The sequence below is a fragment of the Tenrec ecaudatus genome, chromosome 2 (genome assembly GCF_050624435.1).
Source record: "Tenrec ecaudatus isolate mTenEca1 chromosome 2, mTenEca1.hap1, whole genome shotgun sequence".
Lineage (NCBI taxonomy): Eukaryota > Metazoa > Chordata > Mammalia > Afrosoricida > Tenrecidae > Tenrec > Tenrec ecaudatus.
The window spans coordinates 291,814,191-291,886,279 of record NC_134531.1 but is presented as its reverse complement, the minus strand read 5'-3'; the positions used below and the strand labels follow the sequence as shown (position 1 = coordinate 291,886,279).

The 72,089-nt window shown below is 37.6% G+C and overlaps 1 long non-coding RNA gene across 1 annotated transcript; it reads right to left on the bottom strand.

Annotated features, from left to right (window-relative positions):
• Positions 1 to 39,954: 39,954 nt before the first annotated feature.
• LOC142439884 (uncharacterized) lies at positions 39,955 to 68,698 on the bottom strand. The gene is made up of 3 exons (XR_012782885.1): positions 68,562 to 68,698; positions 44,655 to 44,714; positions 39,955 to 40,117 (listed from the first exon to the last, which is right to left on the bottom strand). It is a non-coding gene; the product is annotated as an uncharacterized LOC142439884 (long non-coding RNA).
• Between the last annotated feature and the right edge of the window lie 3,391 nt (positions 68,699 to 72,089).

Sequence of the window (72,089 nt, the reverse complement as noted above, 5' to 3'; positions counted from 1 at the left end):
AATTTTACCCCAACGCTTTTACTCTTTTCATAAAACATGAAGACTCAGCTGCTACTTTAAAGTGGGATCCAAATGCATGCAGCAAAAGATGGAAACAGTTTCAATTATTCTCAGTGTTAAGGTTGCCATAGATAGCAAACCAAACATACTCTCAGTTAAATCATAATGTCAGACCAACGAAGAACATGTTTTTTAAAGTCTAAGTAGGTCCCCAATGTTGGATGCTAACATATATTTTATTCATCTGAAATTCAAATTTAATTGGTCCCCTGTATTTTATTTGGCAACCCTACCAGATGTGATAAATGATGATACAGTATTAGTATATATGGAGCATGTTAAAATGCAGAAAGGGCAGTGTCAATATTCTAATCCATATGTGTGTTCCTCAAAGCAGTATATTATACATATGTGCTCGGTACTGCTTCCACTGGAGCAGTCAACAAATCTGCTCAATATCTTCTCTGATTTGTTGAGTTGATCGACAAAACAAAATAAATACCGAAAGCCTTGAGAGAACTTCGGAGAGCCTCCGCACCTCATTGTAAGCTATTCTGGGAATTCGCCTGGCATGTGATTCACTCTGAAAACAAAAACAAGGGGATAATTGGTGTTTACGGAGACTAGTGTTTGTCAACTTATACCTAGCTACCACCATCATTTGATTCTACACGGAAACTCCCTCCTTCTTACCACGTACGCACAGACAAAAGATGAAATCACCCTATCTAGCAAGCACTATAGCAACAAGGAAACTTGATGCCTCTGGAATGTAAATTACCGAGTTTGATATGCAATTAAGAAACTGAGGTTTGCCACTGACTTCCTAGAATTTAAGAGTGCCAGATGCGCTCTAAATCCTAATTTAGGTATGATGAAATCAGCTTCTTTAGCTGCGTTTTACTGGCATTTCAGGAGCCTGCAGATCCTAATGGAAACTGGTTGAGTCATTCCAGAGCCACCACAGTCTCTCGTGTTAGTGAGTGTCGTGTGTGATCTTGTACAAGTAAATTACATTCCTTCATCCCTCTATTGAATCTGCTTTTGTGACTAGGTGCAAGTTTGCGTGTTAGCTTCTCTGTACACAGTAGGTTATAGCTGTTGAGAGCCTGGGGTGAGAGCCAGACAATTTGGTCTCATATTCTCCAAGAGAATCCTATTGCCTAAGATATACCTAAAAAATTGGGCAGCAATTAGCATTGTTCACTCTGAGCAACGTTGGAAACACTTCCTGATCTCAGTTTCCTTAACAAGAAGACAAAGAAAGTGGAGATGCCATCTGAAAATACTAATAGGTGTAAGAGTCTACGTTACTACATGGCAATAGCTTACATACTCCTTTCTTTTTTAGCTTGCGCTCTTTTAGCAAAGCATCTTTGAAATGTGCTTGGGATGATGTAGAAAGCTAACAGTCACTTGGTGGAATTAGAGTTAAAGCTACTAGAACTAAATTCTCTCCTTCACTGAGCATGTTTTTATCCAAGATCTCCTTTAGGTAACTGTTCTTCAGCATATTGTAACCCTTAAGTAGGAATATAGTGTCCATCCACTCAAGTTCCTAGAGGTATAAGAAGAGAAAGACTGTCAGAGGCACGCTAACACGCCTGGATTTCATCCATAAGATGGTGATGGTGGAAGCCAGAACTCAAGATTCTCCTCTGCTCCCATAGCGTTGTATCATGACCCTGGTTCTGATTCTATGAATGAGGGTAGGATGGATTTGGTGGTTTTCTTCTAATTAATATAAACAGTGAAAATCAAGATCTGTGACTTGGACACTAGGCCATCAATGTCAGTGAGACACGTCTGTCTCTCATCACTCACTCTGCCAGGAGACAGTGTCAGCCAGTGAGAATGTCAGCCAGCCAAAGATGGCAGCCTCCTAAGAGCAGTCATCCGAGTGGGTGGACAGCACACCCCCTAGCCTCAGACAACTCTTTAGAAAAGTTTTGTCCCAAGAAAAATATTCACTGCTGTTTCAGGAGCAACTGAGCCAGAATGACCCACATAAACTGCTCCCAGTTTCCTGGCTCTCAAAAGCAGCCTAAGTCATTTGTTATGCAGCAATAAGTAAATACTGCAACAATAGAGGGATTACTACAGCATACTGTTCTTGCTTAGCAGAAATTGGTTTCTCTGAGTACAGTGTGGTGTAAGCACGATGTGCACCTACGCTTTGATCACAAGCTTGAGCAACGACCTAAAGAGCATAGCATGTTTAGCTCAGTTAGTCCAATTTACTAGTTCAAATGGAAATTATTAGTCCAAATGGTCTCATAATTCAGCGAAAAAAGAATTGGCAGGATTGAAGGCACTCCTTATTTACCAACTATGCTTCGTCACAGTTAACATTTCTGGCTACTTACTGAGGCTTAGTCTAATCAGAGCAGAACACAGATCCACCTCTTAGGTGAGTAAGCGTTTCTTATAAACTAAGCCTGCAGGTGTTGACAACTCTTGAAAACACAGTGTGAACAGGTGGATTGGATTCTTTACTTTGTGACAACAAAACTGAGAACTATAGACATTCAATACATTCTATTTTTCACAGATGAACCACTTACATAGCAATCTTTTCAGGTAGATCAGGTGCTTAATCCTGGACTTACAGAGGTAGGAGGTTGATACTAAACAGTCACTCCTAGGTTCTTTAAAAATACATCAGGCTTAGTCAAGCATAAAAATGGAGATAAAAATGCCATTAGGTCATAACTGGTGAAGAGGTAAAAGAAAGCTTCATAAAGTTCATTTTCATGGGGTCTGAGATTTCAGGCCACATTGAAAGCTGATTAAGGCTGTCTTGTTGTTGTTGTTGTTGTTAAGTGCCATTGACTTGTTTCTGACTCATAGCAATCCTAGGTCCAATAGAGTGAAACACAGACCAGTACTGTGACACAGTCACAATTGTTCTTGTTTGAACCCATTGTTGAAGGCACTGTGTCAACCCATCTTGTGTAGGGGCTTCCTCTTCTTTACTTCCCCTCTATTTTACTTACTTCAAGGACTGATCTCTCCTGGAATCATGAGCAAGATATGTGAAACCAGAGCTCACCATCCTTGCCCCTAATGAGCATGTTGTCCAAGACTGATCTGTTGTTCTTTTGGCAGTTCACGTTACTTTCAGGATCAACTCTTCTTTTGTCTTCTTTATTCAGTGTGCAAGGTGACATGCATATGAGACAACTGAACATACTATGACTTAATTCTCAAAGTAAGTTCCTTGCTTTCAACACGCCAAAGAGGTTTGTGCTACAGTATTAGTCATTGCAATGCATCCCTTGATCTCCTGACTCCTGCTTCCATGAGCACTGATTGGGGATCCACGCAAGATGAACTCCTTGACAACGTCCATCTTTTTTCAATTTATTAAGATTTTTTACATTATCCTAATCGTTTAAATTTTTTATTAATTTTGGGGGATTTTTTGACATCATTTTATTAGGGGCTCATACATCCCTTATCCCAATCCACACATGCATCAATTGTGTAAAGCACATTTGTACATTCATTGCCCTCATCATTCTCAAAACATTCTCTCCACTTAAGCCCCTGGCATCAGCTCCTCATTTTATCCCCTCCCTCCCCACTCCCCCCTCCTCATGAGCCCTTGATAATTTATAAATTATTATTTTGTCATATCTTGCCCTGTCCGACGTCTCCCTTCACCCCCTTTTCTGTTGTCCGTCCCCAAGGGAGGACGTCACATGTAGATCCTTGTAATTATTGGGTGCAGTTGTGGGGATTTTTGTTTTCTTTACATTGAGTTTTAACGCACACTAAAGGCTGCAATCATTGATCTCCGTGAGCAAGTGCGTAAAGGCTTCTTCACGTTCTGCAAGCAAGGCTGTGTCCCCTGCATTTTGCCACTGCTTAATAAGCTTTCCTCTAACTCTGATGCTGCATTCTCCTTCATCTAAGCCACCTTCTCTGATTATTTGCAGGGCATCCAGATTGAATAAGCATGGTGAGTGTATACAACCAGACACACATCTTTCCTGATCTTAAACCATGCAGTAGCCCCTTGTTGTGTTCACATATTTGTCCCCTTGATCCATACGAAGGTTCTGCATGAAGACAGTTAAGTTTCCGGGAATTACCGTTCTTATCAAAGCTATCCATAGTTTCTTATGATCCACCTTATCACATGCCTTTGAAAACATCCTTCTAGTTGTCTCTGCTGTCAGCCAAGACCATCTGCTGTCAGCAGTGAGAGCCCTTGTACATCCTCTTCTGTACCCAGCCTGAACCTCTGGCAGCTCCCTATCAGTGCACTGCTGCGATTGCTGTTTGATGATCTTCAACAAAATGTTACTTATCAAAATGTGATATGACTAACACGGTTTTATAATTTGAGCATCCTGTGGGGTCACGTTTGGAATGCACAGACCTTTGCAATGAGTACAAATATGTATCGCTTCCAGTCGGTTGGAAAAGTAGGTGTCTTCCAAATTCCCGGTGAATTCTTCCAGTGTTTCGTTCGCTTGTTGTGATGTTTGTAGTGGTATTTCATCAATCCCCGGAGCCTTGTTTCTGGTAATGGTTTCACTGCAACTTGGATTTCTTCTTTCAGTTCCAGTGGTTCTTGCTTTTATGCTCCCTCCTTAAATGGTTGAAGATTGGCTCATTCTTTTTGGTTCAGGTATTCTATGCATTTGTTACATCTTCTTTTTTATGCTTTCCTGTATCGTTCAATATTTTTCTCTTGTAATCTTTCAAGATCACAATTCATGGCTTGAAGTTTTCTTGAGTTCTTTCGTTTAAGGTATGCAGAGCAGATGCTTCCTACTTGATTTTCTAACTCGAATTCTTTGATCACTTCATGATAGCGTTTGTCTTTGTGTTCTCGAGCTGCTCTTTGAAATGTTCTGCTCAGCTCTTCGACTTCATCATTTCTTCCATGTGCCTCAGCTGCTGTACAATTACGAGCAAGCTTTAGAGTCTCTTCTGACATCAAAGCTTATCTTTTTCACGACCTTTTGCTTTCTTCAGGGATGATGTTCTTGGCATCCTCCCACAGCTCATCGGGTCTTGGGTCATCAGTGCTCAATGAAGCACATTTGTTCTTGAGATGTTCTTGCAGTTCAGGTAGGATTCCTCAAGGTTGTGCTCTTGCTCTTCTGGACTTGTTTTAATTTTCTTCAGCCTCATCCTGAACTTACATCTGAGTAATTGATGGTCTGTTCCATAGTCAGCCCCTGGATTGGTTTCAGCTGCTGATATTGAGTTTCTCCATCATCTCTCCCCACAGATGTAATCAATTTGTTTTATTTTCATTCCATGTAGGGACGTCTGTGTGTATAGTTTTGAGGTAGTTAGTTTATTATGCTAACCTGGCCGATAAACACATGTGGGGTTAATTGAAGGGTGGAGGGATAAATGGTTCAGTGAGCCTTGCCTATTGAGTTCTCGGGTCTCTTGCTTGATGGTCAGACCAGGGTGCAGCTGCCTTAGCCAGTTCCCTGCTTCAGCTGGCAAGGCTAATTTCCTATAGGACATCACCAAGAAAAGCCACTTGGATCTAACTGTATGCAGCCCTGGGTACTGGAGCGGCCATGTGGAGACCCCTGCCAGTGCTGAGATGCTTACACGTTCACTGACTTGGGTTTTCTCCTGCAGTTGGCATCATAGAGTGTGTTTTGTGAGATGGAGGAGGACTTTGTGGATTGGTGTCAGACCTATGGGCTAATATTGGACTTGTGGGCTTGGGAAGCACTGGGTTGGGATGTTTTCTTGATGCGCACTTAGCGTTTATATAAAACTCTCTCTTATACATGAGTTTCTGTGGATTTCTTTCTCCAAAGTATCCAGACTAACACAGTCTCCATTTGTGTTGTTGAAAAAAGGTATTTTCTATGAAAATGCCATTGGTCTTGCACAATTCTATCATGTTATCTCCAGATTAATTTCTATCACAAGACAAGAGTTTTTTTTCCTTCCTCTTTTTTTGAAATTTTGCATTCCAATTGCCAATGCATCACGATCATATGTTTGATCAATTGCAGATTGGAGACATTGGTAGAATTCTTTAATTAGCTTTAGTGGTTTGTGTGACTGCACAGACCAAGTGAAACCATTTCATATTGTGACTTAATATGACCAGCTACAAGAACACTATATGTATTTTTTTAACGCTGCTGTCATGAATTAGCACATCCTTCACAATTGCAGAAGTCTACACAGGTCTAAAGTCAGTTTTCCTGGGATAAAACCAAGTGTTGATGAGCCTGACTTCTTTCTCAGGTCCCTAAAGTAGACTCAGATCTCACCTTTTCCACCTTCTAGAAGGAGACCTAGGTTTCATGTTGGATCCTTAACTGCAAGGTCTTCAGTTCAAACCTACCAATTACTCCAGTGGGAAAAGACAAGGCTGTGGTCTCTATAGACAATAAAATGATTAGAAACCCAAAGGGGCAGTTCTACTCTGCCCATTGGCAACACTTTGAGTGGGAATGTACTTGATGGCAGTGACTTTGATCTGGGTTTGGGATCGGGTTTCAATGGTCCTGCCATTACTTGGCTCTCTGTTCCTTTCTCCTCTTCAGAACCAGCGCTATAAGATTTTTTTTTCTCACTGTGACCTTTGCTTCATTTCTTATATCTTCATGTTCTAACTCTAAACTTTTTATAAGGACTAAGCACTTTTGTGATAAAAATTAGGGCCCATTCATATAATCTAGAATGATCTCCTCATCTCAGCCTCCGTAATTTATAAGTACATCTGCAAAGTCCCTTTTACCACATACAGTGGCAAATTCACAAGTTCTAGGACTTGAATTTAGAAATCTCTGGAGGCCAGTGTTCAGCCTGCCACATGTATTTATAAGAATCATGAATCTCTGCCACATAATATATTTTTTCCTCTTACACTTATTTCCCCCTCTCAGAGTGTAACATTTTACAAAATCCTGCTTTATCCTTTCGTTGTCTTCAAAGCTTGGGTTTTCACAGCAAGTATTTTATATCAAGCAAGGGCAAAGTTCCCAATTTTGGATTCATGCTACACAGGAAAAGATATGGATGTAAATTCACTCCATCTTGAGAGCATTGAACAGCATTTGTCAGATAAAGCATTTGTGATTGCCTCTTGTAAGGCAGACAATGTACTTAGCATTGAGGATAAACAATGGCAAGACCAAGTCCTCAGTCTTCTGGAGTATTATTAGGTGAGAGTTCCAAGGAAGGAAGTTAAAGGCTTAATGAAGGTGAATGTCATAAAAGTATTAAAACAAAAAAAAAGCGAATTGTCAGAGTCAACTCTAATGCAAACCACTCTATGTGAGATTGTGGAAGTGTCCAATGCAGTCTCCAAAACTGGAGTATTTATGGAAACTGATTGCTACACCTTGGCCCCTGCTTTAATCACTGAGCCATCAGGGCTCCTTATAAGAACAATACAACTATCTGACATCATTTAAGTGGTAGGTCCTAAGAATTCCATGCATTATCATTTATTGAGGAGAAAAGATAAGAAACATAACTTTTTCTCTAAAATTATCAATCTTGATATTTTATAAGTGTTAGTCATACAACTTTATATCTAAAATCAATTTCGTGTACTGGAATCATCCAGATCCTTTGAAAATTTGTTGTATTAGTAATAAACAGGATATCTAAAGAATTTTATACCAATTAGCATACACTCATTTTTCTCTTTATATACAAAGAGTACTCAAATGTTGAAGGAGATGATAATCCTAGGCTACAAAGTGGAGGGCCACACCTCCTTAGAAGAGTCTAATTCTTTTGCCTCTTAAAAGACTGTTACCTTTAATTCGCTGAAAAATTATTACAAGTCTCTGCTATGCAGTAAATTATGCGCCCTAAACAGATCGGTTGTAAGTTCTAATATCTGGTACGTGTGAAGGTGAACTTGTATGTCAATACGATCTTTGAAGAGGCTATCAGTTAAATAAACATGAGGTCATTCAGGACAGAGAGGGCTGTAATCCAATGTGAGTCTTGCCCATAGAAAAAGCACCACCGTGAGACACAGGAAGACAGCTATGTGGTGACAGAGTCAGGCTCCCGAGAATCACTGACCGTACCGGAAGTGGAGAAAGACTGAAATGGATCTTCCTCTACAGGCTTTTGAGAGAGCATGTTCTTGAGAACTCTGAATTCACAGCACATCTCAGGAGCAAAGACATTGAAAAGAATGTTTTTGTCCATTTACTGCCTCTCCGTTTGGACACTTTCTTACGGCTGTCCTAGAAAAGTAATACAAGCAAGCTTAATGATGTTCATGGACAAATAGAATTAAACGATCATGGGATTTTTACATGAATTTTCTGCCATCTCTTCAGATAGTTTCTACCCTAAAAATAAGATTTCAATAAACTCTGATCTTGTGATAAGAATCATGGAATTTAGTCCAAGTCTTATAGGCTACTGATTATGATCTTAGACAAGTGACCTCTGGGTATGACTTTGTTCACTGGAAAACTCAGAATTTGTACAAAAGTATGTCTTCCTGATCTATGCTTATTGTCTTATTTCTTACTATTTAATATATAATGTTATGCTGATAACGTCAAGTAAGATACCCCTTTAAAGCTAAACTAAGCTAATTTAATCTCAGTGATCTGTAAGAGTTCATTTGTTGTGTTTTGGTTTAAAATAAAGGAAATATTACTGAAGTATTAAATGCCACAGTGGCATCTATTTCAACTCATAGCTGCATGACTCCTGCAGATAAAGGCACATTTCAAACTTTCATTGATTGCTCTCCCTTTCCAATGGGGTTTCTCCGTATCACCGCTGCTTTCAGAATATAACAACATCCGCATCATTAATTATAATTACTTCTAATCTTCCAATCTGCGATTAGTTTTCCCTCTTCATTCCTACATCTTTGAATTTTCTTCTCTTTTTCTAAATCAGTTAAAAAGCTTAGATGAACCTTTCTATTTACTGTGTCTTGGCACAATCTCCACAAGCCCAGCTTTCTTAGACATATGCATATGTATAAAGCTAAAGAACAGAAAGGAAATTGAGACCCTCCCACTGCTCAAAACTCAGCTAGTGCCACAACTTCTGTTAAAATGTATATACACTTGTAGGGTTTTTATATCCACTGCCCACCCTCAATAGAGTTATATAAAAGGAATCTTCTCCCTAATAATCCGGTCCTGCTTCCTGATCTCCTTTCAAAGGACGTCATCCTAATCTGCTAACACTAAAGTAACTACATAACAGTACTGTGGAGGAGAATCTATCCAATTACACATTTTCACAGCCCACTATTAAGTTTCAAGTAATTGCTCAATTCTTGCATAACATGAGCTATTAACATAGCTTATCATGTTGTGTGCCAGTATTGAATTTCCATCTGAGGGGTTATTTAATAATGGCATTGAAATAAAAAATGAAATCTCTAGACCTTGAGCAATATCACTGCTTTTACATGCTCTGCAGTCTGTAATAGGCTATTAGATGAAAGATAGTAATGTATTCTGGAAGAACAGGCACATTGACAATGAATAAAGGGCATGATTTTATTCCTGCTTCACCAAGAATGATGTCTGTATCTTTCTGCAATGAATTAGAATCTTCAAAGGCTTCCAGAATGATATCTTTTTGCAACTGGCATATCGTTCTAGTTCCACACAATGTTTTAAGAAGGAGAATCGGAAATATTCGAGACGGTATAGAAAGAGGTCAAGAAACACAGATGTTTTAACATGTTGGAACACCTAGAACTGCTAAGATGACATCACCATCATTTACATATCTAATGAAGAACAAGGAAGAATGAGAACATTCTTTAATAGCATTTAAGATTTACAGCATATATTTTAAGGTTTTCATCTCATAGAACAAATATTTACAATACAACTGTTTTACATTTTTACCTTTTGTATTTTAGAAGAATTATGTGCATATTTCTAATTTTTCAGACTGTTAAATTAAGACAACGGTTGAAAAATTATTTGCTATTATGTTTTCAATGCTTTAAAACGAATACATGAGTAATTCTTAAAGGCGTGGAGGCGGGGATGTCTGCTTGCCCTCAGGCCAGCTATGATCTTGAATGCAGTGAAGATGTAACATTTTCAGCATCTCCGGGACCAGAGCCATAAAAACCAATGCTCAAATCCCATGGCTGCTTTCACCTGGAAGCTTCTCTCCAAAAAAAAGGAGAAAGGAAGATTTTGCTTTTATTTAAAATCCTGATAGCATCTTTAGTTACTATAGTGAAACTAGCAATTTTTCAGGATCTAAATATGGCACGAGCTTCCTGTTTGCACTAATCATTTAAAGCATACATATTTAAAGCACATTTCTAAAAATATCCATTGCAAGGGAGTAGATTCTGGCTCAAGGGTTCCGTAGAGATTTCTTGGATATAATTGTACTAGAAGACAATTGCCCGGCCTTTCTTCCGCAGCACAATTTTGTGTGTTTTTCCCGCCAACTTTTGGGCAGTAGTTGGACACAAAATATTGTGTGACCCGAGAACTAAATTTAAGATTATAATTTGAAATATCGGGGCAGAAGGTATAGTAGTTTTCCCATTCTACTTACAGGGTTAAAAGATTTTGAATGTGATACTCTCCTTTGACTTTCAAAATCACTGTGGTTCTAAAAGATTAACTGTCACCATAGCCCTAGTTGTGCAGTGGTTTGTGATTCAAACCCACAGGCTTGTCCTCGGGAGATATTTTCAGGCTCAGAAACCCTCAAGGGCAATTCTACTCTGCTGTAGGGTCACGGTGAGAAGTCCTTCAATGGTAGTGGATTTACTTTGAATTTAATAATGTTTATTCATCTGGGATGCCTTTGACAGTTTGAAGCAGCTCAAAAAAATATCAGGCGGTTGGTGTTTTTCACTGGATTTGAAGAGGAAACATAAATTTAAAAGGAAAGGGATTGTTTTGCTGATTTGAAGATAGATCACGGGGCCATTTGAACACATTCACCAAGTGTGACGAGAACTAGACTTCATTAAACCACAGAAAGGGGCCCCATTGTAGGCATCATTTGGAAACAATAGATGCCACTTTCACCAAGGCCACACAAAGACCACAAAATAAGAAAACCAAATGACTAAGAAGAGAAGATTTGTCTGAATTTTCAAAGGAAAATTAAGCGCTGGGTTGCCCACCTATTATAGCAACAATGATTTTTAGCAAAACGATAGAGACAATTCCTTTGTTTCTATGCAAAATTTGGAATGAGTCACTTTGTAAATTTAGTCAGCTCCATTAACATCAATAACTAAAATATTGGACTCTAAGATTTTTTTTATTATCTCTGTTGTACTTTGTGAGTGTTTCACATATTGTAGATGCTAGGCCAGAGCAAGAAGATCCCTGGTGGGCTGGTAACTGTCAGATCAGAAGTTCAAGACCACAAATCATTCTGATAGAGAAAGACAAAACTTTCTACTCCCGTAAAGAGTTACACTCTTGTATACCCACAAAAGCAGCTCTACCATATCCTATAAGATCACTATGAGTTAGAATCAACTCTATGGCGGTGAGATTGATTTTTGTTTTAGAGGGCAGAATAAAAGGGATTTTATTTTTAAAGAATCATGGAAATGGAGATCTACGTGTATTATTTCAAGTTTTGGCTTAGTGCTGGGGTCCCCCAGAGTTCATGAAATAGGACCTCTCCCAAGACATTGTGTTGATATGCAGTTAAAAACCCAAAACTAACTGCTATAGTCTTTTCTGACAGAACTACTCCATTGAGTTTCCAAAGCTATATTTATAGAAGCATGCTACTAAGTTTTCCTCCCATGAGAGGGTTGATGGGTTTGAACCACTGATTTTCTGGTTGGCAGCCAAATGCTTTAAACCCTGACCTACCAGGGCTTCTGTGTAAAGATGCAGAAATATTGATTTCCCTTTCCAGTTGCAAAGGTTTTATTCAATCACAAAGGATATTATGATCATAGCCAGATAAGTTATTCTGAAGGCTAATTTAAGGTAAAAAGGATCCACATGGAAATGTGTGTGTGTATATATATATATATATATATATATATATATATATATATATATATATATATATATATATATATATATATATACACACACATACACATACACATTTCTTTAAAAATTCCCATTATGATAGTTAAAAATAACTTGTTTGGGCTGAGATTCTCAATGGCTTGACAGTGACAGTTTAGTAACCCTCCACGGTGAGATTTAATGAAATAGAATGAAGTCCATGGTAAGATTGCCACAAGCTGCCGCTCAGTTGAAAGGTGTACTCTGTCTTCAATAAGTGGACACTGTGGAAAAGCTCGCTTGCTTTCTGTTGAGTCTGAATCTTGCATATGGCTAATCCTTAGATCTTCAGCCCTTTGGATGTGAGGCAATGTCCTGGTGAATGGTCTATTGATTCTTGGGGCCATCTGCAGCATGCCATCTTAGCTGCTGATTTTGGATGTTTTTGACTCTGTATTACAAAATTGCTGTCTGACCTGTAAATCTTGATGTCATCAGTATCTGTCACTATGTGAGTCAGGGAGAATCTTTAGTCCAACATCTGACCTACAGATTTGGGACTTGTCCGCCTCTCCGACTGCGTAAGTCATTTCCATAATATAAAACTCTCCTGATATAAGCATATATAAGCTTCTCTGGTTCCGTTTTCTAGAGAACCCAGCCTAAGGTACAATATAGATATTGTATCTTATATAGTAGTTGTTGTTGGATGCCAATGACTTGGCTCTGACTCATAGTGACCCAATGTAAAAATAATTAAATACTGCCACATCCTGTGCTATCCCCATGGTCATACTTACAGTTAAGCTCATTATTGCATCTACTGTGTCGATCCATCTATTGAGGGCTTTCATCTTTTTCAATGCCCTACTAATTTACCTAGTAGGATGTGCTTCTTCAGGGACTGGCCTCTCCTGACAACATGTCCAAAGTACGTGAGACAAAGTCTCACCGTCTTTGCCTCTCAGGGGTATTGTGGTGTATTTCTTTCAAGACAGATGTGTTTGTTTTCTTTGTAGGATATTGGTACTTTCCATAGTCTTCATGAATACCTTAATTCAAATGCATCAGTTCTTCTTTGGCCTTCCTTATTCAATCCAGTTTTACAACTATCCAACTTTCACATGCACGTGATAAAATTGGAAACATTATGGCTCAGGCCAGCCACGCCTTAGGGCTCAAAGTATCAATCTTGCTCTTTCAATTCTGTAAAGAGATCTTGGGAAGCATATTTACACACTGTGACACGTCTTCTGATCTCTTGATCGCTGCTGCCAATGGTATTTCTTGTCTCCAAGCCAGACGAAATCCTTGACAACTTAAATCTTCGATCCACCCATCTTGATGTTATCGCCATTGGTACAGTTGTGAAGATTTGGGTTTTCTTTAGGTTAAGCTGTAATCTATCGTGAGGTTGCAAGCCTTGATCTTCATCAGCAAGTGCTTCAAGTCCTCCTCACTAGTAAGGTTGGTATCATCTGGGTATCGCAGTTTGCTAATCAAACTTCTTCCATTCCAAGAACGATGCCGCATTCTCCCTTATATAATCCAGCTTCTCTGATGACTTGCTTGGCATTCAGACTGAACAAGTATGGTGAGATCTGAAAATATAGGTCAAGCCCAACCCAAAACTCACTGCCATCTAGTTATATCCAACCCACAGAAAACCTTGCGCTTTTCAAATCTTGACAGGAGCAGGCAGCCTCACCTTGCGCCCATCAAGCAACTAGTGGATTTGAATTTCTGAACTTGCACTTAGTAGTCTGACAGCATCACAAGGACTTGCTCATTGTCTATCTGTCTATCTATCTATCTATCTATCTATCTATCTATCTATCTATCTATCATCCTTCATCCATCTATCTAGTAAATCACTCATCACATGATATGCCCCTTTGTTTCTATTAGAAAATTTCATCTTTTATTTAGAAATTAATTGTTCATACATTCATTCATTTGTTGTATTGAATAAGACAGTTATACCCATTTGCTGTGACAATTAGCAACGATCCTATTCAGAGCACTAATCCAAGCACTTGGTTCATTATGTGGGAGAAGGTCGTCTTGCATATCTAGGTTTAATTTAGTCATAATGACAACCAGATTTTGAAGGGTATTTAAGCAAAGAAGAAACCCAAATCAGAATTTCCCATTTGTCTAAGGCAAACAACTGTGGACCTACATTGACATAATATCTGTTTCTATAAATTGAGGCTTTATATTGGGCAATTTTAATAATGAAAGAAGTTATTTATTTAGGTGTTGCTTTAATTTGTCCCCACCCCCACTCCAGTCCCCTCCCCCTACATACACAAAGGCAATAGAATAGAGTGGCTGCAACCAAAAGAGAGAGCAGAAATCAAGTGCAGCCCAAGGGCTTGTGCTCATGAGCTATGTGGGAATCTGCTAATGGATGTGCCATCTAAGTGTTCATGGAAGCACCAGAGTTTCCTTAGTGAGAGGAATACTGTTTTACTTCACTACCTTCACCAATACTCACCCATACTCACACCACTCCAACCTCTTCAAACCTGCTTCTTTCCACAGATCACTGCATTAATTGAAGAAGGGAGCAAGCAGGCACAGAGACAGCCATGCCAAATGGCACTATATTTTGGAAAGCAAAGGTGGAGACAAAAAATCTTAATGAAAAATAAAGAACTCAAATATCAAGAGGTTTTTTTTTTCTGGAAATGCTCAAAGATAGCTGATAAGGATGCTGAAGAATCGAAGAGGACACGTTAAGATCTTACACTGGGGGAAGGCAGCCTAACATTTATTTATTTTACTAAATGGGATTTCATTTGTACCCAGAACTAGTAGCCCCTCAGACACAGCATTCAGATTATAAAATTACCCTCAGTTAGCTACACAAAAAGATAGTACTTTATCAGCACACACTAAAAGGATCAGAGCAGAAGAGATGTGTCTTCCAGAATTTTCAGAGTGCCAGAGTACAGGGTAATATCCTGCTCCTCTTATTTAGTATTTGTAGAAAGAAAATCCAGACACCTTAGCTTGGCTTTGAGTTAGACTATATGAGGTTGGACTGATCTCTTCCTCTCTCTGGGCTTCCAATACTGACCCTAAAGCCTTTGTTCTCACATGAATGAGCTGAATTTGGTCATGTTATCTCCATGATTGTATCATTTTAGAGGAATGGACAAGGATTGAAGGGATACGCCATCATTGGTCTCTCTCTCTCTCTCTCTCTCTTTCTCTCTCTCTCGCTGGTCCAGTTGCAGCTTGCATATTGCTATGATATCAAAAGCTGTGTTCCTTCACATTGTTCACATCCACAGTGGACAGCTTCCCGCAGAGCTTTCAAAGCCAAGACAGACTAGGAAGAAAGGCCTTCGTACCCACTTCTAAAAACCCACCAACGAAACTTTGTGGCTCACAGCAGAACCTTCCACAGTCTAATGCAGCAAAACACTGCACAATAAAACGAGCCCACCTGATTGGAAAGCACTCTACAATCACCGCAGCACACAAGTTCAGCAGCAAGGAAGCAAACGGTGTAGGATGAGCAACATCTTGACGTGTGGTACACACGTTCACTTTGGCTTGGAAACAACTGTAAAAGGCACTTCCCCACAATGGAATTGAGCAATATGGATCACTGCTGAAAGGAACAGGCGGTACCAAACTGCATGCAATGAAATGTTAATGCCTGTACAGCAGACGAAGAATAATTTGAGAGTTCAAATTGGTTTGCCGTGTTCAGTGCTGTTTGAAGGCAGGGAGTCTGTCAGAGTGATCTTTCAACCATTGACATACAGCACCTAGCATCCCTGCTCCGGTTATTTTGTGATCTGTAGAAGGAAAGGACCTCTGAAAACCAGTTTGGAGCACAATGCTGCTTTGGTTTACATGGAACCACCAGGAATCGGAGTGGATTTGAAGGCAACTGCTTTTATTGCATTTATGTTTTCACGCTAGCAGCTGCCCCACGTTGTATCTAATTAAGTCAATTTTCCAAAATCAAATGGTTAAAGAAGATCAATGTGAAATTTTAATTGTGAATGTCTTAACAAAGGAAAAACTGAAAATACAAACTCCATTAGAAACAGACAGTTCATATGAAGCTCTTCCCATGTTTTGAGGACTGTGCTAAATGTGTTCCCATTTAATGACTGAGCCAACTGAGCATACGATCGATCGTATTTGAGTCTGAACACCTATACCTTTAGAGACGTCCTGCATCTCACCCTATGGTGATGCTTTCATTTCACTTACACAAATCGACGAGGAATTCATTTCGCTCAGCTACTCTGCATAAAGGTATCCCCGGGAAGCATACATATCTTAACTGTTTAACTGAAATGTTGGTCATTCAAATCCCCAAGGGAGATCTTGTAAATAAGTCCTAGAAATCTGCTTCTGAAAGGTTCTCGCCTTGAAAATTCTATGAAGCGATTATACTTTGGGGTTGTGAAGAGTTCAAATTGATTAAAGACAACTAATAGCATAATCATTTTGAAGAAATATTTCAACCATTGTTCATTTCAAACATTTATTCTCAGCATAACAATTACAGAACATCTCAGAAGTTTACCACATGGTATCTTATTTACACTCCTTGAACCTGAACTTGACAAGAAAATGTTACTGCATACAAAATAAAATAGTATTCACTCAGTTTCATGTTTCAGTGTTTGTAATTCTGTAGCAACCAAAATGGAAGACTGTTTTCCTTGTCACACTATTAATTACAATCTCGGCTTACCTACCTACTGAAAATATTGTATCTCCTTAATTTAACTGTAGAAATTGCTATAAAGGAAGTGTAGGGAGACCTTTTACTCTCTTGAGTGGTGAATTTAATCCATTAGCATGCATTGTTGATAGGGAGATAGGTGGGTTTGTTGCTGCCAATTGCTGCTTTTGAGTGTTTCTGTTGTTATTGATATGCCAGCCCCCTCTCCCTTTATTTCTCTGGTGAGTTGTTTTGTTTTTGCATTTCCTTGTCCTCTTTTTCCTTTGCTGATATTTCTTTTTTTTACTATATTTTTGTGTTTATCTCTTTTTCTATTTTGATTATTTTTACTCCCAATTTTACCTCCCCCCTTTTTCTGTATTCTTCCCTTATTTAAAATTGTATTTTGTCTTGTGAACTACATGTCTTTTTCTCCATTCAAATATTTCATATCCATAATGTCCCTTCTGTGTTCTCTGTATTTGTCTTCACTAAAGGTTTATTTTTCTGGATCTCAAATTTTGGTCTTTCAGATTTACTTTGAAAATTGTTTTAAGTGTGTTGCTTTGTGGGTGGTATTGTCTTATATGTTGATCTCAGGTGTGTCTGCTGTATTGAATCTTTGTCCAAAGTACCTTGTGAGTGCATTTGCTCTTTTCTCTGCCTTTTGTGCCCCTTTTCACAGTTTACCATGTTTACTTAACTAGTAAGCCATTTTCCAAGATTATAGTCACCTGATTTTTTTAATGTTTTCTCCTGATGTAGCGATATTTACTTTTTCATGTATCTAGATCCTTGTATGCAGTTTACCTTTTAATTTGTTTATGTGTAATTTAAGAGAGAGACATAGAAAGCAGAGAGCCTGGTAGCATAGTGGATTATATGTTGGCTGCTAACCAAAAGGTCTGTAGTTCAAAACCATCAGCTACTATGTGGCAGAAAGATGAGGCTTTCTACTCCTGTAAAGATTTGTAGTCTTAGAGAGGCATGAAGAAGTTTCACCTATAAGTCAGAATTGAATTTATGCCAGTGTGTTTGTAAATTTTATAGAGAAAAAGTTTTAAGTTTGATTGTGTTCAATTCATATCTTTTTGGGTACAAATATGGTTTGTATTTTTTGCATTTTTAAAATAAATATTTGCAAAAGCTACCCAAGGTTACTACCTCTTCAGGTGTTTTCTTTTGTTGGGTATCAAGTCAATTCCAACTCAAAGTGATCCTACGTACAAAAGAATGAAACATTGTCTCTTCCTTCACCATCATCACAGTGAAGATGGTAGCACCCAAGGGTGCAATCACTGTCCCAAGCTGTCCTCCCGAGCGCCTCCTCATTTTCTCAGACCCGTTATTTCACTAAGCTTTCCATAGTTTTCCCAGGATTGGTCTTTCTTGATAACAAATCCACAGTAGGAATTATCATTGTAATTCTTCCAAGAGGTGTGTATATATATATATATATAAAATATTTTCTAACTTGAAAACTAAAATCTAAACTCATTGCCATCAAAGTGATTCTGGTAGTTCAATGTCATTTCAACATCTGTCTCTAACTCAAGAATGCAAAGGCATTGATTTTTACTTGGTTTTCTTTGTTCAGTGTGCAGGTTTCTCATGCATTTGAGGTGATTGAAAATACCAGACTTGGGTCAGGCCCAAATCCAGTGACACTCACTCATATATGTTTAAGAAAGGGCTTTAGATCAATAAGTAAAAATATATCTAGAGAGCATCCGAGCTCAGTACAACTCAAGTCCGTAAGTCTAATAGTAATCCATAAGTCACACGCTATGATGTAGAATGCAGGAAGATCACTAGCAAAGTCCTATGGATCCAATGGTAGTAACTATGGCAGCAGTCAAGGTCAAACAGCAGAAAAGTGAAGACAGAGAAGGAGTGGTTCCCAGGGCCTCCTTAAGAGAAGGCCACGCCCACAGGAAGGCACCATCAGGCTGTGACCTGATTGGCAGGTTGAATGTCACCCTACACTTTTATATATCTTCAAGTTGACATGAAATTATGAAACTACCGCATGCTCCCTCTTCAAATGTCAATCAATTATTTTTGGTATAGTGACTCAAGATATTTTCCATCTTCTCTTGATGCTTCTTGGATCATTCAATCGTTTCCCCATAGACTTCTTCAACATTTCAACTTGAGGCTTAATGTTTTCATTCAGTCCTTTGAATATGAGTAAATTTGAATGTGTTTTTCCTTTTTTGTTTTCTGACTCCAAGTCTTTGCTCATTTCATTTTAATAATTTATCCCGTGCTCACAAACTGTACTTTGAATTTTCTCTTTTACTTCAACTCCTTTGCTTCATCATTTCTTCTAAGAGTTTTGCTTTCTCTATATTTCAGAGGAAGTTTAAGACTATTTCTGGCACCCACCTCAGTTTTTTCTTTCTGTCTTCCTAATAATCTTTTGCTTTCTTAATGTTTTATGTTCCTGGTCTCATCCCTGATTCTTGCTCAGTTTGTCAAACCTGGTCTTGGGATGACCGACCTATAACTTCAGATGGGATGTACAAAAATTCTCCTCTAAGCACTCAGGAACTTTTGCTAATTTTCTTTAGCTTCAACTTGAATGTATAAAGTGTTAATTAATCATCTCTTCAGCAGTTATCTCCTGTCCTTATTTTCTTAATTTTTGTTGTTGATGCATAAATTTTAATAACAGTTGTGCTAAAAGTCTTCCTTGCAGATGTATGAATATTTTCCTGTAACAGAAACATTGTACTTCTTGATCATAATTCAAACTCACTGTCATTAGTCAATGCTGACTTATAGTAAAACTATCGGACAGCCTATTACCAACCCTGGGAGACGGGATATAACTGCCCCTGTGAGCTCCAAGACTACAACGCTTCAGTTGAATAGAAAGCCTCTTTGTTCTCTCATGAAGAAGCTGGTGGCTTTGAACCAGAGACTTTGCAATTAAAAGTCCAAGTATAAATAACCACCAGACTTCCTTTTACCTCAAGATAGACCTTGAAATATTCTTTTTAATAATTAATGTGATATAATTTCTCTTGAATTTGTCATCCTAAATATAGTAAACCATGAAATGCTAAAAGCTATGTCACTAGCATTTAAAATATTCACAGAGTCACCCGAGGTAAATAGGTTTAGTGGAGCTTTCAGACTAAGAAGGGATCATGAACAAGAAATAGGCTGTCCATTTCTGAAGGAATACCCACTTTAAGTCTGATGAGTTACAGTGGAACATTAGCAGCCAGGATGCCTTAAGACCAGCCTCTCAGATGAGAAGGCTCTCAAAGTAGGAACTGCTGCCTTCATAAAGTAGAGTTAATGACACGAATGGAATAAAGATTTCAGCACCTTCATTTGCTGGTGGACATTTTCCAAAATATAAAATTAAGAGAAGAGAAAAAACAACAGCAAACATTAATACTCAGAACATGGAATGCATGAAATATGCATCTAGGAAAATTTGAAGTCATATGAAATAAAATGGAATGTGTAGATTCTTGATCTTTCACAGCATTAGCATTTTGAGCCATGGAGACCGCGTGCTTTACAAATGATCTTTAATTTGGATTTTTCTCATGAAAGTAAAATTTGTCATGAATAAAATAGAAAAAGAGCTGGAATGTGTAATGCTGTTAGCAATACTGAAAATCCTGTGGACTGCCAGAAGAACAAACAAATCGGTCTTGGAGGAGGTGAAGCTAGAAGGTCCCTTCAGAAGGAGGATAGGGAGACAGTACCTCATGATTTGGGGTTATGTTACCAGGAAAGATCATTCATTAGAAAACCACATCATGCTTGGTGTGTAGGTTAGGTTATCTAGAGAAACAAATCCAATGACACTCATCTGTGTATAAGTAAGCTTTATATCAAGAAGGGATTATATATCAAGAAGGCATACCAGCCCAGCTCAATGCACATTCATAAGTCTGATACAAGTCCACGGATCCCTGTTCAGACACACATCATTCATGGCAGTGACACAGAATGGTGAACCGGGAAGCAGGAAGATCACAGGCCACTGGGTGCAGCCTTACAGGGATCCAAGGTTGGTGGAAAAAGGACAGTGCATCGACAGTTCATAGGGTTGGTAGCAGGGTCCCAGCAAATAGGAGAAGGATGTCAGAGAGAGAAAGGAGAGAGAAAGAGAGAGAGAGAGAGAACACACCTCCAAGAAGGCACCATCAGGTGTGACCTGACTGACAGGTTGGACTCTAGCTCTACATTGTCATGCAAATTCTAGTTGAGATAAAATCATCTAACTATCACACTTGGTAAAGTAAAGACTCAATTAAAAAAGAGGAAGACTCTCAACTAGATTGGCTTCAACAATGGACTCAGAAGAATGATTGTGAGGATGCTTCAGTTTGAGCAGTGGCTCATTCTGGGGTGAGAGGCCTGGGGATCAACCTAACAATTGCTGGTGTATAGCAACCCAATTGATTTTCGGTTGTTCTTGACCTTGAAGCCTACACTTTTGCTAAATTCTTCTCTAGAAGTTCCTTTGAAGTCCTAGTTAGTTGTACAGTGGCTTGGATCTTCATCACTTATAAGGAGTCAGGCCATCCAAGACATAACCATTAGCTTCTATTCACCTGGAGCAGTAGAGGAAGAATGAGAGTCAGGGGTAGAAGAAAATGGAGCATGTGATCCATTGACTCCATGCACAATTTCATCCTTAACCTGTGACTAGATGAACTGGGTGGTGCTTGGCTACCATTATTGAACTTCTGATCAAAGTTTCCATAGAAAAATCTGGTCAAATAAAGAATAAGGCAGAACAGATGTTTAGATTTTCATGGGCCTCTAAATTCCTGAATTAACCCTTGAAATGATTGTTCTGAGATAATCATTAACTCTTAAAGTAAAAATATCCCTCAATATCTTTTTAAAAAGACCTATTTAAATATTAGACAGTAACATTAAGAAGCAGTTAATTTACATTTATAAAGGAGGAACACCTCAGAAAGAGTCTCACTGTCATTGAGTCCATGCTTACTCATACGGAGGCCCTGGGGGTTTATGAGATTATAACTGTTATGGGAGTAGAAAGCCTCATCTTTCTCCCTTGTGGGTGCTGGTGGTTTTGAACTGCTGACCACGTGGATTGCTGCCCAATTCATAACCACTATACCACCAGTGCTCTAGATAAAGAGGCTAACAGTGGTTATATAACTAGAAGATTGTAATTAGCATCAACAAATGGTACATTTAGATACTGGTGAATTGATGTATGTTTTAGTTTGTGTTTTCTCAACAATAGCAAATGAATTGTTTTTAAGAAGGCTCCTGGTGATAGAGAACATTGTTCTCCTTTAAGAATTTTCTATATAGGTTCAACTTGATAACAGCAACTCAAAAGAGTTTACAAGTCAATGAATTTATGTCAATGGTGAGGATCAACTCAGAAAAAGACGGTAAGAATAATTGGACAACTCAAAAAAAATGTAATCAATATAGCTGAACTGTACACGTAGAAATTGTTAAATTGCTTTATGTTCTATTCAGTATATTCTTAACAATAGCAACACAAATTAGATAAGTTTTCAAAGATATCAAGACCATACAAAATAAAGATGCCTAAAGAACTGTTCCTTATCTTTAAAGAATTGAAGAATCAGAAGGACTAAATAAATGTGTAAACCTAGATGAAATTCTGAAGCAGATATTTTTATTTTGCTATAAATGACATCATAGTAAAATCAATGCTTGGCCTTTTAGCTAAGAGCAAGTGTAGTAAATGACATCATAGTAACAATTGGCAAAATTTGTATACAGGCTGAGCATTTTATTATGGTAATATTCTTATTTATTAATTTCTCAATTTAAATTATTCTGGTTGTGTAATTAAATATCCTTGTTTTTAAGAAACATGCACAGAGAAATGTAATAAAAATAAATTCATGGTAAATATGAATAATTGGAAAATCTGGGTAAAAGGTGAACCAGAGTTCTTTAAAATATTTTCAAAATTTTTTGTAAGTCTAAAATAATTTTATTATTAAAAAACTACCAAAAAAGAAATGCCATGTTGCTGAAGAATAGTGAATGTCAGAAGGTTATCTGTATGCTATTTTTAAATGAGAGAAAAAAAAGCAGTACTTAAAAATATACATAATGAATGTATCAGTATAAATTTTCTTAAAATTATGGAAAATATTAACAATCCTTACCTCTAAATAATAGTATTGTGTGTTATAACTTTTTGTCTTTATATATTTCCACATTATCCAAGTGCTAAAATAGATATGCATTATTTTTATCATGTGAAAGAAAATTTTAAACATATTTTATAAGTAATTACATAGTTTAAGGCCAAATATCCATCTCTTATAAGTGAACATGCATTATATCCCTTTTGCCTTTTACTCTAGTAATTAGCATGCACTTTAAGTTCCACTGTAGACCATGCTTTAACTCTTAAAATAACTTGCTTCTCTGACTATTGTCTTATGTAGTAGAAATTTCAGTTCATTATTATTGCATCTGCCAGGCATCAAGAATGACTAATAATTAAGAGGAGAAAGAAATGAGTGACATGGTACTTGGGTTAAAATTCACATACTTAGCTGTGTGACTGAGGAAGAAAATGATTATTTTTTTCTATTCTTTTTTTTAAACAGAAAACTAGTATCATATTTTTTGGAATATAATACACATGTGTAAATAAGCATACCAGCATATGATGTGCAGCGTGTGCATAAGAAACTAACTCAGGAGGGTATTGCTCTTTTGAAAAACTATAATGCATGTGTTATTTTCATAAAATGCAATAGTAAGCATTTATTCAAGTCAATGGAAACATTAAATTACCCTACATGTGTAATGTCTAAGCAAGTACCTGGTCAAAAGTAAAAGTTCAATAAGTAGTAATTGTCATAATTATGTTTTAGAAAATAAAATCTTTCTGTATAGTAACTCCAAATATAATATGAAATTTTAATTTTTCACTAATTCTTCAAATAAATTAGAGATTATAAACTGAAAAATTTTCAAATAATTTCAAGTATTAAGCCTCAGAGTGATACATTTGCTATTCAAAGCTTCAAGTAGGTTTTTTGGAGAAGTTTTGTCCCATGCAATATGTCATTTGATTTCATGGCTCTTGCTTCCATGTACTTTGGCTGGGGATCCAAGCCAAAAAGAATTCCTGACAGCTTCAGTCTTTTCTTTGTATAGCATGATTCTGTCTATAAATCCAGTTATGATGATTTTGTATTTATTTACATTAATGCAATCCATATTTGAGACTGTGGTCTTTCATCTTCACCAGTAAATATTTCAAGTTCACTTGGCTTTCAGCGAGCAAGGCTGTGTCATCTGCTTTGGAAATGTTATCTATTCATAGTTTGTTATGATTCACAGTGCAACACCTTTGCATAATTAATAAAACACAAGTAAACATCTTTGTGATTCTTTTTCCTCCCCTCCCACCCATTATGTCTCTATCCTTCCATCATTTCCCATCCCTCCTCTCTCCTTGTTCCTGCCCCATCACTGCTCTGCAAATATTCCTCAAACGCTTATCTTTTGGTGTAAAGAACATATTGCTTTTTCTTCATTTTTACTGATTATTTTGATGTCATTAAATATTTATTTTAATAAGACTGAGAAACTTTGCTAAGCATAATTTTCTCTTATGTTGTCCATGTCTGTGTTTAGGAATCGTCGTTGTTTTTTTATTGATGGACAATATCCTCTTGTATGAATGTACCAGAGTTTATATATCCATTTCTAAATCATCAGAGATTTTTGTTGATTCCATGTGGTTATGTTATTATGGAAACTGATGCAATAAACATAAGTGTTCACTTGACTGTATTGTATTCTTTATTTCTTTTGGATACATAAGATGGACATACAGAAATCAGAAGCATTCTTGTGTATTAAAGATGACAAAAATGCAAAAGATATAACCACAAAAGATAAGTTATTTAGGAATAAATCTTTTCTGAGAAACATAAGATGTTTAAAAAAATAACTACAAAATAGTACTATAAGAAACCAAAAGAAACATATACAATCAAACAAGCTACTATGTTTCTGGATAGGTAGACTAAATTATATGAATATTTCATTGCCAAACACCCTTTACAAACTCAATGAAATTCAGATCCAAATTCTACCGTGATGTTTCAAAGAAATAGAAAAACTAATAACTAATGTTATGCGGAATGGAAAATTAACCAGGATAAATAAAATACCATTAAAAATAAAAACAAAGTAGTAGGTCTTTTACTTTCAGATTTTAAAACCTATTATATAGCAATAGTTATCAAAAGTGTTTGGAGTGGTACACAGTGGATTGGAAGACCAATGAATTAAAATTGAGAACCCCAAATTACAACCTGCAGACATCTAATTTTTGATGAAGGACTAAAACATTAAATGAGGGAGAGACAACATTTTCAACCATGGTGTCAGAAAACCTGGATCTTCCCCTGCAAAAGAATGAAATAGGACCCACACCTCACAGAATATACAAGAATGAACTCACAATGAATCAAAGACCTAAATGCAAACCACACAATCAGACAGACCATCAACAAAATAAGGTCACACTTAAGGGCTCTGATTAAAGTCATAAACACATTACTGAAATTAATGAAAAATATCCACAGTACAAAAGGAAAAATAAAGGATGAGGATCTTCTAAAAATAATACCCGTATGCATGTCACAAGAGTTAGACAATTACAGATTGGGGTCTGAGGAGGTTTTGTATGACTAGATATCTTCTTGTGTTATAGATTTGTTGAGATTTTCTATGTCATTCTGTAGTAATTTAGGTGGATAATGGATTGCTAGAAATTTATCCTTTTCTTTGGGATTTTCAAATTTGTTGCAATACAATTTTTCACAATACTGTGTGATCGCCCCCCCCATTTGTTTCTGTTGTGTCACCACCTATTTCATTTACTATTTGAATAATCTGCTGGCCCTCACTCTTTCCCTTTGTTAAATTTGCTGATGATTTATCAATTTTTTAAATCTCTACAAAGAACCAACTTCTTGTCTCGTTGATTTTTTTCTATAGTTCAATTGTTTGCGTGTTTGTAATTCTGGCAGCCAAGGCATTTTTAACATTCTTCATAAACACCATAATTCATAGGTACCAGTTCTCAGGTGGTCCTCTGTTTTCATTGTCCAATTTTTGCATGCCTGTGGAACCACTGAAAATATGATGCATGGATCAGGTGCACCTTAGTCCTCCTTAGTCCTCAGAGTGAGATCTATCTATCTATCTATCTATCATCTATTTTTCTATCTCTATTTATCTATCTATCCATCCATATAACAGCCACTTAATTCTATATGGGGACTTTGCTTTTTACAAGGAAAGGTCTGAATTTTAAAGACTTGCATAGAACTTGAGTCTAAAGCAAGACTTAGCCTGACTGGACTATGTACAGTTGAAAATATGTGAAAGTGTTAGTGGTCTAAAGTGGAGGGAGGTGTGTGTGAAATTCTGGAGCTGGCTGCTGGTTTCTATTAACCTAATTTGGAAAAGCTAGGACTGAGTTGGCCGATACTTGACTGGAAGAAGAGAATGATGTTGGCCCTGTGAGCTGATATACATTTCTTGCAGTCTTGATGGATGACCGGATTTGACTTTGCTTATTGATGAAAACATAGAAAGTTCCCTCTGGAATGAAGATACTTCACATCAAAGGACTTGCTTGACTCCTCAGAGCACTGGGTTAATAGGAATGGACATTTTAGAGATTGAATATCCAAAACAGAAGGAGATAAACCGGAAAGTGGTTAGGTATATACTTTCATGGGTAGATTTAGTCTCATGTATGTGGACCAGGAGATCATCTCATTGAATAGCTTTGTCTTTTCATAACAAATCTAGGGAAGGGAAGGCATGCGAACATGTTGATAGGATTATAGTTTCTGTTGTAAATGATGGTAAATGTTTACATTGCTAAAGATCAAATATTTTTGGTTTATGTACAGAATACATGCTGCATATGGGGCTGTTACATTTTTTAATTGTACATCTGTTAGTTGCATCCTGTTAGGTGCAGGTATGATTTTATTATTGCCTTTGTTGGGAGACTATGTATGATTAAAGATTTACGTGCAGGAGACAAGTTGACAAGGGAGGCATGTGATGGTTGATTTTTTTTATCAACTTGCTTCTGCGAGAAGGTAGGGGTAGGATGCAAACTATCAATCAGGTCCCAACCCGATGGCCTCTCTTTGGGGTGTGGCCTTTTTGTATCAGATGCTGTGGGAAACTTGCTTTTCTCTTGCCCTGTCTTCCTGTTTGACTGGGTCCTCTGCTCCACACTGGGGTTAAAGTCCATTGAGGGCTGTTCTCCTTGGAACTGTTGGCACCTGTGATAGTTAGGTTTATTGTGCCAACTAGGCCAATAGGAACATGTGGGCAGAGTTTGATCAGGTTGCAGCTTGTTTGGAGGGTGACTGAGATAAATGAAGAGGGCAGGCATTCCATATCTCTCTTGATCGCTGATGATCGGACCACCATGTTGCTGTTTTAGCCATCTCCCTGCCTCAATCTGTGTGCTTTATTACCTCTGGGCCAACCATGGATCATGTTGCTAGAGCTTTAGTCTCCTTCAACACTTACTTTGCTGTACAGCTTGAGGCTGGTGGATTCTGTAGCCATGAACCACTTGAGTTAGAGATCGCATCAGGGTCTGCTTTGCTAAGCTCCCCAGCTACTGACAGTTACTGACTCACCCTGCTCTTTGCTGCCTGAAGGCAGACTCTCCCTGTCTTGCCTGAGGGAAGACTCTGATGTCTGCTTCCTTGACCTTGGACCTGGCAACCCAAGTGAGTTGAAGGACTTCCAGTATATTAACAGTTCCAGTTCTATGAAAGTGAATTGAACTGAGCCCTCTGTATTGTTGTGTGGACTAATTAGTGGTTATATTCCTTCTTGCTGTATAAACCTATTCTCTCTCTCTCTCTCTCTCTCTCTCTCTCTCTCTCTCTCTCTCTCTCTCTCTCTCTCTCTCTCTCTCTCTCTCTCTCTCTCCACACACACACACACACACACACACACACACACACACACACACACACACACACTCGTTCTGGTTTTGTTTCTGTAGAGATTCCTCCCTAACAGAGCACCCTACCATGTTCCTGTGCATCTTGGATCCACATGACTTTGCACCCACTGACTTGTAATCTCCCATCTTTCTGCTTTCCCTTCCTGTTGGCAGCTGGGAGGCTTTTGATCTGGTACTTATTAATTAATAGCTGACCTATGGACTTAAATTGGGCTTGGCTCGGCTGCTTCCATGATCCAAAATTATTTATGGATAGAAAGTTATTCCTTATACATATATAAGTGTACCTGGCTTTGTTTATCTAGAAAGATAAGATTAACATATGAAAAGCTGACTTGTATTATATTAATTTTTTAATGCATTACAGCTTGGTTTCTGGGCTAACTTATGAGCTATTCAAGAGAAGGTTCCACATGTGTTGGAAAATGATGTGTATTGCGTTAGTTTCTGGTGAAGTGTTCTGTATTTGTCTAAGAGGTTGTTGATTATGTGCATTACTTAGTTCTATGTATTTTTTAAAATATCTCTCCAAGTGCTGTGTCCTTTGTTGAGAGAGGTGTATTCATGATGGCAGCCAATACGTTAGTGCTGTCTGTCTCTCTCTTCAGGAGTCCTGGAGGTGAATTGGTGCTATATTGAGCTGCTAATCATCAGGTCAGCAGTTTAAAGCCATCAGCTACTCCTTGGGAGAGGGATGAGGCTCTCTGCTCCTGTAAGGAGAGTTACAATCTTGGAAAGCCACAGGGCCAGTTCTACCCCGTCCTTCAGGGTAACAATGAGTTGGAATTTACTTGATGATGATGAATTTTCTGTTTTGTAATCTCTCCCTTCTACTCTATAAGAGTTTGGTTAAATGCACTTTGGAGGTATTTTGTTGAGTGTACAGATATATATTATGACTATTTTCTCATTATCAATTATCCCTTTGATTGTTATTTTATGACCTTCTTTGTCTTTCATGGTGGATTTTTTCTTGAAGTCTGTTTTATTGGAGATCAATATTGTTATCCCATTCGTTTAGATAACTACTTGCTTAATATGCTTTTTCCATCCTTTGAGTTTATTTTTGTCTTGGTGTCTAAGGTGTGTTTCTTCTAAACCGCATATTTATGAATCCTGTTTTCTTATCCATTCTGCTATTCTCTGTCTATTGGTTCACTTAATCCGCTTGTCCTTTCAGACTCTTTTAACAATCCCAGGAGTCTGGGGGAGGCTGTGGGGAGCAAAATGGTCCCATCGTTCTGCCAAGGATTTCGCTGAGGTCTGAGTGAAGTAGTTTGGTTTACTGATTTCAGCAGAGAATTCAGTGGTCTGCTTAATTTCTTTTGTACATTCTGACCTTTATTTTCCCTGTAAATGAGTCTGGAATGCTTTGCTCTTTCACTCAGTGATCCAGGTCTGTAGGTTTTCCCTCAATACACCTTTGTTGTAGAGGGTATGCGCAGTGAGTGGCTATAGGCCACCACATTACCGAAGTCCATGACAATTAGTTGTTCTAAGTATCAAGTTGCAATGTATCCATGAATCAATCTTTCCTTACTAGCAACATTTTAATAAAAAGTTAAATAAATTTTCATGTAAAAGTCGATTAAAATCCTATATTAATATAAGTTTACTACTTAATAATTATCATAAATATTGAAAGACAATGTTAATTTTAAGAAGTATAAAAAGTCAGCAAAACAAATATACATTTTCATCTTTAACTGCTTTTATTTTACTAAGGAATCTTTATGCATTTTGATAGGATGGATGTGACTTCAGTACATCTCAACTCTAAGCAGAAAAATTCAAATTAACTTTGAAATCTAAAAAAAATCCGTATAATTTGAATATTTAGTTTTGCTTGATGTGTTAGTTATCTAGTGCGGCTATACCAAAATACCACAAATAAACAACTTTCACAAAGAAAAATGTATTTTTTTCAGTTTAGGAGGCTGTAAGTCCAAATTCAGAGCTCCTCCTAGGGGAAGGCTTTCTTTCTCGGTTGAATCTGGTGAATGGTCTTGATTCTTCAGTTTTTGCTTCCTGCTTCCTCAGAGACCTCTGACTGTCTTGGAATCTTTTTTACCCTATCTCTCAGTCTTAGTTTTCTTGTTTAATCTCTTTTTTATCTCAAAGAATAATGACTCAAAATGTAACCTACACTCATAACAAAGACAAAGGAAGTCCAAATGGAATGATAAACACAGGCACAGAGATTAGAATTTGCAGCACATATTTGGGGATGTGATTCCATTCACAGCATTTGGTAATTATGATTTTAAAAAAATTTCAGTCTCACACCTAAAACAATATTGATGTGTTTCATTTTTTAAAATTTTACTATGAAATTTCATAAAATTACAAATCAGTAAATGCTACCACTAGAAGTAATTGTCTTTTAAATGGGTTTTGATGGCTAAATAAAAGGTTATTGAAATGAAATCTTTTCCAGAGTGGACATTTCTAATATAGCATTAATTTTCTTGACATTGAATTCTCCCAATGAGTGTCATATTTTAAATGATTGAATTGTATTTTTCTAAGTTTAACATATTCTTTTGTATTTATATATTGTGTGTGTGTGTGTGTGTGTGTGTGTGTGTCCACAGGGAATCTTGATCTGGCACTGATTTGAAAATGGTTTTAAAATCAAATGGTGAAAAAAATTCAGAAACCTGTACCTAGGTTTGAACAGCTGACCCTGGCTGCTTCTAGCAATTAGCTTTATTGGTATCACCAGGGAGGTCATGTGGGGGAAAGAAGGAATGCCTGAGTAGTATGACATGGTCGCAACTGCTCAAAACCAAAAGAGAGTTCCAGGATTTTTACAAGAAGACATTCAGAAACTGTGTGATCTTCCTTCTGTCGTGTTTAGATGGGTTGATTTTTCTTTCTTTTTTTAAGGATTATTAACTTGAAAACAATAAAATATACAAGCAAAACAAAAAGGAGAAAGTTTTAGTTGAAACCACGAACAGAGACTTTTCCCTACAATAGAGCTGGAGAGGCATTTGAAGTGCAAGTGTTTAGTGGTCTGGATTTAGCTACATTTGGTTCTGCCAATGACTCACAGAAAAGTTTGACCTATTCAATTTTTAAAAATAGTGCTCTTGAATAACCTGGTCCAGGGTGAGTTTGACCAAGTATTGCACATTAATTGCATGCTTTTAAAGTAATTTCTCCCCTGTGGATCATTCAACGATTGAAGGAAACAGGAAATAAATCTTAAACTGCATCGTTTAAACCTCTCATCTTTTATCCACAAATCTCGGAATATTTTCTAAGCTCTGCTCAGTTGGCAGTAAGAGCGAATGCCCTTCTGGCTGAATGACAATCACCGGTCAGTGGTTGCATCAGTCCAATCCACTTGGGGTTCTCAGTGATTTGTCAAGTTTATGGCACCTAGATGGCTGCCTTTCCACGACTGTGCGTTAGAATGGCAACTAGAGCAGCTTGTTTGTATTTCCTACTCAAAGGATAGCTTGTAGGACTCTCTCCTTGACCTGTTTTATTGCCTGGACTTCACAACATAGCTCCCAGTAGAGTGTATAATTTCCTAGAATTCCCTCAGTGTTGCAGTTCTCTGTGGAGTCCGGCTTAGAGGCACACTCCTTTCCTGCCGCTTGAACTGTCAAGAGAATCTGTGCTTTACGCCACCTATCATCACGTGCAAATCTAATCCATGCCTCGCATTACTTTTTCTCTATGTCCATGGATATTTTTTATTCTGTGTTTCCTCCTTTTTTGTTGTTTTGTTTTGATGACTTCATACTACTCTTTCCCTAGGGGTTCCTCTTTTCTAAATTTATAAACAACATTTGAATTTTGGTAGAAAACTCTCTTTGAAATGTAGTTCATTTCTTGTACCCTTCTTCCTCCCATCTTATTAGCCTGTCTTCTTTCATATATCTTCTCTATTGGGTATATATCCTTCCAGTTCATTAAACTTTACTTATTGCCATGAAGATAGAATTATACTTTTATCAATTATAGTCTTCTCTTCCAGAGAAACATTCTGAAAATATCCTCATTTAAACACAAATCCAAGTCTAGCAGGTTAAAATATCTGGATCTAACTCCTAATGATCATTTTAGCTTTCTATTATTAAGTTAATATCAAGGGGAAATAGACTTATAAGATGATATATGTCTATAAAAATTGTCCTCATCTTTCCCTTTCAAGAACATAAAAACATAAGAAACAAAAAGAGCAATAATCCTTCCTAATTTATAGACCACTCACCAGCAACTTCCACAGAGTGATTTCCTTCAATTTTCAAATGGACACTCATGTACAAGCATAGGTTATTTTTCATTAATGTGTCCATTAAATAGTTCATACAAAGCCCTTAGTAAAAAAATGCTTTCAGTGGTTGTTCTTCTTTGAGAAGTTATATCACGGCTGACATTTTCATAAGTACTGTATATCAACAATCAAGTTTCCTATTATAAATAGTCCTAAAAGTTAGATACTATTTTTATTCTTTCCTTTTCAGAGATGTTTAAAATTGTTAAATATCTTTAAAATACTTAAAGGAAAGCATCAACCCCAGAACTCAAAAATGTGCAGTTGAAAATTCAGCACTGTTAACCAGTAATGTACACTGCCTGTACTTTGTTAAGTACTGTTCTGAGCACATCAAACGCTGGTGATGTCGTGGGTTGCAGTTAGCATGGTCAGCGGTTCCCAAACCAGCAGCAGCTCCTCAGGAGAAACTCTGAGCTTTCTCTTCCTATGAACAGTTACAGTCCCAGAAGCCCACGGGGCTTGAGGGTTATGAGTCAGCAGGAACTCGATGGTAGAGGGTTTGGTTTGGAGACGTAAGAGTTACCATAAACTAGAAAAAACAGCTTACTTTTAAAAATGAGCCTGAGTAGGAAGTTGGATGCAGACAAAACCATTTTGTAAAGTAATGAGACACGTTAGTTCCAAAAGCCTTCCAGTAGCTGCCAAATTCCATGGCAACCTCCTTTTCTTTGGCATGGCTTGCTTTTTACCAAGATGCTCTCAGATTCTCCTTGCTTTTCTCATCCGTGACTAAGCGGTCATTATAGAGTGGCTGCTGACTCATGATGACATCTTGTGTTTCAGAGTAAAACTGGCTCCACAGGGTTTTTGATGACTGATTTTCTTTTTTCTTTTGGAAGAAGATAACAAGGCCTATCTTCCAAGGCATCTCTGGATGCACTCAAACTTCCAGCATCTTTGGTTGGAAGCCAAGTTCATTAACCATTTGCACCACCAAGTATTCCCATTTATAACACAGGAAACCTAATTGTTAAGATGCTTCCACCTCATCCCAGCACCAAATCTCAAGTGAATCGTCACTTCCAACTATTTTAGAAGTTGATACTTCTTCTTTATACAGCCCTTAGAATTATGCAGTTTACAGAAGTTGTTTAATTGCTTCTTCGTGTCAAATGACATCTGAAAGTCCCTCTGGAAGTAACTTTGTGACATCAAGTCCAGAAAGCTGATTGTGTTAGGCTTCAGATTTGTGCTTCATGGTTTTTGATTGATCAAGCCTTGCACAATGCATACTAAGTTGATATGTTATGTCATTCCCAGAAGAAAGACAAGTAGCCATTAAATGTGTGAAAGAATGTTTGGTATTGCTTATCATGAACATGTAAATTGAATGGTGGGCCACTGTCATTCAGTACTATGCTAAAGACATGTAAATGTTTGCTCCTTCTGTAATATCAAAGGTCTGGCTCTGAAGGAGGGTAAGGAGATGCTCACACAGGCAAGTTAGGTCATTTGTAACTGAAAATTTTTCTGCAGGGAAAGTTAGATTTAAAATGGCCACCTGTGACTATCTTTAGTAGGTTATTAGAATGCATACAGACACGCATATGAAGAGCCATTCCTGTCTCCTAATTCCAAGTATTCTTCTTGAGTTTTTCCTTCACACACACAAAAAGGAAGGCAGGTGTGGGTGACTTTCAAGTGACCTGAGCAATTTGATGATATAGAATTTCTCACCCATCTGCCTGTGGCACTTTAATGACTAAACTCTAGTACTCGACAGCACTTAGGGCTTTTAACGGGTTATCTCACTTTGGGATATCAGAGATATTCGTGTCAACTGAATTATAAAATAATACAAGGGAGCTTCCAAAAGTTCATGGGAAATATGCCACTATCTTTCAATTCCATTTCCCTGTCAACTTTTGGAAGCCTACCCATATTTTTATCATTTTTCACTGAACTGGGAGCTCCATCATCCCAAATCACTGGTTAGATACAAGTAAGCAAACCCATGTGCCCATAATTACTATGTTTTCTTCATCTGCTAGTAAAAGACACCTTTCAACAAACTGTAATTTGATGAATATCAATATCTCGATTTATTTCACTCAGCCAAATCATTTGTTATATATCTTGGACACATGCATTCTGATTACAAACAAATGCCTCCATTCTTCTCACAAAATATGCATACTTTTATTGTTTAGCAAACAGAAAGTGGTGATAATTATAATGAGATCTAAACCAGCATATGACACCCTCATTCAGAAAACAGAACAAAAAAAATCATCAACTTTGGAAGCATCTTCTTCTTTGTCTATAAATTTTAAGGACACGTTCTGACACCATGGTTCACTACTTGGTGGGTAACTGAAAGTTCCAGAATGTGAATCCACCAGCTGTTCCTTGGGAAAACACCTGGAAATCTGTTTCCAGAAAGATTTTATTCTAGGAAATCCCAGAGACAATTCTACTCTGTCCTATCAGGTCACTGTGAGACCTTACAATTGACTTAATGGCAGACAACAACATATATATTTTAACAAGTTGAGGTCAGAGAGAGAGAGAGAGAGAGAGCGAGATAGACGTGTGAGTGAGTGTGTCTGAATAATTGATATTTAGTGTCCTATTTTAGGTAACTTCATATCATAGTAATATTTACTCTTTTTTAGCTTATGTTTTTGTTTTCTTTTTAAAATCATTTTATTAGCGACTCATACAGCTCCTATCACAATCCATACATGCATCAATTGTTTAAAGCACATTTGTACCTTCATTGCCCTCATCATTCTCAAAACATTTGCTCTCTACCCAAACCCCTGGCATCAGGCCCTCCTTTTTTCCCCTCTTTCCCCACTCCCTTCTCCCTCATGAACCCTTAATAATTTATAAATTATTATTTTGTCATATCTTGCTCTGTCCCACATCTCCCTTCCCCCACTTTTCTGTTGTATGTCCCCCAGGGAGGAGGTCATATGCAGATTCTTGAAATAGGTTCCCCCTTTCCAACTCTCCCTCCCTATTCCGTCCTAGTTTCTGCATTCACACCCCTGGTCCTGAGAGGATGATCTATCCTGGCTTCCCTGTGTTTCCAGTTCCCATCGGTATCAGTGTACATCCTCTGGTCTAGTCAAACTTGCAAGGTAGGATTCTGATCATGACAGTGGGAGGAGGGAGGGTGAGGAAGCATTTCGGAACTAGAGGAAAGTTGTATTTTTCATCGTTGCTACATCTTACCCTGACTGTCTCATCTCTTCCCCAAGACCCTTCTGTAAGGTGATGTCCAGTGGCCTACAAATGGGCTTTGGGTCTCCACTCTGCACTCCCCTGCTCATTCACTATGGTAAAATTATAAATGGCAATATGATTGACGTATGCACTGCTAAATTATGAGTTCTATCTACCTATTCCACTCTATTCCAAAAGTTAAGTTTTGAGAAGAGTCTGTTTTCCTAAAATGCAATTTCTTTTTGGAATTAAGTTTGATCATGAAAATATGGCAACACATATATATGGAAAATATTTGATAAGATTTCTCTGCCAAGTATCAGTGGCTTTTAGTTCCACTGGTTAACACTGCTACAAATGAGAAAATCATGGCAGGAGCTGGTTCAGGGGGATTATCCCCTACTTTTCTAATAACTCAACCTGATTTCCTTATCTTCATAGTTGACACTACAAATTATCAGGAAGCCAAATATTCCATAGTACATATCCCCACCAAGCAGTGAAAATGTAGGAAGTCAGGCACTATATTAAATTTTAGATTAAGATACATTCATTAATTACAAGATAGCCATTTATCAAGAATTTCACCTCTGGGGGTTTTAAGCAAGCTTGACCTTGAGGAATTATTATCAAGTAGGTAAATTAAAAAGATGAAAATAATAGCTATAATCTAACAACATTGATCATAAAAACAGAGTTATTCAAAGATTTTAAGGAAGTAAGTGTAAATGATTTACCTTATGATTACCATAAGAATAGCATTTAGTGATTTGAGAGATTATCTGCTATTTCTGAGATCACTGAACAGTTCTAAGACAAGCATGTCCTTTTATTTTTAACCAGCAACAGGAGCTTCTGCTAGTCTAGTATGTGAGAGACATACAGAGAGAAGAGAAGAGTCAAGAAAAATGCACAATTCTCTCTACCATTCTCTCTTTCAAAAGAGACAGTTATATGGGCATTTTCAGCAGGATATAGCAAAACCTATACATTAACTTTTGCTTTGTCATCTGAGAAATGTATTTCAGTTCAAGCCCATTTGCTGCTAAAAACTCTTTCAGGAAGCAGCAATGTAAACCAGTACTTCTTGGGTACTGTTCTGTTTGCAGTGAAAATGTGGAACGACACATTCTTCACTGCCCCCATAAAATCATTATGCTTTTGCAACCGGAAGTGAAGGAAAGTTTTACTTTTTAGAAACAAGAATAAATAACAGATTGATGAAGAGGAAAAAATTAAATTGTAGTACTTTCGGAGAAAATATATTAAGAGTATGGGAATTTTTTTTCTTTTCGTTCTGTGTTGCATCATGTATATCTTAGCAGAAATGAAAGAGACTCTCTGAAAATATACTGAAAATGAGTTAATGAATGGGAGGGTTGGAGGTGTCACTTTACATCCTATTTGTGGACCTACTAGAAATTTTCATTCCTAATTTTGTAGGAGTCACACTCACTGAGACTTTATTTATATGGGAAAAAATACAGCTTACTTTTGTGTTCATAAGTAGGAAAACTTGCCCTGTCCCAGTAAAGGTTGTAAGCAGACACTGCAGTTTAGAGCAGAATTTTGATGTACATCTTAGGCTCCATGTGTACACCCCCACACACACACACACAACTCACACAGCAGATCAGTTTTACATCCAAAAAATCAGACGCATTTGTTTCTTGCGCTTGAATGCAATACCCACAATACAACATCACTTACCCCATTTCTTCCCTGTGTTTTCCATGTTCATTTCTCTTTTCTAGACCTTTTTGAACTTCGTCCTTGTGATGCTTTTGATCTCAAGTTTTGGGTGTTTTCCATGTTCATTTCTCTTTTCTAGACCTTTCTGACCTTCGTACTTGGGATGCTTTTGATTGCAAGTTGTTGCTTATTCTCAACAGTGCGTGTTTCTCTACTGTCATGGTTCCCCGTTTGAAATTAAAACACGTGTGCTGGGGTGGGACAAGAGGGCAACAAATGGAGTCTATGTCAATGTACTCACTGCCATGGGGTCAATGATGACTCATTTCTGAGACTGTAACTTTTGACGGGAGGAGAAAGCCTAGTAGGGGAGCTGCAGTGCTTTCTTGAACTGTCGATCAGGAGATTTGCAGCCCAGCGCATGACCATGCACCCGCGTGGTTCTGTTGCTAAGTCACAGAGACCCTACATGACAGAGCAGAGCTGTCCTATAAGATTTTCAAGGCCATGGATCATTCCAGAAGCAGGTTGCCTCGACCTTCTGCTGCAGAGAAGCTGGTGGGTTTACACAACTGATCTCTTAGCTAGCAGTCTGCTATTTAACACACGATGCCTCCACGGCTCTTCTCATTAATTATTACAGAGAGATGTAAATCAAAACAATGCAACACCATCTCACTCCAGCCAACATTAATAGTAAAGTTCACAAAAACTTTGAACTTTGGTGGGGAGTGGAGAGATTGGAAGCCTCCTACACTGCTGGTGGGATTCTAAAATGATGTGGAAAGTGATACGGCTGTTGATCAAAACCGCTAGGAATAAGAATTCCACAAATACGGGCAATTCCTTGGCTTGGTAAATATTCTAGAGAAGGAAGAACTATGGCATGAACTGACATATGCACACGCACGCTCATTGCAACCCTAGTCAAAAAGCCGAATGTGGGAAACAGCCTAATTGCTCCTGAATGGACCAAAGGACAAACAGTAGAATAATAGGCAATGTGAAAAATAATGATGAAGCTTTGACTTCCCTCATAGAACAGAGGAAGCTAGAGGACTTTATATGAGTGAAATAAATCCATCACACAAGGATGAATCCTATATGAGTCCACTGTTATGAGAAGTCAAGAAAATACTTTCACACGAAAAGAAACGATGGTGATTACCAGTGATCAGAAGTGAAGCAAGAGCAGATTGCTAAGGGTGGGGGATAGTAGTTTGGTTGAAAGGGAAGGTAATGTACAATAAAGGAGAATCTGCAAAAAAGATAAAGGCAAGGAAAGGCACTTAGAGGGGCACAAAATTAAAGGCCAAAGCAGAAATTACCGTCAGATACACAATGCTGCAATACCTGTAATTTATGAGTGGTTGTATGGATAGACACGCAGTCTCAACAGGTGTGCAAAGAAGAGTGGGGATATACCCCAAAACACAAGTTAAAGTCAAGTTTAGTCAAGGTAAAAGAGGAAGGTGGCATAAACAGGACTGTACAGATGAAAAGAAGGTTACAAATTCAGGGTATTGGGGACCTAAAAGTTTTTCAAAGGAGTCTCGAAGTGCAGTGGTTAGTCACTCAGCAAATAACTGATAGGTTGGTGGTTTGGGGCCTACTCACACCTCCCTAGGAGCAAGGTATGAAAGTCTATTACTGTAAATATTTACAGCCTTAGAACCATGCATGGCAGCTCTGATCAATCCAATTCCTAGGGTCACTATGGATTTCAATCAAATAGAGGGCAATAGATTAAAAAGTTTTCTTGGACGACAGGTTGATTATTGATATTTCTCTAGACTCTTTTGGAGCCAGTTTCTTTTTCCCCAGGAGTGTCTTTCATCAATATTGTCAACCCAATCTCTTGTAGCAAAAGCCTGTAGATAGTTTAGAACATCACCTATGCTTTCCCGTGTGTGTTATTGAGTATTAGGAAATAACCTGAATAGGAATAAAGCATCACAGGATTCACTGAGGGGGGGGTGGTGGTGGTGGAAGAAACGTTTGAAGTAAATGAACTTTCTTGCCTCCCTGAATAAATCTAAATCTTAAAAAGAATAGACTGATCTGTAAAATGACCTCATTTTCCCTGTCCTTCACTAGCAAACGTTATGCAAGCCACCTATTGGTCTCCCAACCGAACCAGCCATACTTTTAACCTACTTCTTGGTCAGCTGAGAACCCATTATCACTGAGTCAATTCTGACTTACTGTGACCCCAAATACACTGTCAGAAGCTGTACCTCTTTATGGCAGCAGATAGCCTGAATTTCCACCAGAAGATTGGCCAGTAGATTTGAACTGCCAACCTTGGTAGCTGGTTAGCAGTTCAATGTCATTCAATAGAACCCCAAGGATTTCAATTCTTATCTAAAGGGAGTCACATGTGTGCCCATTCAGAATGAATCTTAATAATAGTTGCCACAATGCATCAGTTTCCAACTGACCATTCTGGTTTATTCCATTGTTGAGAATTTGCATTCCCATCCTAAATATGCTGAGTTCAAATTTAAATTTTTAACGTTCACTATAGGATCTATCAGGATCCCCTGAAAATCATTTTCTACTGTAGATTCTAGTTCAGTGTATCTGTGGGTGTGTGATAGTTACATAATCTGGTGTCAATTTGAGGATTAAGAGTGAAGGAATGAAGTCTAGCCTGTCAATTATGTTATAGCCAGTGAGGGCTCTGTGCGGAAATTCTGGGAAATCCTGTATTTCCTCCTTAGAGGCAGGAGACACTCTCTTTCTCTCTGCTCATTCCCTTTGAGACATTTCTGAGGAAAACCCACATGAAGCTACTCTGAGACGGTCAGCACCTCAGAGCTGAAGGAACCACATGGAGAGCCCTGCCGGCGTTGAGATGCTTACAAAGCCACTGGGTACATAAGACTTCCCATCCACTGGCCTGTGATCTCCCTGAATTTAGCGTCATTGCCTGTGCTTCGTGAGTCTGAAGAGGACTTTATAGATTGGTTTCAGACATATGGGCTAATATTGGACTTATGGACCTGATCTGGACTAGGCTGGGATGTTTTCTCAATATTCAATTGCTCTTGTATATAAAGTTCTTTCTTATAAACGTATGAGTGTCTATGAATTTGTTTATTTAGTCTGCCCAGACAAACACATTATGGTACCTTGGGAGTGGGGTATTAGAGAATCAAATTGTAGGAGGAGAATGGGTGTTTGTTTGACCCTCCCTCATGGCAGTCATCCTTCTTTGGCTAGCCAGAAGTCAGGTCTCTCCGTACAGTTGACTGGGTTGCTTTCTGGAAAGAATATGGGAAGTTAAAGTTTTGGTCATTTTCATCGGTTGTTGTTTTTGGCTATTCCCATTAGAAATGGCAAAAATGAATGTGATTCATTTTGAACTCAGGGGCAAAATCGCTGTTTGAATTTCTCAGAGATGCTACCAAGTGAAAATGGCTGACAGAAGGTCAAAATGGCTGTCAGAAAACCTGGATCTGGGCCGCATTCTTCTTCGTTTAATCCAGCTTCTCTATTTATTTGCTCAGCGTAGGTGATTGAATACATATCCTGAGAGGATACAACCTTAACACACACCTTTCCTAGTTTTAAACCATGTAGTATTCCCTTGTCTATTTACACAATTACTTCTTTATTCATGTACAAGTTCTGCATGGCCACAATGAAGTGTTTTTTATCCCATTGTTCTTAAGGTTAATCTTAGTTACTTATACCCCAATTATGCTAATTGGGGTCTTTCCAATAGAGAACTGGGAGCTGAGTAATGTTATTATAGTGATATACGGTGGAAGAGGGAGGTTTGAAGAGATGAGGAATGAGGAAAATCCAAGCACACAGTCTTTCCTTGATAAACTGAAACAAGAATGGAATCTTCAACAGCTGCCGACACTCCAGCAATGGAAGTCCAAACATCTCCGTCCCAACTTGACTTTCAGTCATTAGCTCCATCGCTTCTTTTGTGTAGCTTCTCTCTTCTCAAACTATTTCAGTGGGGTCCTCCTCCTTATGTGTTTATTCATCTAATTTGCTTATTGATGGCATTCTTGTCTTGACCTCACTGGGACTTCTAACTGGTTCATCACAATTTGACCCTCTGCTAAGAATTTGCATTTTGTTCATATGTAGGTTTTGATTCAGTGTATTTGGAGTTGAAATGCAGATTCTCAGCAGGGGATTAAAATCAGCAATAAAGCAGGTCAAAGTTGAGCCTTACACATGGCTATCATGATCCAACTCAGACCAGGTCTGCTGTGTCTCAGCCATGCTTGTCCTAAGACCATCTCATTTCCCTCATTCAGAGAGATGCTCAAAAAAACACACACACACAAAAAAAACCCCTGGATCTGGTTTGATACTCTCAAAAGGCCTAATCCCATATTTTGTATCAATGGAATAGCTCAGATAAGGATTAAGATTAACTAAATAAAGATTGAACTTTGTTTTAAGAATCGAGTTTAGTATATGTTTCTCCTATGTTTACACTGATTTCTTCTGCTTATTATTGTTGATATAAGGATTTAAAAACATTATTGGGAAGTTTGAAAATAGAGAGCTTATAAACTCACTTTATTGAGCCATTAACATTTGATCGTTAAATGGGTTTAAGACATACCTGCAAAGAAGGCTTTGAAAAGATAAGCCCCACCCAGTGCTTTCCAGTACTCAGGATGTTTGTATTTGAAGAATTTTTCCTAAGGGGCCGCTGCTGACAGATTGAAGAAGAAAAAGAATTTTTTTGTTTTTTGAACTTTGAACTCTTATGGTTTTTGTCATAAACTGGAAAAAATCTGTAGCCCTGAAGAAACTTTCCGCTCTAGGACTGAACTGCTAAAGGGAACCTGTGGACAAGCTGAAATACTTGCTAGGAGACCACCTGGAACCACTTGTTGAGTGGAAGTGAGAGAAATGCAGCAATAAAGATATAGATTTAGTTGGCCACTGACACCCTCATGGACCTGGTTTACTCAGCCTAGAGGAGAAGATGAGAGCAGCTTGACTGGTCTGAAGTTCTTGAGCTATCCCAAGAGGGCTAGGGCTGTTGAGATTTGTGATGGGGCCATGTTCTAAGATAAAGGTGACCAATGGGCGCCCTGCTGAGGCTAAGTGAGGCAGCCCATATGGAGCTGACCAGAACCCGACCAGGTGAAGAGAAGATACTTGAACCTGTGAACTGGTGCATGTTGCTGCTAGCTTTATGGACAGCCTTTCCTAATTTGACTTTGCTTCTGGATGCAAACTTACAACCTTCCAACTGGAATGAAGATTCTTCATGACAAAGAATAGGATAGTTCCCTTAGAGTGCAGGGTTGATATAAGTGGGCAGTATAGACATTGGAGACCCACACTTGAGAATATCAGGGCATGAAGTGGTTGGCTAATAAACTTTCATAGGTGGGGAACATATTTGATAGAATTATAGGATTAAGGTGGAGGTGTTATATAATTGCAACTGTTGGGAATAAGATATTTTTGTTTTGTTCACTTCTAGAATGTTATGTGTAAAGGAGGGTGGCACATGTTTGAATTGTATGCATTTTAGTTTTATCCTATTAGGTACAGATATGATTTTATTATTGTTTGTTGAAAAATTATCTATGGCTGAAGAGTTATGTGAAAATGTCAAATTGACAAGGGGTGGTCTGTGGTAGTTACATAATCTGATGTCAATTTGAGGATTAAGAGTGAAGGGGTGGAGTCTAGGCTGTCAATCATTTTATAACCAATGAAGCCTCTGTGTAGGTATGGTCTTCTCCTGAGAATTCTGGGAAATACTTTATCTTTTCCTTGGGGGTGGGAGACACTCTCTCTGTCTGCTCACTCCATTGGAGACATTTTTGAGGAGAAGCCACATGAAGCTACCCTGATGCAGTCAGAGCCTCAGAGCAGAAAGAACCAGTGCTGAGATGCTTACAAAGCCACTGGATCTACAAGACTTCCCATTCAATGGCCTGAGATCTTCCTGCATTCAGCGTCTATGCATGTGTTTTGTGAGTCTGAAGAAGACTTTATAGATTGGTATCGGACATATGGGCTAATATCAGACTTGTGTATTTGATCTGCACTGGGCTGGGATGTTTTCTCAATATTCAATTGCTCTTGTATACAAAGCTCTTTCCTATCCACATATGAGTCTTCCTGGATTTCTCTAGTCAACCCAGACTAACACGCTGACTTTTCCACACTTGTAAAGAGGTTTTGTTCAGAAGGTTTACCCCAATGCAATACATCATTTGGTCTATTGATTACTACTTCCATGGACATTGATTGTAAATGGAAGCAAGACAAATCCTTGACAGCTTCAGTCTTTTCTTCCTTTACTGTGATGTTGCATATTGGTTTAGTTGTGATGATTTTTATTTTTGTCATGTTCATATATGCAACACTATTCAAATTAGGACAGAATTGATAGTTGTTTTCAAGCTTATTTTCGCTGAATTGTCTAATAATTCTCAACCAGAATATTTTCCCATCTTTGATTTATATGTTCTTGTTTATTTCTAGAGGTCTTATTGAATTGTCTCTTATATTTTCCATGTCTATTACACTCAATCGTTCTTTTACTAATTCTAAGCACTGTGTCTGTTTTGGATTAGTTTCAGTTGATTTATTTTTCTTCCTACTTTGGGTCAAATTTTCTCGATTTGTGAATGTCTACTAATGTTTAATTGAATATCATGCATTGTAAATCTTCCCTTCTTGTGAGTTTGATGCTTCTATATTGGTAGGATTATTTTTTCTTGATTAAGTTACTTGTAAACTGAATCTCAGCTTGCTTTTAAACTTTATCGTCCTACTGAGACCAGATTAGTTTTCCTCTATCTGATGTTTCATGAATTACGAGTTCTGTGACATCAACTCCATGTGCAGTAACTCTTCCTTCTAATAATTTTGTGCGCTTCTTGCCTTAGTTTGAGGTAGTTTCCTTACATGTACCCACCAGTCAGTTCTTAAACCAATACTTTGTTCTCTGAAGTTACATCTATTGGTAGTCAAATATCCTATGGTTAGAGTTCCCTAAGAACATGAACAGCCTCTCAGCTCCATTGCCTCACCTCACTAAAGTCGCCATATCATTTATCTCTGTGCCACAGCAAGGAAACTTTCTCCAAAGAATCCATGAGATTGTACGGTTCACCTTATTTTTTTCCATCCCCAGAAATCACCGTCACTCATTTCTAATTCAGTTCAGTATCTTGAGATTCATGATGATACATATTTTTTTTTGTTTTTAGTATATTCCACTAGAAGGGCAAGTCTGCGGTCTATCAATCCTTTTTGGTCATAAATGAAGTGAGAATTATCTTCATTTTTACATTATGGATATGATGCTTGTCTTCACATTAACTCATAGCTAGATCCTATTAACACTACTTAACTTTCTTGTGATTAGTTACCCAGTCCTTCTGAACATATTTTTTGTTTCTTGCTGAAGAATATGTGTATAGGAAATTAGAATCCTACCATGTCAGAAGCTGAAGACACTGTTAAGGACACTTATCACTTATTTTGTTTGGAAAATCTGAGTATTGAATAATTAACATTGGTCTATGGCCACTTAATCAATGGCAGTATAAGAATAATACTTCAGTCTTACTACTTCCATTTAAAGGCAAGTGACCTAGTGCAATTTAGAGTCAAGAATATTCTCCATTCTTGGTTATCACTAGCCATTACACATATACATATATAGACCAATTGCATCTATAGCCATACACCTGGCATTGGGTTGACTATTTGAGAGGTTAATGAATCCATGATCATATGTTTGAAGGACATCAAAGAATAAGTGTTATTAATGAGAAGGTTTGATGCTGTTACCTGGCATCCAGTGTCACTGCGAAGTAAATGGTAGTTCACCGGACAAATTGGCATCCACAGCTGAAAGTCAATTGAGAGAGTGAGTACTGCAATGCTTACAGAGAACTCCACACATACAGCCATATGTTTCTAACATAAATTCCAATCTCAACCATTTTATAGCATACAATTAATGTCTTAGTGGTATATCATGCCAGCATCTGAGCTCTCATTTACGGATTTAAGATAATTGAGCCTTAAATACAAATAAAAGCAAAATAGCAGTTTCATGGTGATGCGGCTGCCAGCAAGGTCTTCATTCTTGATTTCAATCCCATCAAAGTCTGCCTTTCTTCCTGTTCTCAGCATTTGCCAGCACATTTTTCTTAATAAATTATTTATGTTCCACAGTCTGTAATCCTAAATTGCCCTTTCATTCTGATTTCGCCATTCCTAGGGAAAGCTAATATTATTAACTCCTGCTGTCTCTGGTGAACGTGTTCTGGCTTCTCAGGCATGCTAGGATTTGCTATTTATTTGTAAATCATAAAGATCCCCAAAGTTGCAGTGTTTAAGATGCTACCTGAGAGATGGGTGGCCTGGTGCTACCTACACCTACTTCTCACGAGGAAGATAGAACCTCCTGCTTCTGCAATGTTGTCACCCTTTGAAGCCCTGTGGGCATATCCTGTAAAGTCACGATGAGCCAGCGTCAACTCAACCTCAGTGACTCTGAATTTGGGCTTAACTTTGATAATAACTTTTTGTATGAATCTAAATGGGCTGTTTCTGTGTTTTCTTAGCTATTAGGGAGATTCGTTAAGAGAGTGGAGAACTATGTGAGGATAAGAAGTGATGAACATGCCAAATCAGCCAGGTGGTTATGTTATTGGATCATTCTTTGTTTCAGGAATAGGCTCTGGATCATCGTAAATGCATGGCTACCGGTAAGATGATTTATGGAATTATCTTTAACCTCTGGGCTTGAGTGGAGATAACTTTTTTTTCATAAATGGAGACTGTAAAGGGGATTTAAAATGTTTGGGGGCAGTATCAGACCTCCTCTCCTTTCACTTACCTCTTAATGTTCAATGGGCAAGGAGAATGAAACCCCACATCAGCCAAAGGTCAATTCCTCCTTTGCCAATTGTCACACCAACTGTCCTTCCCATGGTCTCTCTCTATCTCAGCAAGGTTTGATAATTTACTGCAATGGCCACCCAGAGCTCGCAAATTATACAGTGATGAGATTGTTATGGAAATCAATATATCACAATTCAGGATCAGAAATCATCAGGACAGAGTTCTTCCAGTGAGACAGTTTCATCACAGCTGTTTCTGCAGGCATGACTCTCTGTTCTTTAACCTCTCAGCTGTGCAGTCCCTTGGCTTCTGCCCTGCTTGGGGGGGGGGGCATTATAATGCCCTTTGGTGTGGCTAATAAATACCAAAATGTTATTCCACTTTACCATATGTTGCGAGTTGAATATGCTAGCTCTGTGAGTCAGCAAACCTAGCTCCAAGTTAAGCATCTGAGGCCCCCCACTCTACAAGGGAGTCTCCTGCCCAAAGGCACTCGGTTGCACTTATTCTGTGGCCTGGGAAACCCATCACTTGGACTCAATCTCTGGCTGGCGGTTTTGCTGCTGCTGCCCCTGCACCACCATACTTCCGCTTCCCAAGTCGCACGGCTTTTGTAGCTGGATTGAAGAGGGTCAATGTACAGGATCTTGGAACATTTCAAGATCTACTGACTTTGCATTCTCGAAAATGGTGAGACTTCCTGTTTCTGAAATCACTGATTTGTAACCCAACAGGATGGCAAAACTGGCCAATCATCTTGCTAGATTCCCAGTCTATCATAACTTCATCATATAGCCCGACCAGTGTCTTCTCCCTCCTCTTCTTAACCAGACCCATCAGGAAAAAGTCATTTGGTGGGCATTAATGGAAAGCCATTAATAGAAGAACTATATTAAATAATTCACTACACCACAAGTGGAAACACATAATTGACTCTTTTAGAAGAAGAAATATGTCATGTTCATGAAGTCTACTAAAAAGAACTCTATTGTTCATTTAAAAAGTATAAAATTTTAAACAAAATTTACTTAACCTTGTTGACCATAAAACAGTCTCATAAGATAACTAAAATCTAGCTCTTCTTTATGCCCTGGTTTGTGATTTTTGATATTATTCTTTCCAGAGAAAATAAGACAAACAATACAAAGTGTATACCCAGTGAATTCTTTTCAGATTCACTTCACTGATCACTTAAGAGCATGCTAACATTTCTTTATCTTTACTTATCTCTTTGTTTTCTTTACCCTCTCTATTTATGCTTATTATTTCCCTGGCATAAAATGAGACCAGTCATATAATTTAGGGAAGATAAAAAAGGAAATACAATTTTTATATCACAGGACATTAGTTGGTCGAAAATTTGCTTTTTATTTTAATTATACTAATAACATAGCAGTTTTAGGCAATGTGTAAAATCAACCATGGTTCAGTCTCCAGAAGCATTAGTAGGATAGGATGCTGCCTCAACTGGAGTATAGTGTATGTTTTTTTTAAGGAGGGGAGAACTCTTATGCCCATTCTGTGTCAGTCATGTCTTGTAGCCCAGTGTTACGTTCTGCAAATAACACTTGGAAAAATATGACTTGAAATGCATTCTCAAGATGGAGATGGAAATGGTAACTAAGCACATGCAGAGTGGTTGAAGTCAACGGAAAGGGTTGAGTGGGGTACAATTTAATAACCATCTGTATGTGCCTGATGCACTTTTATTAGTATTTGATTCTCTGTCTGTGGTTCTTTATGATAGCGATAGAAGAAAAGGTGGAAGCGATTCCGGAAACAGCGTCTGCTCAGGGAGCTTTCCAAATGAGGGGTAGCACACAAACTAGAATGAGTCTCCCTAAAGGAAATTTGTATCTCACCAACTGTTTTATTCAGAAATAGACAATGAGGCATTTAGAATACTGTCGATAGGGAGTCAAGAGTCTACTCAAGAAGACCACATGATGTCTTGGCCATCTCTCCACTGCATGAGTCCACAGCTTTTATTTGTCATAAAGACAGTTGATACAGAAGTAGTGACTCAATAGACCCATTCAAAGTGTCAGTTTAATCAAATATTATGCTTGGCAGAGAAGAAGTATCTTCACTAGAGTTATCAAATTTGGGGGTTAGTGTGAATTCATATTGTACTGTTCCCAGCTATCATTCATCTTTAGAAATTGCTTTTAGTAAAGAGAGATGCCTTGCCTGGGGTCATAGACTGTGACTGATTGAATTGTGGAGATATATATATATATATATATACAAGCAATCTTGAGACAACCTTACAGAGTAACCCAGCTTCAAAGTTTCTTGTGAAGTAAATGGAATCCCTATTCTTACTACGCTATAAATCAGACTCATTAGCTGCTGAATCTGGTTTTTCTCCTTTTAGAGATGTTCCTGAGAACACATTCCAACAAAATTCCCAAACTAACTTCTGTCTCACCAACAGATTCCTGGAATATTTGCAAAAGGAAATAAGCTTGGTTTCAATTTTAGAGTTTTATTATTGATTTCTTTTTTGGGAACATGAGCCCGTCACTGTTGGTAGGTGAAATCCTTGCACAAAGTATGCATATGATTATAAACTATAAGGTGGAGGCATTTTGGATGGTTGCACTTGAAAATTGGAGAACTTAATTTTTTCTGAATCTTCTGAACCTGCAGGAGTAGCCATTTCTTCCTATCAAGGTAACATCGTGATAAATGGAGAAAACGTTCTAAGTCATCAAGGATTTCATTTCACTTAGATCCACTAGCAATGCTCATGGAAGCAGCTGCCACATTACATTCTGCGCGGGAACTCTTTAATGAATTAAAAAGTAAGGATGTTACTTTAAGGACTAAGGAACACCTGCCCCAAACTGAGGCATTTTCAATAGCCTCAAATATATGTAAAAGTTGGGCATTTGAATAAGAAAGACCAAAGAAGAATTGATGCGTTTGAATTGTGGTGTGGCGAAAATACTGAAAGTACCCTGGAACTGCTAAAAGGACAAACCACTCTGTATTAAAAGACACGTGGCCAGAGTACTCCTTAGAGAAAGGATGTGAGAATTTGTCTCACATTGAAAGTGTTGTCAGGAGAGACTCATCCCTGGAGAATGACATCGTGTTTGGCAAGTAGAGGGACAGTGAAAGAAAGGAAGGTCCTTGATTAGATGGATTGACACAGTAGTTGCAACCATGGGCTCGAGCATAGGAAAACTTATTAGGATGATGTAGGATTGAGCAGTATTCTGTTCTGTTGTGAATAGAGCGCTGTAGGTTGGAACCTACTCAATAGCCCCTAAGAAAACCCAACAACAACAAGCCTATTGTTTCACCAACTTTTCAAGATATTTATTTCCCTTCAGAAGACAACTCTGGGCCTCTCAGAACATTGCCGACCTGCCCTCCTGACCTCTAATCCAACAACTGGATCGAATCAGATCTTACTAAGACCGGTGATGTTATAGCCTTCTGAAGAGGGGAAAGAATAACAGTATGATAGAACTTTAGGAGCTGAAAACATGTAATGGCTGAATTTAGGAAATAATATAGAGTGCTTAGTTCTATAGGCATTGAATTGCCATCATATAAGATGGGGGGAAAAGAAACTTATTGTACAGAAGTCCTTCTCTCAAGATGTGAATAGATTTCATGTCAATTTGACTGGGACAGGATTCTGTGTTATGTGATCTAACATCCTCCACTTATCTTCATGTTCTTGTCAACCAAAATGTCTTGCAGGGAGTGTGTGTCCAACTCCCGGAAGGAATACAAGAATTCCCAGAATCCTCAGGAGTAGGCCAGGCCCACACAGAGCCCTCATTGGCTATGACCTGATTGACAGGCTAGACTGCACCCTTTCACTCTTAATCCTCTCAAATTAATAAATGATTATATAACTGCCACAGTAGTAAGCCTGCCCTTTTTTCTTGCATAGTAACTGGTGATTCAAACTGCTAACCTTGGATTTGGCATCATTGCATGTGATGCATGAGTGTGAAGATGGCTTTATAGATTGGTATAGGACATATGGGCCAATATCCGATTTATGGACTTTATCCAGACTGGGCTTTATGGACTTTATCTGGACTGTTATTATATATTTCAAAGAGACCCTGAACTCAGGAGAATCCAGTAGAGCATCTCATTGATCTACTCTATTGATGATATTCCATTGGTCTATTATACTGATGAGATCATACCAGGTAAGCAACCATGAGAAGGGTGTAGGAGTTACTGCAAAGAAACATGTACTTTAGAGGAGAGAATATAAACTCGATAAAGAGAATACTAGCACATTAATCAAAATAATTTAAGGATGTAGTGGTTTGTGGCATGTTCTTAAATAGCCTCTAAAAGGGGAAGACACTAGTGCCTTTTTCACCTCCCACCATTAAACAAAGCACAGGATTTCTGTTGTGGTGGTTAGAGCTCATGTCAACTAGCCCTTCCTGGATGGAAGTGGCCATGGTGTTAAACCTCCTTAGGGGTGTGTCCTGTAGAATAAGAGAAGGACTCTGAGCAGAGCCTCGTTCTCTTTTGCCTCCTTGCTTTCTGCTGGAGCTGGATTGTGTGTCTGCTTCCTCTATCTCCTGTTGTGTCACCTGCCAATTCCAGGAGCTGTCAGCAGGCTGTTCACCTTGAATTCTTTCAGCTGCCCTAGACTGCATTTACCTATGCATCCACCAGTCTGTGGCCTGCTTTTTCATCCTCCTTCCTGTTGATCAGTTTCTGAAGTGATATAAGCCAGAAGAAGCCTCAAGCTAACACCACACCTATATATTTAGACGGTGCTTACCAACTTTTTAAGCTGTGTAAGGCATTTCTTGATATAAATCTCTTTCTGTATGCATGTACAGAATTGTGTCCTGGATTTCCTTTTCTATAGAACCCTACCTAACACATCTGTTAAGCCATATTCTAAAATATTGTTGTGGCCTATGTATCAAATAACAAGAAAATCTGCAAAGTCAACCAAGATTCTGAAGCATTTTGATGTAAATAGCCCAAATGTTCAGGACACTTAATCTGTCAAACTTTCTGATATTATGTGTGTGTGACAGCAAAAAGACTTTATGCAAAATTGATGTAAAGCTTAATAGGGGAATTTTGATGCAGACTCATGACTACTCCATCTTCAGTAGGGAATTTATAACTGGTAATAAATAAGGGTTCCTCATAAGATACCCTATCGACCTCATTAGAGGTACCCTATCAGATACTAAAATGACCATGTTGACAAAACTGGCCATCATTCACTAGCTTCCATCAGTCTCTGACCACTATTTGAAGGCCTGTAACAAAGATAAATCTGGCAGCATGAATGCCGCTTAAGAAGCCATTGTAACAATTTAGAGAGGTGCAACTGTCAGTGATCAGTGTGTTCAGAATCTGGATAAAACTTAAAGATTGTTTTGGCACCATGTGCTGAAGAATTGAGTACTCACAGTCTTAGGAATAGATAAACTAGAATACAGCTAGAAGACTTTCCTGAGAACACACACACACACACACACACACACACACGTTCAGAAATTTTATGAAAGGTCAGGACAAAGGACGCGAAGATTTTATCCAAAGCTTAGTTTTGGACATGTTCAAATTAAAACACATATTAGACATCCAAATAAGACTATAAACCAGGTCATTGACAAGCAATCTAGTTCATAGAAAGTTTAGACTGTATATATAAAAATTGGAAATTATTAGCCTGTAGGTGATATTTTAAGTCATCAGTCCATATGAGATTTTTACAAGACAACATCAGATATAAAATATCCAACAATGTGTGCTGGGACATCTTAATACTGAGAGGACAGAGAGATGGAGAAGAGGCGGTGAAGGAGTGAAGATAAGATAAAGCTGAGAGGCAAACTTACCACCTTGACAGTGAAAGGCTATTTCAAGGATAGGAAACTGATGTTCTCTGTGCCATGCACCTACTAAGTAAAATGAAGGGTTGTTTTTACCCGACTGTTCTATTTCTTCAACTATGCCTTATGATTATAATTTTCTGTTCTCATTCATTCTTACTATGTCTACTTTTTCTCATTCCATTGGCATCCAATTCCTTTTCTTTTGTAATTACAACTCTCGAACAGGTTACTAAGTTATTGGTATTCCATGCTCACAAAATAAAAAACAATATTGTAGTTTATAAACACAAGCATCAGTTTTCACACAGTTTAGACTCCGATCTTGCATTTTCTTCAAAATTGGCATGGTTGCTAGACATTAGTTATTAATCATGAAGTAAAATATAAATACATGGATATTATAAATAATTTGGAACTACATGTGACTAATTAAATAAACTGTGGTGAAATTAATCATATAAAACTTTTAGAATAAATAAAATTAATTTATTTATGATTAAGTCTTATTTTTATCCTATTTTGTCTACATTAATATTCATGGACACCATGCAGAGTTGGTCACAGAAATATCAATCTAGATAACTCAACAGGAAATAGACCCAAGTGTTAAGCATAATTTAAATAGTCACAGCATCGTGTCACCATCATGACCCTTATTTCCATCATTATCATGACTATTATCTATGAAAAACCTTGATCAGTATTAGCACTTTGCTCAGTATTTTAAATATAGTATTTTACTTTATTATTATAGCAATTCTACAAAATAAGTAGTAGAATTATCTAAGATGAGAACCTATTAGAACAAAAAGAGTTTAAGAAATGTATTCAGTGTCACACAGATAAAATGCTGGGTCTAAGTGGTATGACTATACAACCCAACAATAATAATTATAATGGTGATAGCTAAATTTTGTTTTATAGGATGAAATAAGATTACTGGTGACAGTATTGGGAAGTTGAAATGAAAAATCTCAAGGTTTCTCACTTTGTTTGGAAAGACTAAGTTCTTGTTTTAAATTCAAATATTATTTACAAAATAGTTTAGAATGAGTTTTAAAGGCAAAAGGAAAATATACACAAAATGTAAGTATCATTTAATTCCTATATGTAATGGACATAAATTACTTTTAAAAATAGGTACAAGAATTTTGAAATCTCTATTTCCAATCTCTGTATTTATTTTATTACAGTCCAGTAAGAAGTAATTTAAAATCAGGCATTGCTCCACAGACAATAGCATGTATAGCCCTGTCTCAAGGATTTTAACTTTTGGAGAAAGAAGATATATACAACTACATTACACATTGTTAGTAATAAATAAATAAACAGGCACATAAAATGTGAGAAACAAAGACTAAAAAAAGAAACTTTCATTTTCAAACAAAGTAGAATAAGAACACTATTAGCAATACAACTAAATCAGAAAAGAAGGGAATATAAAGAAATTAAATCATAAAAAGCAAAATAAGATTATATAGTTGATTACAAATATATTAGTACATCTATTAAATGTAAATAGATTACACTCATATATTATAATATAGAATATTTTAGTAGGAGGTTAAAATATAGGTTAAACTAAAATAATCATATTTAAAATAAAATGACAGTCAATGTATGAAATTATAAGTGTGATAATATGTACACTATGAAAATATTTACCTAGCAACAGCAAGCAGACATAAGTAGTGTAATAAAAAATAATTTTTAAAATATGAAAAATAATGACTGATAGGTTCTAATAATAAAGACAGCTTTATTATCATCCAATTAGATGACATAACAATCATGAGTGTCCATGTACTAATAGTATATACTTAAAATGCATTAAGCAAATCCATAATCATTGTGATTGCCATGGTCATAAAAGCCCTTAATTAAATGGTAACAATGAAGTTGGTTCAGTCTTGCATTGCATGGAGTCAAGTATTTTGTTCATATTAGGGAAAATCTCAGAGAAGTTATGTCAATGGAGGTCACGCTCTTGAAGTTATGTTATATATTTTTGTTTTTCAGTAGATGAAACCCAGGACTGATGAACCCATAGGGACAGCAAGTAGAATAAGGGTTTCGGTGAGTTACTGTGGGGATGGTGGGGGAAGGGAAAGATGATGTCAAGGAGTCCAGGAAGAAGGAGAATGTTTGGAAACTGATTGTGATAGCCATTATACAATTCTGTTTGATGTGATTGAAATATGGAATGATATTGTCCATGTATCAATTACCAATAAATAATAATAATATTAATAACAATAAAACAAGGGTCTTGGATTCAGTAAAGCCTGAATTAAAATCTTAGCAATGCCATTAACAGGTTGAATGGCCTTGGGTAATCAAATTTACCCAATTTGTTTTCTTCTATTTAAAACAGACATAATAATTCATATTGAACACTATTTTTCTGTGTCTATGTGTTTTCATTTTTTAAAAATGCAGTCATATCTCCATTTTAATTTGCTACCAGACTCAAATGAGTTAATATGTACAGCACTTACAGCAATGAAATAGATTTAGAAGAATTTGCCATTGTATTGCGAGATTTGATAATCTTTACAAAATTTTTAATATATTACTTATGATGTGGCATACACTTGTTAAATATTACTTATTATTTGGATTAAATGATAAAAATTTGTAAGATATATGTAAGATGACTGAAACAAAGCAAGCCTTAATAAATTTGTAACTAGAATTAGTTTGATAATAAAAGTAATTCATGTATCTAAAACTCAGATTATTAAGTAATTGATGAAGCTGTAAATTAATCTTTAAAATACTAAAATAAAATTTAAATGGTTGATTGTGCATTCTGTATAAATTCTGTTAGTATATGACTCTAATTTTTATTTAAAAGGTAAGGTAGTATAAATACCATAGATTTAAGTGTTAAGGTTAAAGCAATAATTCCAATTTTTTAAGGCATTACTTTACCTGGGAATATTTATGTAACATTTATCAAATGCTGAGCATTGTGCTTCAATAGGATCGATGGGAAATATACTAAGTAATATTTTATGGGTCACAAAATTGGTAGACTATCAAACAGTCCACTATAAGAAAAGGGTTTGATAATGAGTTTGATGAGCACTATGTGTGGAGGTATTTAGCAAAGGGAGATCATTTTAAACAAAGAATAAATACTCCCAGAAGAAACATAAATGTATAATTTTAAAGGAAAATGACTTAGAAATATAGCCAAACAACAAAAATCCCCTCACTGCTCTTGAGTTAATTCTGACTCCTGGCCCTCCTACAGGCAGCATAGAATGAGACTGCAGATCTTGGAGTGAGTACAAAACTTCATCTCTCTCCCTCAGAGTGGCTGGTGGTTTCAAATAGCTGACTTTGTGGTGAGAATCCCAACATGGAACAACTACATCAACAGAACTACTCTAGAAATATAACAAAGAAGTCAAATTCCTGGTTTAACTAACTACTGACTATAATAAAAACAATTATTCTTGTTTTCATAGAATAAATACTGAAGCTTTTATAGTAAATGGAATCATATTCTTCATAGAACTTGCTTTGAAATAGCTCAGTAAAATATGTAGATTCTAGACTATCACACACACATGAGCCATATAAGTTCTTATATAATAATTAAGGTGACATTATTCCTCTTCAATTTATCATTCCTGGAGTGATCATAATCCTCCAATTGTTTGATACTAGCTTGTGTGCTAAAAATCCTTGAAGTATGTTTCAAAGTTACTCTTTCTCCGTTTTCTGACCTCTCAGACCAGTGCTCAGGTCTGCATGGTAAGGGAATTGGAGGGCCTTCAAGACTGTGATCTTTCTTTTTACCATCGTATTTCTCTTTGGGTACCCCCGCCTTTAATTTGTGGAGTATACTACAAACAAAGAGACACATACTATGCATATTCGCACCAGCCATAGTATCAGACCTGTGTGTCCCAGTCACATTGAGTGTCCCAGTAAACCACCCTTGAATGTGGCTCTCTTTTTATTTCTCCTCTGATTTTCTCTCCTACTCTCCCAACACACCCCTGACCCTACCTTCCTCAAAGCCTTCAACGTCTTCGACTTTGGTGTGAAAGCCATGTTCTTGTATATATTTTTCTTTATAACAATGGTCATTAAATATTTATCTTTATGAGAGTGATCAATTTTATTGAGCATAATATCTTTGAATTTCATTCATGTCATGAAATGTTTGAAAGCTTCCTCATTTTTAGAGATGTGTAATATTCTATGGTGTGTATGTATCAGAATTTATTTATCCATTCCTCCACTGAAGGGGTTTTGGTTATTTCCATGTTTTTGCCACTATAGAAATCACTGCAATAAACATGGCATGTATGTATCTGTCTACATTTTATTCTATTGGTGGGGGCGGGGAGAAGTACCTACGAAGAAGAGATTCCAGGGTCACAAGGTATTTTTATTTGGATTTGCTGAAAGAAGAATCACACTGTTTTCCATAGTGGTTATACAATTTTGTGATCCCACCAGCAATATATGAGCATTCCAATCTGTGGAAGTTACATAGGCTCATGTCGATTGGAGGGTGTAAGAGTTAAGGGGTGGAAAGTCTATCCTGTCAATCAGGTCACAGGCTAATGATACCTCCTTTGGGGCATGAGAAGATAAAGAATTTTACTGGAATGAGCAAACAACTGCAATTAGAAAACCAAAAGGGAATACACACCCGGTATATCTAAAAGTAACACAAACTGAAAGTTTCTCTGGGCAAAATATTGAATGATCCGTGAAGCATCAAAAGAAGATGGAAGGAATGCAGAGTCACTCTACCAAAAATATCTGGCCAACATTCACCTATTTCAAGAGGCAGCACGTACACAAGAACCCATGGAATTGAAGGAAGAAGTCTAAGCTGCATTCATTTAAGGCATTATTGAAAAATCAAGGTGTTCAGGATTTGACTGACTATCAATTGGAATGTTCCAACAAACTGATCAGGTGCTGGAGGCACTCACTATTCTATGCCAAGAAATTTGGAAGACAGCCTTCTGGATCACCACCTAGCAGATCTGTAACCAAATCTGTAACCATTCAAAAGAACAAATGACTTCAAAAGTGTGGAAATTAATGAGTAATAGTCATATCACACACAAGTAAAATTTTGCTGAAGATATTTTAAAAGTGGTTTTAGCGGTACATTGACAATCTGCCCCCAGAAATTTGAACTGGATTCAGAAAGAAGAAGGAGAATTGGGGATATCATTGCTTGGCTGAAAGCAAAGAACCAGAAAGATGTTTATTTGTGTTTATTGATTATACAAAAGCGTTCAACTCTGTGGATCATAACAACATATGGATAACATTCCAAAGAATTAAAATTCCAGAACACTTACTTGGGCTCATGTGAAACCTGTAAATAGACAAAGAGGCTGCCATTTAAACAGAACAAGGGGATAGTAACATTTTAAAATCAGAAGTTTGCATCAAAATTGCATTCTTTGACTAAAATGTTTCAATCTGTATGCTGACCAAATAATCCCAGAATATGTATCATGTAATGCAGAATTTATCAGGACTGGAGGAAGGCACGCCAACACCCTATGATATGTAGACGACACAGCCTTGCTTGATGAGTGTAAAGTGAACTCAAAGGGGCTCCTGACGAATATAAAAGACTACAGTCTTCAGTATAGCTTTCGATTCGATATAAAGAAAACAAAAGTCCTTACGAACATACCAATAGACAATATCATAATCAATGGAAAAAATATTGATGTTGCCAAGGATATCATTTGATTTTGACACAGAACCAAAGCTTAGGAAAGCAGCAGTCAAGAAATCAGATTTAGTTTTGGGCAAATCCGCTGAAAACCGTGGTGTGCCTGACCAAATTATGATGTTTTCAACTACTTCTTTTGCAAGTGAAAACTGGAAAATGAATAAGGAAGGCTGAAGAAGAATTGATATATTTTAATTATGGTTTTAGAGAATATGGAAATACTATGGTGGCTTTTCAGAAGAGAAATCAAATGTGTCTTGGAAAAAGTGTAACCAAAATGCTCTTTAGAAGTAAGGGTATGGAGAGTTCTTGTCACTTACATTGGACATGTTAGCAGAAGAGACCACTCCCTGGAAAAAGACATCATGCTTTATAAAATAGAGGGCTATCAAAAAGAGGAAGCCCTTGGATGAGATGGACTGCCACCGTGGCTGCAACAATGGGCTCAAATAGAGTAACTATGGTGAGGTTGGCACAGGACCAAACAGTGTTTCTTTTTGGTATATATCACGCTGATCTTGGAAGCTAAGCAGGGTCCGGCTTGATTAGTACTTGGATGGGAGACTGCCGGGGAATACCGGGTGCTGTAGGCTTTAGGGGACATATTCCCAGGATTACAGGATTATGACACTATTGTTGTATAGTGTCAAAGGAGAGCCAACGTGATAGTACCAAACAACTAAACTTACTTAGCCCAAGTCGATTCACATTGATAGCAACCTTACAGATGTTGTTAGGGTAGAACTTCCCCATAGGGTTTCCAAGGCTGTAATCCTCATGGAAGCAGACTACCACCTTTCTACCCTGCTTTTTCCTGCCAAACAGTTGGTGGTTTCAAGCTACTGACCTTTCAGTTAGCGATCAAGCATTTAAACACTATACCACAGGGACTCCTAAAAAGAAATGTTTAAAATAATTAGTTGTTTATAAGCTTCATTGTATTCTAACTCTAAAAAAAACAAAACAACAACAACAACAACAAAACCCTTGTGTCTTTTCCCCTGTCATATCATGGACATGTAAGCAGGGAAAGTCTGTAGATGAATATTAACAGAATCTTTTAAAATGACTGCAACATTGATTTGAGCCCATTATCTTTCTATAAATAAAGTTGTCTAATTGTTTTTGTGAATTTGCTTTAGGTAGAAATTTTCCTAAGAATAATCACACAAATACAATGTTGATCACCAGTTGCTGTTTTTTGTTTCATGATTTTCCACCCTTAAGGAAATTTTTATTGTGTTTATCATGTGTTGAATTGAAAAACTGCCAAGCTAGTTAATTTTAGCTTTGATATCAGAAATTAATCTCATGGTTAGTATCATAAATCATCCTGTAAAAATATCAATGTGTCCATAAGCCTGACCCAAACAATTTTATGACAAAGTATCGTTATACCATATCAAATACAAATTATTCAGCTAGTAGATTTGAGAAAGCACTAGTGATATTTAGATAAAATCTACTAAATTAAAAAAGTATGAACTAAACTGCACCCATGCGCAGAATAAGATTTTTATCATTGAAGTATCAAACATTTTAAAATATGGTCATCTTCATTACAATTCCCGGTGATGCGTGTGTCACAGAGTAGAACTGCTCTATAACGTTCTCAAAGCTATGTTCCTCTGGAGGGATATCAGCAAATCCATCTTCCCAGACATCTCTGAGAGGTCTTGAACCACCCGCTTCTTGCACTCAGGGATACTTCACTGGTTTACACATGGTCCACTTTCGTGAAAGATCCTTTGTGATCAATGGATCTGCCTTGATGTAGTGTCACTCATGCAAAGACCTAACATGAACTCCAACTTTTCAATTTATGATATGATGAGATGGGTCACTTCCATAGTAACATCTTTAGTAACAATATTTAGCAGAACAAGAGCTTTCTTTCCAAGAAATATTGAAATATCTCTACTCAAGTAAATCAATACCATTTCCTCAACTGATTTGCTTGGTAGAAGAGGAACGTGATATAAGTAATTTTTCCATATGTTGCAATTCAACAAATTATTTTAAACTACTCCCAAATTTAGTGGGTTAGAATGACTCTTTCGTTTGGAAAGAAATGTGGGCAACACAGGCAGAACTCAGTTAGTATGGCTTATATTTGCTCCCCAAGAAGTGAGCTGGCACATTTTTCTGTGGAAAATTTGCCTGGAATCCATTGCATCAATTACATGGCTAGCCACTGACTGGGGCTAATAGCTAGGGGATATTGGTTCTTTCTGCATTTCATCTCTGACACCATGGGCTTTCTTGTGCTGTTATCTGGTTTCAAAAAGAAGAAGATTTTGATATCTTCTTGAGTTCTGAGTTTGGCAGTCACACCAAGTTAGTTGGCCTCATTCTGCTGGCCATGAAATATCACAAGGCCAGTTCATTTTCAAAAAAAAGAAGGGTGATAGAGCTACCTCCTTGTGAGCGTAATTACAAAATTACATAAAAATGTGTATATACTAGTGATGAGGGACTTTTTAGAACCGTATTTGTAAATAATCTATCACACTGACATGTAAGCACTAAGATGTATTTTTGTCTGTAAAAACAAGATATTTTTGGTTGTAAAAACAAGAATGTTTTGCTCTTTATTTTGAAAATTTTTCAGCATGCAAATTGTTCTTCCTATTTCACAATGCTATTGTTTTGAAATAGATGAATTTAAATGATTTCAAATACTTTGTCTGAGTTGAAAAACACTTGTTTTATGCCTTTTCCTAAGTGACTCCCATTTAATTTCAACTAAACAAATATATTTTCTACAAAGACTAAATGCTGTTGTGTTTGAATTTGTTCGTATGTCATGTCTGTTTTCTAATATTTTTTGTAAAATTTGCAATTTTGAGTCATTATTTTACCACCATTTTTTCTACTAATCCCTATTTCTTCTTGGTTAACCTCATCATAATTCACCCTAAAGTTTTATATTGTTTGGCTACTTTAAGTGGAGTCCATTACAATAATTACATTTTTTATGAAATCAGTCTCAAAATTAAAACTTCCTTCTAGTGCTATTTTTGACAGGAGCTTTGAAATCAAAGAAGAGGGCTCCTGGAGAACACTCGGGAACACAATGAATAGGCTTTTTCCTCTTATTTATATGTTGGATGGTCACATTAGAACATATCAGCTATGACATTATAGAGCAATCTAAATAACTTGTAATTACCAATTGTCATTAAATCAATTCTATCTCTAGGAGATACTGTGTTTGCTATATCAGAACTGCGTTCTTCAGGTTTTTATTGATTGATTTTTAGTACCTTACCAGGATGTTCTTTTGAACATCTGGATGCATGTGTTAGCCTGAGTTGACTAGAGAAACAAATCCCAAAGACATTCATATATATGTAAGAAAGAGCTGCATATTAAGGAATAATTGTCCATAAATAAAACATCCCAGCTCAGTCCAGATCAACTCCATAAGTCCTACACTAGGTCAAACGTTCAATACTCATCCAAAAATCCCTCTACAGACTCACGAAGTCACACTAATGCTGAAGAACGTAGGGATATGACAGGTCAGTGGGTGCAGAGTCTTGTGGTTCAAATGGCCGTGGAAGCACCCCAGGGCTACAGTTCTAAGCATGTCTGGAAGTAGCTTGTCAACAGGAGGGTGAAGGCAAAGAGACAGAGGAAGAGGCTGGCATCACAGAGCCATTTATCTTGGTCGCCCTCCAATCAAGCTGCAACCTGATTAAACTCTGCCTACACATTCCGACGGGAGCCTAGTAGGCACAATAAACATAACTACCACAGTACACAGGAACAGTTAACCTTTCAGTCAGTAGCCAACCTCATTATCCATTTGCAACCCCAAATCAGCAAAATAACTGCCATCAAGTTCATTCCAACTCAAGGCAACCATATAGGACAGGGTAGAACTGCCCCTGTGGATTTCTAAGAGTCTAACTATTTACTAAGTGGAAAGCCTCATCTTTCTCCTTCAGGGTTGCTGGCACTTTAGAACTACCAACCTTGCAATCAGCAACCCAATGTGTATCTACTACACCACGAGGCCCAGGGACTCATAAATAACATTTAGCAGTGGAAATTCAAGTTTGCGTGTAAGGACTCCTTTAAACAACATTTCCCGTAACTGATGTATTAGGAACGAGAGAAGCAGTCTCCCCTGCCCTGAGGCTCAGGAAGTAAGTTTGCTCTGTTTGTTTTTCCATTTCTTCATATTTGAAGAGCTGAACTTCAGTGACCATTGTGCCCCTTATAACCACGGACATCAAAAACATCCTGCGGGGAGACATTTACAGAGCTCATGGCACAAATCCATGGCTTCAGAAAAATAAGTCGCTTTCAGAAAAGGATGGTTAGTTCCCCCATTCCTACTTCTTTCCTGGTCCAATCTTCAAAGAGTTGCAGGTTTACTCACTGTGGTAGTTTCACAATTTAGGATACTGGATAGGATGTCTTGGCAGTAATTTATACCAGATAGGATGTTTATTTACTCTCATATAAATATCTGAAATGGAAAGCTGTCCAGAATATTTCTATTGCACAATGTGTTACCTATACCAGGGATCCTGCTATTGTATAGGTATGCAAGTTTCCTTCTGTTTGATCAGACCCACAGCCCCTAAAACTATACCAAGTTGCTAATTGCAATCAAGCCCATTCTGGGAAATGATGACTTCTTGTTTATCAGAGGGCCACTGCTCCGTGCGGTCTTCAATGGCTGACTTTTCAAAAAGGGATCCGGAGGTCTTTCTTCGGAGGCCCCTCTGGGTAGAGTCTAACTTCTATGCTTTCAGTTTTCAATCAAGTAGAGGGGAGAAAGGAAGGCAAATGACTTGATTTTATAGATATGGCCCAGAATTTGTTCACATTATTGGTTGTCCATGTAAGTTGCCATAAAGAAGTCACATTATCATACCTAATTCCAAGGGAGGATGATAAATATACTGCAGCCAATACCAAACTATAATTCCATGAGAAACTTTCTATTATTCATAAGACTATGAGGGGACTGGAAGAAGGGCACTTAACCAACCATCTCAACCTTAGTTTTCAAACTATTGTGGAAATAGGAATGAATTATGTATAGAGTTCAATTTCCAATGCATATGAAAAGTCTCAACTATGTCAATACAACATTGCATTACTAGAAATAATATAAGAAAATAGCTATTAATATGGACAATTAATTCATAACCATTGTAGTCATTTTAGTGTTCCTAATAATCTAAAGAAAAAACAAACAAACCAAAGTATACAAATCCAATAACAAGTAATATTGGGTTGTGTGGATTATTGAGGTGTAATATAAAAAAAATCTATGTTGCTTTGATCTCTGGGGAAGTTACATTATTTAGAACTACATGATTTTCTTTCACTGAGACGAAAATAATCTGGATGACATGGAAATAATTTTAAATATATTATTGAAAAGAACAAAAAAGCTAGGTACAGCCTAAGCATGGTTCCATTTTACGAACTCTTAAAATTTGTATATTCACTGTTTATACCCTTAATATCTATATCAAATCAGTCTTAATTACCTCTCAGTGGCCAGGTTCTTTGTTCTTCGGAACATACTTTTATAATAAGGAATAAAATGCCTTAGAAGCCATCCTTTTAATGACAAAATGAATATCTCAAAAGAAGAACAATGTAGAACAGAATTCTAGCAACCTCTCTATCTCACTTATTAAAAGCTAATTCTTTATCTTAGTTACTCTTAGAATTGAGCTCATTATGACTTTAACTTCCAATGACTATCAAATCACAGCACCCTTCATTTTCATCTGAAACTTTTTAGTTGACCTTGTGCAGCAATATATTTGGTTGCTGAAATCTCCTTAATTGGTGCAAATTTCAGAATGTGATCCATCAATTTGGAAATACAAAATCCAGATAAATTGATTTAGAGCTTCTCATTTCTTTTGAAATGTTCCAAATAAAAATTCATTGCATTGTTTAAAAAGCAACAGAGTTAAACTATTGGTTTGACAATGGCACTTCTACTCATCCCTTAAATTTAATTGAAACTGGAAAAATATTTCTAAACAAGAAAGACATTAAGCAACAAACTGAATTTCCAGGAAAGGATGGAGGGGGAAAAAAAGACTGTTTTTCATAATGATCTTTCCAGAATGACAGTAAGGACATTTCTAGCTGAGTTTACTATTGTACATGGCAGCAGAACACCATGAAACCCAATTATTTTAGTTATCAGTTAGCATTAAAGACCAGAAATCCATCTTACAATGGTTTTTTTCTATCAGCTGCAAAATTATGACAACTTATTCAGACTAACAAATACTTGTTATCCTGGCACTCCCTGGGTCTAACTGGTGTCTATGAACATTTGTATTTCCATTTCAACACTAGTACTGTAAGGAGATAGGATCTGACTCTGAAAATCAGCTTCAGGAACCCCCTTACTCTACCCAAAAGTATTTTTAGGATGTTTAGTCAAATAATTTTCTGTAGTTTTAACTTTTCATCCAGAAAGACAAATTTGGCTCCTGTCTGCATTCACCAGTAGGCTTATTATTTTTATCCTTAAATATTCTTGGAAGTTTCAATTATTATCTTAAATTTCCTATGAATTCCTGATGAATAACAATCTATTTTGCATGGCACACAGTTGCTAGTTAAAACTCTCCTGATTTTCTGTGTCACTGCTAAAGACAGTAGGGTTAAGTTTATACTTAAATAGATAATTCCCTTGGGGTAAATTTTGACTATGCCATTTTAGGAAAACATTAAAAGTAATTTTGCTTTGTTTTACCTGCTAAAACATACTGATCTGACTTGCCTTGATAAGTTGATTCAGTGTGTTAGGGTGTATTCTCCATAGAAGCAAAACCAATCACACTTGTATGTATATGTATACACACACAACATAGACAGAGAGATCAAGAAATGGCTCACACAGTTTTAGAAGTGGCTTAATCTAGTCTAGTTCAAGTCCACAGGTCAGAAGTAAGCTGAAGGTTTCCCAAGAAACCTGTAAGGGTTGATGAACAAGAAACAGGGAAATCACAAGCTGGTTAATGCTCAGCAAAATGAATCTGAGATGGATAAATGAATTATTCAAGATCAACCATTGACTAACGGCTTCTGGAATCAGCAGGAGGTTAAGGAACCAGACAAAGGATCCAGTCTCTATAATTGGATTCCACACATTCTCAGTTTATACTGAGCAGGCCGCATCCAGAATGAAATAGCCTTCAATTGTATCAAGGTTTTGACCAGATTAAGGAAATCTCAATGAATAGAGAAATTTGTTCTCCCAAAATGAAAGAACTGAGGAAGTGATAGAACTCAACAGAAAATCTCAAAGGGCAGCTGAAGAAATTAAAATTAAATATTATAATGAAATAGGCAAAGACCTAGAGTTAGAAACCCCAAAGAGAGGAACACATTCAGCATACCTTGAACTGAAAGAACTCAAGAGAAAATTCGATGTAATGTTGAAAGATTTGTTAGGTCTCTCGCGGGAGAAATGCCTCATTCTTTGGCTGCCTGTGAGAAAGGACTCATGCCGGGGCTTGGTTTGTGATCCAGGTGAGTTTTATAAACTCAGTTTATAAAAGCAGTTTCAGGCATTCCAGTAAACACAACACAAGCTAGAGAGAGAGTCTGCCCCATAGCTGCACAGGAGTGCCTCACAGCCACTGAGTTGTGTGCAGGAGTCTCTGGGAGAGTGAAACTTCTGGCTTTTCAGCGCCCCCATTGGGAAGCATGGTCAATAGTACTATTTGACCCCATTAGCTAAATTAAGCCCACCTGGCCTAGATGAGGTCCCACCCAGGTTTACTGGCTCCCTGTCTCAAAGACCTGAATGTGCGCATGCCCTCCAGACTTAAGCAACTTCCAACTTCCTGTAAGGGGGGAGAGAGGCTTTGGCATATCAACAGAGAAAACTTAGTTCTCCCGCTGGCTACTTAACATTTCTTCACTGAAGAGGTAGGGACCCAAATTGTTGGGGTACTGGGTAAGGACATCTCTAGCTGCTTCCTGCTGTCAAAAACCGGCACAGAGTGGAGCTTTGGGTCCACACCCTTCCTACTCTGCTGGAAGGGTTTGTCCACTCGGGGCCCACGATAGATGAAGTTGCCCGGGTCCAGGAGATGGTGTCCCTGAAGCTGGTACAGCTGGGGGTCAGAGACCTTGGTACCCTGAGAATTTCTGGGAAAAACAAACAGGTGATAAGCTTATTTGAGACAGGGGTAAGGTTGTGATATGGCAGTGCTCTTGGAGGTGGGTTAGTGTCGCGGGAAGTTAGAAAAAGGAAATCTTAGAACTGACAGGCATGGGTGCAGGTTCATGTTCAACACAGGAACGGGGTAGAAGCATTCACTGACTTAAAGACTGTGATGGGTCTGGGGTAGAGTTTCTGTGGAGCGCTTAACTGCTCTCAGGGGTGTTTGTCTGTTCCACTTCTGAGGGGTCTGACTGTAACCGCTTCCATGGTTTCACCTGTGCATGGTGCCCAGGGTAGAAGGTGAGGACAGGATAGGCAGCCCAGTAAGTTGGAAGACATCCACTGACTTGCTGCCACATTGATTGGTCACCCGAGGTCCAGACCCGCTACAGCTCTCTGCTGCTTCATGGACTGGCCGGGCCAATCTTCAATGAGCAGCTGCTCACGGGCCTGTGGCTGCCCTCCCTCTTGGCTATCTGTCGTAGAACAAAGGACACCCTGGTGACCAGTTTGCTTGCCAGGATAGCATGGCCCTCGGGTGGGCCTAATCAGCTAGGACAATTCTATGCCCATTGGTCCAGTGTCCAACACACATCTCACTTGGCACTTTGGTCACGGGTCTGGGAAACCTGGGAGGCAGTCTACAGGCAGTTAGCAAATGTGGCCAGCACTTGGGCATGCCTGATGTTCTTCCTTCTCTCCTCCCCCCATCTAGCTCCCTATTGTAAAGTGTCGCCTTAGCCCCAGAAGCCATCTCTTCTAGGGGGGCTCCTTCTGGCTTCTGCACTAACTTTTGGATCCTCTGTTGCTTCAGCCTCTCTGGGTCAAATCAACCCCAATTAGACAGAATACACAAAAGTGGGGTACCCTGTGTCTCTGAACTGCCGATCCCCATTTAGGAAAAAATGTTTGAGAGCCTTGATGCCTCAAGGTAAGTAATGTAGTATCAGTGTGCACCTACAGGGTGCCATGAAACTGGGGCCTCGAGCAGGGGCCCCTGACCAAGAGAGGGGTCGGGGACCCCAGGTTTTGCCGGCAAACTGGGCCCCGACTGTTTTCTGGTCAGCAAGCATGGGCCACAGGGTCTACAGAGGGAAAGACCAGCAAGAGTAATTCACTGACCTCCAAAGGTGAGACTGCTAATAGCCTTCAAAGGTGAACGCTGGTAGGAGCGAGGTCTGGAACCTACAAAAGGGAGGAGCAATTGGCCAGTAGCGCAGGGCAAGTTTTAAGGAAATTGGAATCTTAGCTAGACCCCAAATGTGTATTGCTGAAAGGCAAAAGTGAATGGTATTGCTGAAAGGCGGTATTGCTGAAAGGCAAAAGTGAATGGTTACTCCGGCTTGGCTTCCAAACACCTTTCCTTGGTTGAGGCTAAAAGTTTGTTAAACATCTTTTATGTCAATTTTTCCATGAACTCTTTGAAGCTAGCTTGTACTTACAACAATACCTGGGTAATGATAGATACTCATTATCTACTGAATAAAACAATTGATGATCAGGGATAGATACTTTGATCAGAATGTATGTGCATATCTGACTGAGTTACATAATTGAATTCAAGGTGTGCATTGTTACTGTACTATAACAGCCATCTAACAAGTCACTTTTGATCAATCCTGTATTGTTTCCAAGTCCTGGTTTGGCTTTTAAGAATATAGAAGTAAATCTTGATTTTTTTCATTGCTACATTTGTTTAATTATACCAATCAAGGCTCCATGGTAGATAATAAAAGTAGTTCTCTTCAAGCCTAGTATTTAACAAGATATATTTCTGTTTTCTTATTTGGCAGATTACACCTGGATCTCTACCAAGCCCACATGTTAAAATGAGTGCCCTAGCATACTCTGTCTCTTTCAGACAATTTAGCCTAATCACATAATAAGTATTCAATGTGTTTTTGTTGAGTGATTCTAAACTGGAGTCAACTTATTTCTAATTAGCTCTCTGCCTGGGGAGATACACCTGAGATTCAATGAGCTAAGTTTTTCAGTTTGCCTATTAAGCCAAAGCATTACCTATGATGCCTAGTGTCTCATTAAGCACACTCGAGCCAAAGAAAATTCATTCTTTTTCTGACAGTTCTTTAAACCAGGTGACTCTGGTTCAACCTCCTCCTGAGCATTTGCCTTTCCACCCCTGATATACTGAATCAGAATCTACATTTTAACAAAATCTGCAGGTGATTATTATAAGTCAACTGAGTATCTAGTTAAAAAGGTGGATTTTAATTCAGACTATATGAGGTGGAAAGGGGAATTCTAAGGAAAATTTGAACTAGGGGAACCCGGTTAATAACCCTGTTCAAAACTGCAACCATGTTTCATGCCAAAGCTAAAATAATCAAAGCTTTAGAAACTGCTATTGTCTTAGTAACCACCGATAAAACAATCCATCATAGACCTAGAGATGAGCTGTATAAACCAGTACTCAAAATAAACAAGACTGAAATAGGAAATCAGAGATAGTATTCTGCCATGAAAACAATGACAAAGAAAACAGAGGGGAAAGTATAGCCACTTCACTGAAAGTGTGTTCTCAAACACAGAGGCAACACTAAGGGTTTCTAAACATGAAACAACAGAAATTACATCAAACCCAAATGCTGAGTGAATCCAAGTTTTTTTCTAGTAGTGCTTGTTTGTGTTTCAAATTTCTCTGGCAAAAGGAGGCTGTGAGGGAAAAAATAAAAGTTTCAGAAACCTTGCTAAGAATATTAAAAGAGCAATGATGTTGCTTTCAAGACTGAGCTGCCCCTGACACAAGACATCGTGTCTTTGTTTCCAGATAGCTAGTTTAACAGTGGACAAGGAATAAAGCACACCGAAAGAAGAATCGATGTCTTTGAGTTAGGAGAGCAATTAAAAATAATGGTATACCATAGAGTTCCAGAAGAATGAACACGGATACTTTGGTCCAATTACAGCCAGATTGTTCCTTAGGAAAAAGGATAGAATGAACTCATTTCCTGTACTCCAGGCATAAAATTAAGAGGATACCCTGGCAGAGGGCCTGGAGTAAGGAATCATGCTTGGTAAGGTAAAGGTCAGCGGGAACAAAAGGAAGATCTAAATAAGATAGATTGAAATAGTACCTGCAATGATGAGTTATATAACACAGCAATGGTGAGGGTGGTGCCGAGCCGACCATTATTTCTATCTGTTATTCAGAGTCTCTAAGCGTTAGCACTGATGCCAAAGCAGTAGCACACCAAGTTCATCTAGAGCAGAGACACTCGTAGACAGAATGATGAAATCTTTAGCCATTCTGACCACAGTGGAATGCATGGAATATGATTACCAGAAAATGATACAACAAATTTTCAGCTCCCCTTATTGTTGAATATTCTCAAGAGGACAATCATTTGCAATTCTCTGAGATACTAAAAGAAAACAGGAAAATAGTTGTGTCTGATCTAATTAGAAGTCTTGTGCCATCGTAAGCATTTTATATCTTTATCTCTTCTGCGTTTAGGTTCAAAGGCTGGACTCTTCACAAGTTTAACATTCTAGACTTTTCTTACTGCTGGTGACTTACACATTGATTAAATCCCATCCCTTGGAAGAAATTGTCTGATTTATCTTTCACATATTTTCTGTCCTGAAGGAAAAAACCCCAACAACTCTATTTCTTCTTAGCAACACCTTTGATTTTTGTTTTTCTCCCTTATTTCCAATGTCTCCCTGTGAACTTTCAAAACACTTGCTTATTATTTTTATTCATATAGCAATGCAAGCATGCCCAATGAAGGAGATCAATAGGAAACAGATGTATTTTTATTGGGTTTAAGGTATTTGAAACTATCATTGTGAATCAGAGGGAAAAAAAACCTTATGAAGCTCCAATTATGAATTAGTTATTTTTGGTCACAATTAGAAATGGGATTATGAAACAAAAAACTATTTTCCTCAAAATTGTGCCAATTTTGCTAAAATACAATATTCTAAATGAGATTAATTTTTGGCCCCAAAGAGTCTCCATCATCTAGCAGCAAGAATGTCAGAGCCAGCTGCCTCTCACAACAGCTGTGCTATCTCATGTCTGGTTCTACTGAAACTGTCCTTGTGTTCCTAAGATACAAAAAGATAACACTAAAGTTGTTGTAAACAACTTTGTAAATAGGTAATAAATTGTCCCTAGTATTGGTAACCAAATTACAGTTGAAGAAATAAAAATAAATATTCATATTATTAGATAAAATAAAATCATCTGTAGAACTTACCCTATTTCCTACTGGAATGCAAAACAAGAAACCATAATAAGCAAATCCTTCTAGGAGCACTTTCTTATACTTTTTGTTTTTCATATAAAAGTATTGACTACTTTTTCACTTTTACACTCACTGGGGAAAGGGATCTTTCTTTTCTATGGTAGACATTATAGTTAATACCACAGACCGTTTAAAACCCAAAGCTAAGAGATTCTTGAGATTAAATTAAAAATATTTATAGGCTTATCATGTGTGAAGCCTCATTCAGAATGGTTATATAACACCTTTAATGATGTAACTCATATTTCTAGAAAAGGATGTCTTAAAGATGGCCCTAAAATTACTTTTTAAAAATGTGAGCTATGTGTTACATGTTATCTAAATATTATAATTGGTTAAAAATGGGAAAGATTTGAAAATAAAATAAAGGCTAAAACAGATAAATATATAAAGATCTGTTCTCTACATTGTTGAGCCTGAATGCAACTACTGCTCTCGCCCTTTCTACGCGCCCATCCTGGGAGTATGTATTCATGAATATTTACAGAATAAAAAATACATGATCACCACTCATCAGACTGCGCAGGAAGGGGTACAGGCTAACACTGAAACCAAACTAAACCAATGCATACACCGCGAGAGTCTAGTCATTCTCATCCAGAGAAGTTAGATGTTAGGAACAGCAGGACCCACTCCCACGCTTCTGTCTCCTTGGAATTAGATGGAGGCAGGAACTGCACACAGTGGGTGTTGAATGAAAGTTCTCAGCTTGGGTGTATTTTTAGAAGTAAGCAGAGAGCAGCAAGTTGCAAAGATGAAATGTTTTTATATAGGTTTTCCTGAGGGCTTGTAGAAAGGTCGCAATCATCTGGAAGCTGTACAAGCTTCTGGACTATTGCTCATGTTACCATTAGGAAAAAACACATAAGAAAAATATATTAAAGAAAAAAAACCTTTGCCCATGGCAATCCTTCCAAAATCCAATGTGAAATGTTAAAGTACGATTGGACTAGTACAATGTGCCACATGTTGGAATAATAGAAACGAAATAAAGAAAACTAGAATTGGAAAACAGTCACAGAAAGGAGTCAGTTCTTAATTATTGAAACCTGGATTTTGAAGTTTTTCACCTAAAGTACACCACGTATTTCTGTAATCATTAGATAACCGAGAGTCTTTCTACCAAGTAAAATTCGCTTACACAGCCTTCAAATCACCGAAACCATTTTCAATGCCAGGAGGCATTTAAGGATGCAGTTGTGAGCCTGGTTTCAAATTGAACCCAGGTGGTTTTGATGATGAGAATTTAAAAGTCTGATCATTTCATCATTGTGTTGAAGTGTTGGGCCCAATGGTTCAGGGGTGGTGATTCATCCTACATGAAGGAGACGGAACTGGGAAGGAGAAGTCTTGTTAAATACCCGTTGGTGATGGACTAGGGGCAGTTCCATAGACAGTACAAATTCACATAGTAGATCTTGTTAAGAGATTAACCAGGTGGTCTCAGTCATTTGATTCTTTTAAAAAAAATCAAGACGCATCACAGTGGTGGTTTCTGGACCATTTAAGCAGACGAAAAACATCCACACCAGTTTATTTTTGGTCTTGACAACATTTTCCCTGGAGGTGTTCATTCAACTGGTGTTATCTGCACTTAGTGTAACAACCTGGCTTGCTGACAGTGAGGACTTGGTGAATTTGCTGATGGAGATCAAGGGTTATAGCTCTCAGTAAGAATTGCAACTCAATGTTAAGAAAAACACAATCTTCACACCTGAACCAATAGGTAACAGCACGATCAAAGAATGAAGAATGAAATTGTCGAGAATTTTATCTTGCTTGGATCCACACTCAATGTTTATGGAAGCAGCAATCAAGAGCTAAAGCAATGCATTTAGTAAACCCGCCACACAAGACATCTTTAAAATATTGGAAAGCAATTATGTTACTCTGATGACTAAAATGCACCTGACCCAAGAAATGGTATTTTCAATTAAATCATATACATTTAAAAGTTGGAAGACGAATAAAATAGAATGAAGAAGTTCAATGAATTTGAAGGATGGTGTTTGGCGATGAATATTTAAGTGCCATGGACTATCAAAACACAAACAAACAAAGAGCTGTCTTGGAAGAAGTAGCTAGAATGTTCCTTTAGACAAAGATGGGGAGACTTTGTCTCGTGTATCTTGAATAGCTTGGCTGGAGATATCAGTCCCGGGAGAAGGACGTCATGCTTCATAAAATGGAGTGCCGGGTAGTAAATTGAGTCAGTGGCTGCAACAATGGAAATTAGACAAAGGAAAAATTGTGAGAACGGCTCAGGATATATGTCATTTCTTTCTGTTGTGCATTTGAGTGTCACTAGGAGTCTGGACCAGCTTGAAGGCACTTAACAAGAACAGCTCTGGC